The sequence below is a fragment of the Cygnus olor genome, chromosome 5 (assembly GCF_009769625.2).
Source record: "Cygnus olor isolate bCygOlo1 chromosome 5, bCygOlo1.pri.v2, whole genome shotgun sequence".
Classification (NCBI taxonomy): domain Eukaryota; kingdom Metazoa; phylum Chordata; class Aves; order Anseriformes; family Anatidae; genus Cygnus; species Cygnus olor.
The window spans coordinates 14,394,555-14,466,643 of record NC_049173.1 but is presented as its reverse complement, the minus strand read 5'-3'; the positions used below and the strand labels follow the sequence as shown (position 1 = coordinate 14,466,643).

The following is a 72,089-nucleotide window of genomic DNA, read 5'->3' as shown; positions in this document are numbered from 1 at the left end:
TCTCAGCTGTCCTTAAGGTCAATGACATTTAAAAAATATATTTATTTTATTTGATTAGAAATACTCCTCTGTAAAAATATCTGAACATTTATGAGAAATTAACTTGTATTATGAAAAGCAAGATATCAAGACACTAACTTTCTAACAATATCTGTAATTTGTGTTTATTTTATTTCCTGTTGATCTATTGCCATAAGTCTCCTGGCTCTCTCCCAAACATATCTTGGCAACAGAGTCAACCAAATTAATTTTGTGCAAGAAAAGATCTACTGTAGAAACTTAAGTCTGTCTTCATCATGTTGCTAATGATCTCCTGTGTGCTGCTCTGTACTTGGTTTATTTTCCCTTGCTTGGTGAATGTGAAAGAAAAAATCCTGGAGTACATGTTGCAACTAGGACCTTGCTTCCCCATTTTGAGACCACCTTTAATCTCCTGTGATCTGTTGTGTTGGAAAGGGTCCTTTCTGAAGAGCTGTTTTTCTTTATCCTATATAGACTAATTACTTACTATTCTGTTGTTGATTGTAGGCAGTCCTTGATTAACACTTGCAATTTCCTGATATATGTTGCAGAATACAGAGTAATTTGATTCTCGTGGCTATTATGAGTTAAATTTAGAGAACTATTGGTTTCTGAAGTGTGATTTGATCCTTGCAGTTTTTACAATATTTCCTTACTTGTTTATTTTTGACTTTTTGACACTTAAAGCTTTGCCTGCTTACTTTGTTGTTGTTGTTTATTTTTAAATACAAATCAAAAGAAGTGGTCCCTACTCAGGGATTAAGTAATAAGTTTTAGTGTGGTTCTTCTGACTACTTTATAATTGAAGGAAAGAGACAGTCGTTATATCACAGCATATATTTCACATGCCATTCTGTGAATATAGATAAACTAGAGTATATTTGGAGCTCAGTTTAGTTGTTGAATGAATAACTCTACTTCAGACCAAGTCCTTACTAGATACTCAGTGATAATAACAATACTGGTGTAAAATCTTTGGCTGACTTCAGCAATAAGATGCCATTTTAGACATCTCTGCATCATCCTTTATGTGGTGTACCAGGATATGATCTCTGTATCTCCTTTTTTCAAACCTAGTGAAGCACAACTTTATCTTCATGAAACATAGTAAATTGTAATAATCCTGATTCTCCTGCAGGAGATAATGAGAGCTTCCATTGTGAACATGTTTTTCAAAATTTCTGCATCTCCACCAACACAGATATTCTCTGCACAAGTATATTAAGAAATTACAAAGACAAGAAAAATGTTCTCTTTGGTGTATGATGATTTTCAAATACTTTTATTGCCAGCATTCTGCTTTTCAACTGTTCAGTTCACAAGAGTCTATCTGTAACTAACTGAAGAAGGCATCCAAAAAGGGATACATGTTCTCAAAGAGATGTCCCAAAAAGAGTTTGTACCTATGATAATTAAAGCTAATCCCAAAACATGGATCATTGAACTCTGTAGAATAATATGCTGTAGTAAAGGGATAGAAGTGACAGAAAATCCAATTTATTGTTCAAGAAGTGGACTTTTTTTTTTTTTTTTCAAAGTGGCTTATCTTATAAAATGTTCACAGCCCAAAATTGTGTCTTTTGCAAGAAGTCTCACAATGATGCACTAAACATATTCAAATAGGATGTAAAGGTTTTGTAGCAGCTCCTCCACGTTTAGACATCTGCATATGAACGTTCATGTAATAGCCATTACTGTCAGCAGTGATTTTTAACCAGTGATTTGGTAACCTACTGACCAGCCAACCACTACTGTCCTAAAATCTTCTAGAGAGAGAGGAGAGATGCCTTTGTAGATGAGAATGTATAGCTCGTGTTGTATTAAATATATAAAAATAAAGCATAGTTGCTATACAGCTGTTAGGATTGTCCTCTAGACATAAAAGATGCTTTTTTCCCTTTTAACTCTCCTAACAATAGAATTACAATTTACATGGCATGTTTCAGTCTGTGTGCCCAAACATGGCAAAGAGGCAAGTTATTGTCCTGCTCTTTAGAGAGATAACAAACTAGTTTGCTGTATGGTGTAGGAGATAAAGAATTCAGGAAGGAGAAATGCATACAGCCACATTCAGGTTATTAGATAAAGTCTGATTATGGTTTTGGTCCCAGAAAATAAGGAAAAATTCTTGCTCCTAAATATCATAAGCTGTTAGTCAACTAGCTCCAATGGAAAAGTGAAGTGTAAAGAATTATCATTAATTATTTCAGTTTTGTAATTTGAGTGTGCATGAAGGAGGCCCTGCAGAGTTTGGCTGTATACCTTATGCCTGATACCACTTTTAGAGTGGTTATTGATGACATGGAAGTGAGTAAATAATTCAAACTGGTGAAATTTTCAGAGAGAGAGTGGTGGATTACTAATTAAATATGTTTCAGGTGTAAAAGTCAGTACAAGTTACATTTCAGTTACCAAAGGCAGTGTTGCATATCTAGGAACGAAGAAGTGTGGGGCAAAACTGTGGTTTGGGCACTCTAGTCTAAGAAATAACTCCAGAAATAATTTATTGGTGAATATTCTGATGCGCTCATATTCTTAATGAAAAGCCATGGACCAAAAACTCAATGGGATCTGTAGGTGCCAATGTAGAAGACTATTTTAGGAATAAAGAAATTGATTAGTTGTATATTTGATACAGAAGTAATAGCTTCATTCCTGACACCCACAATTCCAAAGAATATTGAAATATGGAGAGAATGAAAAAAAAAAAAGGAGAAAAAGACCTCACTACAGTAATGCATCTTTCATTATGTTCTATTTGTTCACACTATTTCAGATATCTGTAAGGGAACATGACAGGAGTTTTTGATCTGTCAGTTAGAACTGGAATGAAAATTCCAATGTTTGGTAGCTGAGGGTGAACAGGAGAAGACAAGGAGGTGGATGCTCTTTAGCAGCAAGAACAATCATGGAATAACTTTCACCATGGAAGATACTAAATTAAGAGGGAATATTTTTGTATAAAGGTGATCTGTGAATCTAGATCAGTGGATATGTAGTTAAAGTGGAAAATGAAAAATGTATTGCTATAAAATATATTTTTTCTGCATTAGAAACAATTGGAACCAAAGGAACAATATAATAGAATGGTATTTGCAGCTCATTTTTTTCTTTGTGTGAAAGTTTTAAACTACAGTATGCTTTTAGCCTACAATGCCAAAACAAGTCACATATCATTAGTGAAATACTGAAGCCTATGAGCACAAACGCATGGTAGTTTCTGCTTGTGTAGGCCTTCCATGGCATTGATGTATCAAAAGAGTAAAATACACATCAAGCTCATCAGCATCTTATGTGCTTAAATTCCATGGTATTGACATGAGAGTACCTGGACGAATGGATGAGTAAAAATTTATTGTGAATAATAATTGTAATGACTTATAGAGCTAGTGAGCAAACAAATTGTCAGATTTGCTTTTGACTTGGATGAGGTTCCTGGATCTTATGTAAGAAGCACCAGATTGTTGAAATCATTTACACCTAACTTGCACAGTGAGGTATCACAGCATGTAAACACCTTCACATTCTTGTGAAGTCCCGAATCCTATTGAAGGTGATGGAATTTAAGTATTTTGTAGGGTTATTCATCTCTCTAGCTCCTCCATGTAAGGTACTTAAAGAAAACAACTGATTGTGGAAGATTTTTTTCTTATATGGTATTTTAAATTAAGGTTTCATTTTTGCCACAACAGATTCTAATTTTGGACTCCCTTCTCAGCTTGGTTCTCTAATTTAATCCATACATTCACTGACTGCTGTACTCTTCTGCTTAACAGGGATTACTATGAATTGGTTTTCTTTTGTTCAAAGGCAGTTGGACATTAGTCTGAGCTATTTTGGGGGAAGCAAGACATTGTGCTGCATCTCTACAAATAAGATTTCCCATGAATAAGAATGTTTGCCATTTTTCACTAAGGCTTCCATGTATTCTTTAAAAACATAATATAATGTTTGTGTGTTATCATACGAAATGTGCAATGTGTAGCATCTTGTTTCCACAAAACCCCTGTGGAGACAATAATAAGATATAAAGTTGCAATTACATGTATTATATGGGATCGATTAGACTAGCTAGGAACACATATCTGCATTTAAAGCAGCTCAACCTCATTTTCAGTGCCCTTGATAATAAAATTTCTATTTATCTTTAGCATTTTTCATCAATTGATTTCAGTGTACTCGATCATTTAGGGTATCATGTTCAAAAGTATACTAAGAAAATGAGTCTCAAAATAATAAAATCCCTGTAGCATAGGGCAGGGTGAATACTTCTGAGGTTTATGTTAAGGAGTTCCTCAGCTGTTATCACAAGTCAGGCCCATGAACATGCTGTCTCTAAACCAACTTCTTCATTTGTGCAGGAAACGAGCTACTGTCGCATTTGGCATTAGTAATACTTTCTCTTTTGTTTCCTGCTTGTAATACTCCTTACCTCTGCTCAGATTTTTGTGTGTGTGTTTGTATTTCAGTTAGATGTTTGCTTAGAGAAAGTAAAAGCAGTAGTGGTGTCTCTTGCAGTGTAACTGGCCAGAAAATCATATTTGGCTTTGGTCAGAAAGAATACAGAACTCTCTGTTGAAAATGTCAGGATGTATTCCCTGGTTTTTGCTACTCTGAATAACATGGGAGGAACTTCAAAATGTTTGTAATTAGCAATAAGAACAAACTAAAAAATAAGAATATTTTAAGTACTGATTTTCTGAGATACTCACTTGAGAGCACCTGATACAAGCATGACGATCCATGTCAGACATGAATCTTCTGCTCCCAGGCCTGTTCCTTCTGCCTTAACTGCTGGAGAGTCAAGTCTTTGATGTATAGAATATATATTTTTGCCTGCATATCCACAGAAGGATAAGGTCCTTCTGTTGATATGTTACCATATTAACATGAGATACTCATGGAATGGATCATGAATGAGTGAATGGAATAAATTCAAAATTTCAGTTAAAAAAAAGAAGCATATAAATGGCTTAAATTGTTTAAAACTTCTAATGTAGGCTTCCACAGTTTGCATTTATTATGGTCAGGCGATTTTATGTATGTATAAATTTTATACAGAGGCATACACAAACTATCTGGTAGGCCTGGTAGCAAATACTTCTGTTCTGCTATTTGCTCTTTTTGAACATCTACAACTTTCTCACTTTCTAAGTGAGAGAGGATGGGGGAAGTTTCTAAGGAAAATTTCAGCCATGATTTTGAATGAGTGTAACTTGAGTCAGTTAAAAAACATGTTGTTGCAGACTAATAAAAATTTCAGCCAGAACCGTCCCAGGTTTCAGATGAAGTATTAGACTAATTTTGTCTAATTACGCCTTTTAAAAGCTGAAAAGACGTAATATGAGTTATTGGTACACAATGACTGCAAACAATGTGCCTGGTCTGCATTTTTATTCTACATAGAACCTGGAATGAGCAGAGAAGATTAAAACAAACTGTAACTTCTGTGCATAACAGTTTTGTTGTTGTTTTGTTGTTATTATTATTTTTTAAATCAATACACCTGCTGCAGAGTCAAGATTCTGGCCAATATCGGGTATTCGTGTTGTGTGTTTTCTTCTAGGTGCTTGTCTTTTGGATGTTCTAAGTGCTTTGGCCCTCATTGCAGTAAATTCATAAAAAATAAAATGAATCTGCAGGTTTGACAATTACATAGAGAATGCATTAAGCACTTGGCTTGATAGAATTCAATAAGAAAGGGCTATTTGTTAGCTTGTGGGTTTTTGTTGTTTGTTTTGATTTTCTTTTTGCAAACATTTTTTTTTTTCTGTTTTATAAAAGTAAGGATTTGGGTCACCTAATATGAAAGACAGGTGCAGAGCTGATTTAGCCTGGTGGATATAGCTCTGAAATGGATCTGAAGGTGCGTGGATACTTTAATGATGGTATTGCCACCTGACAGAGAGATACCTTGTTGTTAAACTTAGGAAGCTCACATTTTTCATCACTGAAGTAGGGCCAAGAACATTTGGTTTGATAAAGTACTTTGGGATTTTTTGGTGTAAAGTTTGTGTAAATTGCTATAAGTTGTTATTGTTATAATGTGTTAATGTTATAATGTGAAACAAGTAATATGTTTGCCTCAGAATCTCTCTCAGATAGACATTTTGCATGTTTTTGATCTGCTAAGTACAAGGTGTTACAGTTTTGTTTGTAATAACCTTTTTTTTTTTTTAATAATTTCTCAAAGTTACTACATATCCAAATAACAGGATCAAAACAGTACTGGCAAAACAAATGATCTACACTGTAGAAAGATTTTGGTAGCTGCATGTACACAAGTTTGCAACAGAATATTGTATTATTTGCAGTTGGATAAATGGTCAGATATTAGCAAATAAAATATTCCCCTTTGTGGAAAAAAATAGGGAAAAATGAATGTTTTATCTGAATGAAATTTTTCCTTAGTACTTAGCATTGTAACATAAATGACACAGCAGTTCTAATTTGTGACAAACAGTTAAGTTAATCTGGCACAAATATTCAAAAGGTTTTATAGAGCACACCCTAGTATATAATAACATAATTGTCTAAAGTATTACAATTGCCAGGGTAGGCTTCAGGTCAGACCATGTGTTTTGCGGAAATACAGTCTTTTTAATTAGCTGAACAGTCCACAAAGTATGCCATAAAGGGTATCTGATTACTTTACAAGATCAGACAGGTACGCTTCACTGGGTGAGTGGTAAAGAGTTTGGTTTCCAAGAGTAGCACTGTTTGAACAAGGAGTTTTATAGGCATTAGTAACTTACCTGCCGTACATATCCGAATCTAGAGCTATTGGTTCAACAGAATTACAACAATCTTTCTATTTAATGATTTAACAAATGGAGACGTTTAAGTGGCTTTAATAAAGTTATTTCAGAATAGCAGAATCCTCTTTATAACAGGTAGTCTAGAACTATCTGATGGAAGAAAAAAAGTATAATCTAGGAGATGGGTCAAAATATTTCCTATAAAGAATTAAAGAGTAGGAATCTGAGAGTCATATTGGTTAAGTAGTGTGCTGATGTAACAGTCGTTTACTTATTCTGATGATCAGTTTTTGTCCTACCCTGTTAAAGGGATGAATTTAATTTATAGAAAAATAGTTAATCCCAGCCTACTCATGTAGTGAGGTCAGACTGAAATCTCTTCTGCATTCTGATCTCCTATAGAGAGTATCATGATAAATGAAGCATATATTTCTAATTACAGTCAATAAAACAAAATGCTAAACCTGTCTCTATATTATTGAACGGGTTGTAATTGCTTTTAAAAAACTGTTGTGAATCCAGTATCTTAACTTGATTTGGGGTTTAATTGAAATCATTATTACAGCAAATTTTTATTGTAATGTCTCATTTATTCCGTGTTTTGAAATACAGTAGCATAGTACAGGACTGAAGGTTACATGACCAGGATCCTCAGGGTCCTGCTTCTGTCTCTGCCACCAGCTTTCTCTGTGTCCAGGAAAGACGTCGCCCCTCTGCACTTCATATCACAGGTCTGTGAAATATGGGTAATTATACCCTTCCTTAACAGTTGCTTTGAGTTCTGTCAGTGTGCCACATATTACATTATCATCTACTTCTATTCTGTGATGCTATTCATTATAACTTGAAATGATTAAGAAAGCTATCAAGCTATAATTAAGAAACCTGAATCTGAGTATGCAGAGGTCCAAAGGAAGGCTGATGCAGATAGGTGAAGGTATTGTATGTTTGTTTCTAAAAATTTCTAAAGATCATTCTGGAAGTCTGTCCAGAGGCTGAACAAGCTTTGGGAAGATTCCTAGATGGTTTTGCTTTGACAAGCACAGATAGATAGCTTTGACAGTTAATGAGAATAATAACTTGGTTGGCTACTGAAGTAGCTTTTTCTTACCCAAGTTGAGTTTGAGCTTCCTGTTTCTCATCTGTAAATATTTCTGATTTAAGAAGTTGAAGGTGTGTGTGTTTGCTACGTTTTATATGGAGGTAAATAGCATGCTGAGTTCCACTGTTCTTGCAGTGACAGTGGGTGATTTTTGCATGTGTGTGCTGGGAGAGGTCTACCTGGTGTAAGAAAATCATATGTGGAGGGGCAGTCCATAATCATAGATAATACGATTAATCACATACAAATATATTAATTATTTATGGAAGACGTAGTCATAAGGCATAATTGTATGCAGAAGGACAGTTCATCTCTGAACTTCACGTCTGCCATCTTGTGAGCAGCCATCAAACTATATGGGCTTTGCTCTTGAGGAGTGTTAGCACTTAAAGTCTTAGCACTGTTGTCTGTTTGTGCTCTGGTACTACCCTGTGATCCATTTTGTTGTAAAGACAGCTGATAGATCCCACTGTGTCAGTGCTGATGTAAGTCTCCTTCCCCTGGCCGTAAGGACACTATCCATCAGTGCCATCAAAGCTATCATCCTGCTTCATGCTTGTGGGGGAGTTATGTGTTCACACCTCATTGTTTGCCAGTAAATGACAATAGACATCAGTTTGTATCTCATGAGTTTGAAACTTTCATGAAGATGAATGGAGTGTGTCACATCAAATAAGCTCAGTGCCCTCCACTACTGTGGGGGATCCTTTCAGAGCTCCCCCAACATGGAGTGCATTTCACCCATATGGAACATAGCCACTGAAATAGCGTAGCAATTTCAGGCAAAGCATTCATTGTTAAGAAAACATATTGGTATCGTTTACTGCAGGCTGGTGTGCTTTTTATGGATATTTATAGTCTTTAATCAAGTGGATTATTAATAGTGATACACTCTTTTATAGCCCTGTATCTGCCAAGTTCACATTGGTTTCCTCTTCAAAAAATAGAAAGTCTGTGTTGAGTTGATTTTCTTTTGCACGCATGATTTCATCTATTTATTTCTTCTCTTCCTGTCACATGAGCAGATTTTGGTCAATTTTGTGTTAGTTCACTGTGCTGGAAGTAAACACCAAGGAATTTAAACAGTGCAACCTGTTGGCCACTCCTGCACATGGAGAAATCTTTACTGCTTTTTAAAAAAGCCCTTGAATTCAGTGTAGCTTCAGTTGACCTCTGTTGTAACAGAGACCACCATTTCAGGGTAAGAGAAGCAGTATGTAAACAGAAATAACGCTTAAAAAATAAATGCTGTTATTGATTGACCTGTTTTTTCTACATATATGTGTTCACAGAAAGCCTGGGACTGCACATTATGATTCTATCTCCATGATCTGTTAATGCTTTCCAGGACCAGCTTTCTACAAGTCCTTATCTTTAAAGCAGGAACACTAGTCAGCAGTGAGTTCTACACTGAGAACTGAAAACCATTTGGCTGCTAGTATAAACTGAACAAAAGTGTTTTCCTTGCATATTGTGGAAAGCTTGCTAGCAACTTTCTTTCATTCAGAGTCTATCACTCTCTTTCATAATGGATTCTGAGAATATTTTAAGCATAGATTATATCTGCACATTTTCTATTTCCTTCTGGGGTATATCTTTCCTTCCTCAAAATACAGTTAAAACCTTGCCCTTCTTCTGGTTTTGTTAACCCCTGTTTTGTCTCACATTTTAAATTATATTTTAAATTCTAGGTGGCAGGAACCATTCTTTCTTACTGTAGTGTGAAGTGCCTAGTATAATTTCAGGTACTGTAAAGCTAATGGTTAAAGATATTTATTTAGTTAGTTATTGAAAGCTTTTTCATTATATACAGTTCTGTGGACGGCTCTGATACTGATTTGCATGCTTTAAATGAACAGGCTATGTGACACATTCTCATTTAAAATGGTCTAAAAGTAAGGTTTTCAGGCCAGTAGAGCAAGCTGAAAGAAAGTAGGAATGTAATAAGTTATTTTTAATGTAAGTAATAGCAAAAAGAGTTTGAATTATCATAATGATATGTTGCCAAGACCAAAGGAAGCTTGTAGCTGACTGAACTTCTCTAGATTTTGACCTAGTGGTACGAGCACTGAGGAACTTTAATGTCTTGTACCTCATCCACAGTTTCATGTTTTGCACGAGGCAGCAGAAAGTAGTCTGAGCACTTTCACTCCTTGAATCACTCTAAATTAAGGCACTTCTCCAAATTACTTTTATTTATTTTTTTTATTGAAAGAGGGAATTTTGTATGACATTTTTCATGTCTTTGTACAAGACAGAATAGAAAAGACAGACAAAGAAATACACTGTCATGCAAAATCATGCTAGTGTTCATAGGTTTATCGGCAGTGTCAAGATTTCTTGTTTCAGCTTCTGGCTTTGTGTGGAAATGCAGTTTGGTAACTGCAGAGAGCATGGCCAAACACATAGATTTGAGATGCAGCTTGGCTACGTGTGTGCAACTTGGGTCTGCTCTGTTAAAAACTCGGGGTTTGATTCCTGCTGCACCACAAATGACAGCTCCTGAGTTAATCCATCTGCAAAATATGGCAAATGATACTTGTCTCTTTCTTAATGAGGCCTTGCTGCATAATAAGGGTTATGTAGTGCACAGAATTATTAACGTCAGATGAAGAGCTGCAACTAGAACTTGTGGCTCACTGCCCATCAAATTTTTGCTAGGCCAAAGGGTGCTTTACAGAAGTAATTTGCTTGTATACTCTAGAGCTGTATATGATTTTTTTTTGCAAGGCTTGGAGTATAATGGATGTGATTAGCATATCAGGAGTGCCATGGTGCTCCGGGCATGCCTAATGCAGTTAGGAGCTCAGTGTGCCGGGAACAAAAACTCAGTGGAGTTGGCATGTCAGGAACTGTGGGGTTCAAGCACTCTCAGTACAGATTTAGTTCATTCGTGGGAATGTCTGAGTGGTTCCTACTGAAAATATAGGGAGGACAGGGAAGAGGTAACTCTGAGTCAGAAAGAGAAAGTGTGGATGATTGTAGCCCAAAGTATTAATGTTGGGCAAAATTAAAAATAGAATTCTATAACTGAAAGTTGATGGCCTTCCCTGGGGCTTTCTGTGTGGATTCTTTGTTGGCAAAACAGCCATAGCTGCCAAGATTTTTTTATTTTAATTTTTTTTTTTTTTCTGTGTAAAGAATATCAGAATTCATTGTAGTTGGGAAGGACTATTTTGCATCAGAGATTGTCGAGGAACGGTTGATTTGGACAAGTTTGTAAGGACAATTTGTAAGGACATTGTGGTGGCACAAGTCCCTGTAAGCAGATACCTTGTTAATGTTAACTGTCAGAATTTTCTTGAAGATGATGGACATACAACCTACGTGCCAGCTGAGGAACTAGACCCACGAGAGACAGGTTCAGGCTGAAATCTGCTCATGGGGGGTGGATAGAAAGTGGGGGTATTTTCCTTCTACCTATGTCTCTCTTGCTTTACCTACTCTTGGTTTCCTGACATTGCTAATGGTCTGAAGAAACCTGGCTGAAGTTGGATCTCTTATTTGTGGAAAGGGCACAGTAAGACTTATACCTGCTCCCACTTTTCTTTATGAATTAGTCTGTCTTTCTGAAGTAGTAGGGTTAAGGGGCATTTAATAGTGAGCTTTCAGTATAATTTCAGTATAATCTGTGCAAATATGCTGCACATATTTTGTTTTCACTGAAGTTATCAGTAAAACTCCATGTTCCGTAAGGTGCTAATGTAGTATGGCAGAGTTGAGTACATCACACAGGGAGAAGGAAAGTTAAGGGACTGTCATATGTAAGCTATTAGTGTAATTATATTTTTAAGTGGTACCTTAAATTGGTTACTTGAGCTGTGATTCCAGTTTGTGTAGAAGAAACAGTATTAAAAACATATATATATATATGAAGGCCTCAACCTTTTGTTTAAGTCAACAGCACATAAAGCATTTAAAGTTCACTTTTCTTTATTGTTGAAGTCCCGTAATCTATGAGGCACACTTGGTCATGAAGTAGTTTGTTATTAAAATATAATGTTCATCTGTGATTATTATTTTAATTCAGTGCTTGGTTGACTTATACAAAGCTGCCTGAACTCTTTCAGTAACCACTCTCCATTCGCCTACATTACATTTAATTTATACCAAGATGATAAAAAATTTGATTTATTTTACAACAGATCAGTAATTGTGCTCTACAAATAAGTCCGTAATGATAATCAACAGCATTTTCAACATAATTTAATTTGTCTTCTCCCGAGAGGTAGTTAAATGCAGTAATAATAACACTACTGTTATGGACTCTGCTGCAGTTAATCATGGCCTGAATATGCAGACAGCCCCAATATTGTATTGACAGAAATTAAATTAACCATCAGCTTGGGCAATCAGTGGCTGTACAGCTATTAAAAGTAATAAAGGCAACAAACCCCAACCACAGCCAATTACATTTTGACATATAAACGAAAAAAGACAGATGCTTTTGATTTGAAATTTTTATTTCATTGGAAGTAAAGAAGACATATCTTTTCATATACATTATTTCCCATGCCTTAATTAACCAATAATACACACCACAGACTAAGAATCAGACTGATGTAATGTACTATCACAGGTATATTTTAAGTGCCTCCTTACCCAAACATTTCCTTCTCTCCATATACAGTGGTTTGGTATAGCATGCTGTTGTAGAAGGTATAGATCAAAACGAGTAGACAAGACAAGGTGCATTGAACATTTAACAACAATTTGAAGTGATTAGAAAAAGTATCTTATTGAGTATAGCATGTTTTTCTTAAAATCTTGCTGTGGTGAGAAGCAAAACCCTTCAAATTTTCTAAAAAGATTAATGACTTGGGTTATGTTTTGGAAAGCAGAAAGGAAAGAAGAGTTATTATTTTCAGTATGCAGCTGGTTTGCACTTCAATTTCTTTTTTCTTACATAAAATGAAGCATCCATAACATGCTCAAAGTTACTTTAATATTGTGTTACTTTAGTATCTAATTTGTCTGGAAAAAACAGTTAGTCCTATAAGTGTATTCAGGGTGGCTGCTTACTTATATAAATATTAAGCTACAAATTTAAATTTAAGCATTTATATGCACTTGTATGTATAATATAGAATTATAAGGTTTATGTATATTTAAGGTGAAATAGAATAGTTCACACAAGATTTATGGATATTTTATCAGAAAACAAGGATTTTACTTTGATAAGTTGGAGGAGTTAATGGGTAAAAAAAAATTGTACATCTGAATACTTTAATTTACTTTGTAGAAGTTTCCATAGGTTTACAGCTTGAAAAGTGTGTATGTGAGCTTATTGTAATTTTCATCTTATGGTGTAAACAGTATCTCAGAGTACAAGTGAAACAGAATAGCATAGTATGTCATTATTCCTAACCATAATCAAACTCAACAAATGTACAGAGTATTTTGAGACTTGTGGGCTTATCTGTCACTTTAGACAAAGTTTCATGATGAGTTAACTGGTGTACCAATAAATTCCTAAAGAATATGAAAAACTTGGAACTTGTTTTATTGATATCATGACTTTTTCAGACTGATGACCAAAGTCACAGTGTTTTAAAATAATTAAGCTTCAGGACCTAGATTGCCTAACCCCACAGCAATCTGTAACACGCTTAGTCCAGAACCAGTGAAAAACATAAATACCTGCTTAATTTGACACGTACTATTACTGAAGTCATGATTATTCAAGTTCCTGAGCACATTGCTGGATAGGAGCCTTCGTCAAGAGATGACAATAATCCTTCACCTCTAAATCTTTCCACTCTTTAGGCTTATTAAACTCAATATAGTTCTCTGACATAGAAAAGGAGAATAATCCTCCAAGACCTATTAGATGAAATTCTGTGGCTTGTGTTATGCAGGTCAAGCTAGGAGCTCAAGGTTTTTAGAAATTCCCTTGTGGACATAAAAACCATGAATTGAAATTCTTAAAAAGAAGTTTGCCCAAGGCAAAGGCAGATTTTAGAGCAGTCTTTACTGTACAGTTGGAGGGACACAGAAGATGCTTTCAGTTTTAAAATATCAGGTTGTCTGTGAGCAGCAGAACATGAAAGAGCTAGCTTCCTAAGTTGCTGGTTGGGTGTTGCCTGGCCCTAGAGAAAACCCAGGTTCTCCCTACAGTACCCCTGCAGGCCTCAGCTAATCTGTACAGTTATCAGTTTAGCTATTAGAAGTTGCTTCAAATACAACATTTCGGTGTACTGTTCTGGTGTATATTCCATGTAGTATGTGTACGTACCTCTAAGTAGGCATGCAATAATATGCCATCATATGTTAATGTTTAGATGGAAGGTTGGGTATGCATATGTCACGTAATTATATGATTCAGACTTCCTTAAGTTGTATAGGATTGATTTTTTGGGGGGCTGTAATTTTCTTAGACTTATAAAGAACTTTATTTTCTGAAGAACAATGGTTTTGTAAATAGGTAGTACATGAGAGTACATGAGGGCCAATATCTATTATGACACTTGTTATGAGGAAAGACAGATATATCACTCATGGCTATTTCAGTGATGAGTTATCTCTCCTCTCTGTAGCCATGAAGATACATGTCATAACAGAGATCAACTATCATTGTAATGTAATTTTTCTCTATACAGCATGTGTTGTAAATGGTGTTGATTGCTGACAGAAACTCAGAGGGTGGGAGATGTAATTCCTGGTACATCCGGGACAGGAAATACAACTTAGGCAGAGAATATTATATTTGATGCATATTTGCTTCCATCCTATAACTTTCTTCCAGGCTGTCTGCAAGTTTCTGTCAAGCAATCCACTGCACTAAAACTCAGTCTGGAAATTCTGTTCCCGCAGACACTAATACATTTTCACTTGTATTCATTGAGGGCATGCAAGAAAAGCAAGATGCAGAATAAGGAAGCAAACAGCAAGTTACAAACGTTTTAATTGTAAATTGGTTCAATATGATAGGAGTCCTATTACAATTCTGAGGGTCCATAAGAAAATAAAAAACAATATTAAGCTGACGTAAAGAATGAACTGTCTTCAGCATTAAACATTGAAGTGTTTCAGCCCTCATCATCTCTATGCTTATAAAAAGGGAGCAACTCAGTACTAAACGTGACAAATCTAGAAAATCTGTTGGGTACCAGCCAGAGCAGAAAATTAATTGCTATCTCTTTCTTCTGGCTCTAAAATCATAGCAATCTAGGCTACCAGGGACATTTTTGACAAATACAAACAGCAACCATTTAAATTAAGCCAAAATCTTCACCCAAAAGTGTTCCAATATGCTCTGGAATGTGCCATTTATGCCTTCTGCAGAAAATTCCTCTTGAGCTGCTTCAACCCTTGCTCAAAATGATCAGACCAAGGTAAAAGGTAATCTAGCTTTTCTGATTGCAGGAAACCTCCAGAAGGGGTAGTTGAGAGCAAAATGTGAGACCAAATGGTATTTCAACTAGGAAAGGCATAGGGCGAAAAACCATTTGGCTTCCCTGTGTCTTGTTCAGCTTTCTGTGCACCTGGCAATATTCAGCCTAAACACCAAGATATTTTGTTCTCTCTCTTTTGCTCTATTATACATCAGTCCATTTCTCACATGGAGTTGAGGAGGAGCATGAGATGCATGTATCTTGTCTGTTTTGCCCCACACATCTGTGCTCTCACTGTTGATTTGTTAGGCTTCTTGTTTTTTTGTTTGTTTTAATTAATTTATTTTTTATTTAGGGTGTTAACATTTAGGTGTTCTATTTACCACGGCAGGATTTCATCTGTCTCCAATTGTCAGGGACCGTCATTGTAAATGTTACTCTTGAATCCCTGCAAAATGAACCATAGGCACTAGTAAGCGCTTCTACAGCACTTCAATGAATGTTTTTCACTTCAGGAAGTGTCACAAAGAAAACCAAAATGCTGAGCAATACTGTCCTAGAAGTCTGCATATATGTATTAGTCCAGTTTGTTTTAAATGGTAGAATATTTGTAGAATAATATTGTACCAAAGCCTGCACAAGTTTTACAGACATTTGCAGACACGTAGCCCCAGAAATATTTATATGATATGTGTTACTATGTGTTTATATGATATATATGTTGATAAGTATGTATGTTGATAAGTAAATAATTAAGTTAAAATTAAGGTCAGGAAATGAAAAGGATCAGGCTCTTAAAAACACTTATCTCAGTTACCTGATAGATATTAGATAGTATTTTTTAGTCCAGCTTTTCTTACTGGACATGTGGCTTACTATTATTACTATTTATGAGTAAAATAAAATGAGAATATTGAAATTGAATAGCTGGTACATTTATCTGTTAACTTTTGCATTCCTTCACACTTATAGTGACAATTTTAATGTTGCATTATCACATATTACTTTAAAACATTCTTCAATAAATAACTATTTTGGAAGCATTTATCAATAAGAATACATTTTGAAAATGCTGTGCTTGTATGCTTGCTATATATAACTGCATATATGTATGTATGTAACTCTGCTGTATTATTAATCATTTATAATTAAAAATGTTTGTATAAACTAACAGCAATCGAGTATACACGTAGAAGGAACAGAGATTGATATGCATCAATAGTGGTGATTCAGAAACAAAAATTGTTTAAATGACCTAAAACTTTCACTGAAAAAGCAAAGCTATTTCTTCATGTTCCCTCTTTCCTTATTTTATTGTAATAACAATTTTTAAAACAATGCTTTAATTTGTAAGAATATAATGAGGCCCAATGAATATAACTTCAGTGAAAGGAAGATTTTCACTTCTTGTTATAATGGTCCTATTTTATTTTGTTTATTTTTTTTTTAACATTTTATTTTATTTTATTATATATTCCTCCCATCCTTTCTGGAGATGAAATATACTGACCACATATCTCTATTGGCTGTGCTTTTGAACTTTTATGTCTTAACACAATTCAATGACACCACAGTGAGGAAGACATCAAAAGGAGGTTTTCTTGCATATCCTGGAAAATTGTAGACTGGGAGAAACAATTGTTTCAGGATGTATAGCTTGTGCATGTTGCTATTTCTGTCTAACAATTTGTTTTGATCTAATACTAATGAAAGCATGCCCAGATTGATACACAAGGAATCTCAAAGGCCATAGGTAGAGAAGCTGGTACTGGTATTTCTCTGTACCCTTTCAAAGAGATAGGACATAAAAGCACACGAGTGTGTCTGTGGTATTGGAGTTGATCAGTTAATAACTTGGGGATTAATTAATTGTCCACTATGAGTAAACACAAAATCTTATCATACTTTTCTTGGGAGTATGCCATCTGTCTAAGGCAGATGTCATAACTGCAGTTTCTGTTATCTAGATGGAACTAGATAGAACTATTTGAAATATCCAGGTATTTGATTAATACTAGCCTCTACATGTGGACAGCCACCCTCTTGTTAATGGGACATGCCAGGGGAATGGGAGCTGGCATTTGACTTGCTCTAGAGCTGCAGGCTGGCTGCCCAAATACACACGTAACCTAACCAATGGGAAAAAATTGTTCAGTCAACACAACTGTTGAACACTGAGCATCTTATGCTGGTATCATCTAGAAACCAGAGTGGCGACAGACCAAAAGAGAAAACTGTAACTTAAAGAAACAACCAGATACTTTGATAGAGCTCATTTGTACTTTAAGAATACAAGCACATACAAGCTTGATTTTAAGCATGTTGTTGTTTTAAATTGTAACAGCTGAATGAGCTATTCTCTGGATAACTTTTTTTTTTTTTTTTTTTTATTAACTGTCAATTCCTTGACTTCTGTTCACTTCCAAAAATGCTAAAGGACATATTTCATTAATATGCCTTTATGGCTAAGTGTTAGCTAGAGCAAAACATCTGATGCAGAATCTGATCCTTCTACTGTTTAAATGTTCCCCTAATTGCAAAATTGTATGATCTGACTCAAATAGCACAAATGACAGTTTGTAACACAAACCACATAGCATCCTTATAAAATAAAGAGAGATGAGAAATTAGAATTAAAAAATATAAAAGGTAACATTCACTATAGCTTTTACTTAGTGTTTCTGTGTATGAGACTTCACTGGGGAGAAGCAATGCAGGAAACACCCTCTCAAACTACTTCATCATCTGTCTTGAAACCTTTTATTTTTAAAATAATTGATGGACGTATTATAAACTGACACTTTATTGTGTCCCTCCATCACTCTAGCTTTGCCTTCTATTCCACTGCAGTATTTCCTTTCTGTCCATGACATCATCTTAACCCTCGGTAGGGGAAGGGGGAAAAGACAGAGAGAGAAAGGGGGAAATAAATAAATAAAAAAATAAAAACAACCACACACACACAGAAAAACCCTCCCTTGGCAACAGAAATACCTTTAAGTGTAACATAATTACCATCTCTCTGCCCTTTCTCCCCCCGCTGGGACTATTCAGCAAACCCTACAACATACACTTAAATCTTCAACTTCTCAGAGATACTACACACAGATGGGAAAGATTTGATTAAAATTACAGTGCTTTAGGTTCAACTTCACCTATTAAGAAAAAAAAAAAGGATCTGGTGCTGGACTTTTTTCCCTGAGAAATAACTAGGCCACAGTAATTACAGACAGGTCCCTGCTGTGCACCATGAATAGGATCCCTGGGGTGGTATTTTCCTGTTACCTGTCTATGTAGGGCTGTTGACATCAACATGAATGATAACTATGCCAGGTTCCTTTTTTTGTGTGTTTTGTTTTACATTATTATTATTATTATTATTATTATTATTATTATTATTCTTTTATGCCTCAGAAAAAGAAGGGGAGGAGGAAAAAAAAAGAAAAGTTATAAGTGTTGCAATTTACATTTTTTGTGTCAAGGATGCTTTTGTGTACTTTTCTATACATCTGTGTCATTATTTTCTAAAATTATTTTTCTTGAAGTTGGATTTTGGCCTTCAAGCAATGAAGAGACCAACACAAGGCAACAGATAGGAACAGAGCTTTAGACACTGTGGAAGTTTAAATGTTAGCACTTTTACCAGTACCCAAATTACTAGGAGCTTTCATTTTTGAGCACTGGCCCACTTTAAGACAATTGAATCTTACAATTGAATACTGTCCACGACATTAATTTTATTTGCATTTCAAGCCACATTAGATGTTAAAAGCTGTGTCAAAATCCCAAACTACCCAGTACAAGCTTTACTCTGTGTTACGCTGCATTGGTGAAATGGAGACTAGAGTTGGAGCTGCTGGCACATCCAGGGAATTGAACAGATTTAGTAGAAAGAGTATTGCAAGAGAATATCTAAATAAGAAAGGTAAGGATGTGGTAATAAACAATTTGTCAGTATTGTAGCATGGGGAAAAAGAGAAGTAGTGGAAGGCTATGTTGAGCTCTGATCATAACTGGGAGAGTATACAGGAGAATCACATGGAATTATGAAGAAGAACCACTGTCTGGAAGTCTTCCAAAAATATCAAAAGCTTAAGAATGAGAAAGGAGAATAACAGCAGCAGTTGGAAAGGAACGTATGCAAAATTTGTTGGAAGAAACAGACAAAAGACAGCAAGGACAGCATCCTTCCCTCGTCTCTTGTTACTGTGTGCTTGTGTGTAGAGCACCAAAATGTGTCCGGATTGACCAGCAGAGAACTTTGCCAACATGAGGCTTGGACTCAAATACTGAGAATTAAGGAACCTCTTACATCATATGCTCAACTGCACCTTCCAGAAGATGGCCTTCAAGGCTTGGGAGTCTGAGGAAAAGGCAAGATACGTGAATCTTTGTTCAGCTAATTCTTGACTGATATTTACCTAGAATATGGCTACTGTTAGCTGTTGTAAGTAAATACAGCCCTCAAGGAACCTGTCTGAAAATCAGCTGCTAGAGTCAGTACAGGTGGCTCAGGATGATCTGGAAGATGTAACCTGTTCCCTGACAAATAATTCTTATCCTATCCAAAAGGGTCTTGGAGTAGAAGCAGGAAAGTAATTGTCTTCTGTAAATATCAAGGGAAAAAAAAAAAAAAAAGGTTTAAGGAGGGATCTGTACACTGAAAACTGTCTGAGAATATTAATAGGCAACTGGCTCATGGTAGGATATCTGATAAACTGGAGGAGGAAGCTCACATCATAATTGATCGGGGTGGGAGCTAATAACTTGGTATTGATTGAGAAGAGACACGTAGGCTGAGGATAGATTCTGCTGGTCCATGGAAGGTGCTTATGGTTGGTGTAATAACATAACACGGAGCCAAACAAGGGGATACAGAAAGAGGAATGATATGGTCAGAGCAACAGCCTGAGAAAATGACCTTTGCAGCAGGATTTGAATGGATAGGAGCAAGGCATGTCTGCATTTGTCAAGAGGTGAGGAAAGGATGTTGCTGAGATCAGGATGAGAGGTATGTCTGGATACATTGCTTAGGTGGATGGGATGCAGAAAGAAACTCAGCAAAACTTGAGTTTGGCTGTGAGGGCCTAGACAGAGGGCTCTGAGCTGAAGAGGATTCTGACTTTATGACCCTGAGTGACAGGCATGCTATAGATATTGTCCACAGAAGCTGGGAAGAATGGGAGAAGCAGCTCTGTTTTCTGCGTGTTAAGACTAAGCTGACAAGCTAACATCTACAAATAGATGTGTGTGAGAGAGAGGCTTAGATTTTACTTTGGACAGAAAGAGAGGGGCTGGTAATGGAATGTGTGATACATGAGATGTACATGAGTGATACCGGGGAGACCATGCTTGGAAGGCCCCTGGGAGCTCACCTGAAGGCATTTTGAGGTGACCCTGCTTTCTCACTCGGAGCAGGTGTGAGTCTAATCTGTGTAGTGTTGTGTTTTGCTTATGAGTCGTGTTCTCCATGCTGTTTTTTTCCATTCCCTTTGTGCATTCATGGTTTTATTGGTTTATTTATCTTTTTATTGTCCTGCACCCTCATTCTTCTGTAGCGTCTTCGTGTCATTTTATTTCTCTTAACAGGTTCCTTACTCTTCTTCTTTGGTTCCTCATATGCTACATATGCTATTGACATCTCTGGCAATCAATGTTGTACCAGGCTATAAAGTCCTCAGATGAACTTGAGCACTGTAAAGGCAGGGCAGAGCTGTTTTCTGCCTCTTTGTTAGCTGAGAGACTGGTTTCTGCTCTTTGAGCTGGCAACTGACAGATGCAAGGAAACAGCTCTACAGGGTGGGACTAATCCTCTCCCTCCCTCTTCTCAGCTGCCCCAGGCTCTGTCCATCCCTCCTTTCTCCATTTCACAGCAGCTTTTAAATGTGCCTGGCAGTGAAGGAACTGCTACTGCAGCTCTTAGATATCCTTCTTAGTTATTTATTTCATCCCTCCTGGCCAAATGTGAAACATAACCCTTCATGTTATAGCTTGCTCTCCTGACTGGTGAAAACTATTTTGGCTCACAATACACATCCTTTGATAGAAAGTTCTCACCACAGTTAAGATACCTTTCATCTGCTCACCTTCTCTGGTGTTTTTTGCAAAGAATTTACTTACCAAGGCTGGGTTTTCTCAAGCAGTCTCACAGTTCTGGTGATAATAGTTTTGTATATACTGCAGAGTGATGCTGAGTTGATGTAGTCGTATTTAGTTCACATTAATCACACCCTTTTACTCAAAATAGTATGGCTCTGATCTAAACCAATTAAGCTAGTGATGTTTAGACGAAGAGATTAATATAGTTCAGAAAAGCATAACCTTTGTCCATAGAAATGTCTTAAGATAATGAGTTTTATTCGGTGGGTTGGATTTGTGGAAAGGTGTGTTTTAGATGTAGACATCTAATTGTACATACTAAATCGGCAGGAAAATAAGCTTGTGCAGGCAGACAAGTTTCAGCTGCATACATGGAGATATAAAGGTGAAATGATCTCAATTTAGAGCTGATGCTTGAGAACATGCAGGGAATTCAGGATAGGACCCACAAAATGAAGAGACAGACTGACAGGTAAAGCAGAAAAAACAACTTTGCTTGTGTTTAAAGATATGCTTCCTCCCTCGTGCCTCATGTTGTTTAAAAAAGAATAACAACAGAAAAACTTGCTTTGATTTCTAAAGTTACACCAAAGACACATTCCCTTCTTCATATGTAACTGCATTACAGTCTTACCATGAACCTTCTAGGAAAGCATTTTTAGTTCCCTGGTTTAGTTCAGGGAACAGATGAACCAGATGAACTTATTATATTTATACCGTAGCATAAATGCAATGCCTGACAAAAATTGACATTAGATCAGTTATCAATTTGAATTTAATTGGAATTTAATTCATTATTTTGAACTAATTAGGTACTAATTAGATATTAATACAATAGATGTTAGACCTATGTTAAATTTCAGCTCAAACAGCCAAAATGCTCAGAGTAAGACCTGGTTTGAATGGAGCTTCAAAGAGTGTTATGTCATTATTATTTGGATTGATCCTGAATATCCCAGAAGCTCACTTTAGAATCAAGTGAACCATCCCCTAGGACCTAATGTGCTCAACAGGCTCAGAACTAGAAAGACCACTGGTCCCCCAGTACCTGAGGCCTTGGAAAGGGGAAGAACTGGAAGAAGTGAGATGATCACAAGAAATTCCAGGAAATTAAACTTAGTTGAGGCTGCAGGCAGAAAATTCCTGGTATCCCTACCAGTTTGATCCTCATAGTTATTTAAGGAAGCTATATCAATCAGGTATCTGTAAATGAAAATTCACCTTAGATATATATTATCTAGTGTGCTTGTCTACTGTCATAGCCAGCCTGTGCTGATTCAGAACAAGGCAGTTCTCTACTGCTGCAGAGTACTTGTGCATTTAGAAGAAATAAATCTTTCCTGACCAGCTGAAGCCCTGAAGTATGGGTTTTGATATTACTGCTTGTATGAGTGCAGAATTTGTAGTAATTTAATAGAACTCCTTTATGGAGCATACTGACGTACTGCTTGAAACAAAAGTCATCGCCTGAATTCCACTCTGCATCCCTGCTGGGATTTAAGATCTGGTCCATGTGCTTTGCTCAGCGGTGGTTATTTCCACTTGAAATCTCCAACAGGTGACTTTGAACACATCCCGGTCAGAACTGATTCACCCAGGCCTCCCCCTCACCCTGCCCAGAGCCCAGGACCCAATTCAGCCTCCTGGGGCTGTTAGCTCCTGCCCCAGTGAGACCACAGCAGGGCTGGTCTCCAGCTCCCCACAGTCCTGCCCCGCTCAGCCATGGACCCTGTCCCATCCCCTGTCCCATCCCTGTCCCCAAGGAGGTGCCCAATGCCCAGGGCAGGGCTGCCCCGACTGCCCTGTTCCTGACTGGGGTGGTGGGATGGGATGGGCCCCCCAGCTCCAGCCTCTCTGGCCTGCGGGATCAGTCAGTCCTTGCTGTGTTCTTAGCTCACTTCCCATACACCCCATTTTTGGGGCACTTGCTGTGTTCAAAGAACCCATGAAATACACAATCAGTATTTGTTCTGCTGGTCAGATCCTACAGGGGAGTTTTGCTCCATCTGTCCCCTCATGATGCCTAAAGGGAATACTCCTTATTCAGGATTGCCATGTCTCACTGGAAGACATTCAGAAACTGTTTTTGCCTTTTCCACATCAATAGGCTGTTGTTGCAGTGGGTGAGATGTCCCCACGATCAAAGGAAGTGTGGGAAGTCTGTCATTATAAGAATTGAGACTGCGTCCTATCCCCAAGTTGTGGTCCTCTTCATTTAACTTCTTCAGTTGGTTCTAGCACCACACAGAAAATGGCAACCTAGAAGTCCAGGCACCCTCTATTTTGTATTCTGGTACTACTACATCCAGAAAAATAATCTCTTTCTCCCTGTCTCTTCATTTCACTATAAACAAGATATTCTGCTCTATCTAGCAGTAGACCCAGTAGCTACTTACTTCTCCAAATTTTTGGCATCCACTCACTGCTCACCTTCTAACCTTGCAAAGAATTGACAACTCAAGGAGACTGAATACTTATAACTGTAATACATATATGCATACAATGGAAGGAGCAAATGTGCATAGTTCCATACATGTCATAAAATACCTTACATTGTGATGGTTGCATACTTTGGAAAAAACACTTTCTTATTTAGTTTTGGTCAGATTTGTGCTCAAAGGGATTTCTTTCCCCACAGTCTTTGTGATAAGACCATCTGCGATGGAGGATCCAACAGTCCAGGCTGGGCCATGTTGAGGTGGTGGGGGCTCTGGTGGTGTAGCTGTCAACTGAATTATTTGAACTCCTTGAAGAACTATTTAGTAAGGGGGAGAAAAAAATCTCAGGTCTTCGTGTTTCTCCAATCCATAGAGTGCATTGCTTTTCTTTGTTGTAATTCTGCCACTTAACGGGAGCAGTCTCATTATCATTGTATGTATTGGATTCGCTGAGCACTGAGTTTCTCACACTCAGTGCTGATCAGTTATTCTTGCAAGTAATTCTCTTGGCTGTACTACAGCTACTTGTGTGAACGCTGTTCACCACCAGTGGTACACAATCAGGTCCAAAACAATCCATTGCTTTACAAATGAAAATGTGGGTTTTTGCAGATCAGAAGTATTTATTGCATTGGTACTTGAGAGCAAAGAGTCCTGTGAATCTCTATATTTTTGCTGATGAAGTATAACCTGGTAAATTTGAGTCTGGTTTGTGCCTATATAATGAGTTTAACTCAAAGGAAAACCAAGTTCATTTGAACCTGGAGCTTCATGACTTATGCAGCTGGATTCAGTATAAAAATAGTACGAATGCATTTTATATTAAAAGTAGAAGTTTTTGTACAACTTTATGCAAAATAACTTTATTATACTACAGTTCTGTGTAGTTTACTCTGTAATAATGCTTTCAGGTAAGAGCTTAAAATTGGAGGTCATGTTTGCTCCTTATGAATATTAAATATCCCAGGATTCACGATCATATGGATTCATAGTATGCCCTTGAGCAAAGCTACATTTTCACCAGTAGTGGGTAGTTCTACACCCCTGTGCAATCAAAGGAGTGTCTATAACGTGAGATAGTGCTGTGAAAGAATCAAATTAGAGGCACAATATAAATGTAGAAAATAACATTTTGAAAGTGGAAAATCCATTGCAGAAACATGGAGCATAAATTTCTTGGATTCTGTGAGTCCCCTCTTCCCCTGTCTGTATCCAGAGGAGCTCTGTGTGCTTGGACACATCATTGCTCACGAGTGGGATAAGGAGACATGTAGTTCTGTCCCTGTTTTTCCCTCTCCCATATCCAGGAAGGATTATCTGGGGCTAGTTTGTAGTGAAAAAATCCCAGGGTTAAAACTGGGATTGTATTGGGATATTCTTCCTTCCCTTGCTCTCTAGAGAGTTTGGATTTCGTTCTGGGGTTGCTTTCCATAGAAGCTGGGCTAACAGGGATCCCTATTATTTCAGTCCATGTGCTACAAAAGATTTTGACCAGGGAGTTGGCTGAACTTCCCACTTTACCTGCAAATATACAGAGATGACACCATGAACTGAAAAGAAAATATGTTCCTCTTGTTCTATCTTACAGCTATTCCCCAAAAAGATGTGTGACCCCTAGTGCATCTCTTTCATTAAGCATCTGTTTCCTGTAGTCATTCTTGCTCTTATTCTTGTCCTAGTGCCCTTTAAAGAGTGAAGCCTGAGTCACAAGAATTGGGTCTGGCCTGGCCTGGCTCTGGAGGCATCCTCTGAAGAATTCTGAGGCCATGTTGAGGATACTTTTAAATGTAAGTCAAAAGACTCTGCTGTTTCAGAGTAAAGCTATTTCTTTGCCTTCTCTAGTGAACAGGATAGGAGGGCAAAATGCAGAATTGTTTTCAGTGCAGAAACAATTAAAAATCCTTTTTGAAGCACAATTTATTTGTAAACAGTAAAGACTGATACTGTTTGGCACTGGAGTAGGCAGGTTGCTGACAAAATATTTGTGACTGTATCTTAGATGGTATCTTCAGATCTCTACATCTCAGGAAATTTTGCAAAACTGACCTAAAAACATCTTCTATGAGGTATTAATGTAAACGTGTTCAGAGAGTGGTCATACGCATATATTTCTCAAATCACCTCTCTGCCAATTGAATCTAATAGTTGCAACATATTAGCATGCATTTTATTTGTATACTGTCAGCCACCTATGAACATATATATACACAAAAAGTATTTGATATATTTGCGACCTTGAAACATAAGCCATTCATCACTGACTAGGTTAAGAATACATATCCTGGAATGTTTTATTCATAACCCTATATGTTTGTGTAAATACACACATATATGCAAGTAAATATTCATTTTGTACATATTACACATTATAATAAGTGTGACTTATAATTTGAAAAATGAAAGCCAGTGGGAAAAATTCTTACAAGTGACTACTGTTTTCTCCTTTGATACCTTTCCAAATTGATGTTTCCATCTCATTGTTTTTGTATTTGTTTTTAACTTTATCTAAAAGATTTTAAAATGGGGTATTATTTAACAAAGAAGAAAACTTTACCACTTTCTCATGTAAAGCTAATGTGACAATAAAACTGTCAACAAGGAGGCAAGATCAGTCTCACAAAAATCTTGAAACCTCTAAGTGGAATTTGCATAAAATAGTTCTGGTATTATTATTCACTGTTCTTTCAGTGACAGATATGTCAGGGCCTTAAAACCTAAAAGAACAATTATGCTATTGTATCTCTCGGAGGATTCAAGGGGTGTGTCTTTGGTGAAAAAGTGCTATTAGAGCTTTGAAAAGCAGTAAAAAGACAGCCCAAGGGGCTCTTTAGCTAGTCATTTTAAAAAGAATGCCTGGGCTTTAAGTGTCTTAAAGTACATTTATTCAACTCTTACTTTGTGCTTTAAAAAAACTGCTAATAATTAATGGCTGTAACATATTTTTTTTTTAACATTTACATTAGCTATAAATAAAAACTCTTGATAAAACCATTATTGATTAACTTAAACTGTGATTCTCTTGTGAATGCTTCTGTATTTCTGTCAAGCATATTGCAAAGAATTATATATAAGCTTTTTGGTTAAGCTAATATTGAGGAAATCATTGAACAATTATAGACCAAAACAGGAACTAATCAGTAAATCCATTACTTGAACAAGCTAGTTTAACATAACATGTCTGACATTAAAAATGAGGGATTGATAAGTAATGTATCATTACAGCTGGATGTGCCATAAAAGTCAGCAATCCAAATGTAATTTTATATTAAGCATGTACATGATTTTAGCTTTAGACTTGCTGGAGTCTGGGTAAAAATATATATTTTGAAGTTCTGACTGGAGAACAAGTTGGAACAAGCCTGGAAAGTAAAAAATCACTAAGCAAAGAAAGAAGATGTAAAACAAGTATAAAAAATGGATTGGACTCGAGAATGGAGTAAAGAAACATTAAAAGAATTTAAATAGGGAAAATCAAGACTTGAATTAGCAAACTTTAATTGTTGCAGACACCAGCCAGATAATAAACGTACTTTAGAGTAAGACCAAAAATGGCATGAAATTAATTTATTTCATACCCTTCACTGTAGAACAGTGCAATTATGAACTTGGCAGCCAGGTGCTGCATTGGCTAGAGACCAGGTTAATATACAGTATTTGATTATAAAATGATTCATTACAAATATGGCAGGTCTATCTCTTTCTTATTGGGATTGTCATATATCAATATAAATAAATGAGTAGAAAGTGCTGGCCGTACCCAGCTATTTTTGCTATAAAAGCCTACATTGTTATTACATATAGAGTACACTGAAGTGATACTCGGTTCCCACAGTAATAGACTCTTTACAGCTACTGGAGATGCATGGAGACTCTTAGAGTGTTCTGTTTAAAACAGAGAAAAGAGAAGAAATTATGAGACTTTCAATTTTACAACAGACAGAATACAGCAATTTCCATTAAAAATTTTTATAAATATCACTGCAAGTGAGTAAATCCATATTAATATTCTTTACGTATTCCATACACTAATCATAGAAAATACCATAAAAGCCAGAGTAATGCTAGCTGTTTGGAAAAATTAAGCTGTAAAGTTTTTAATGGCGACCACTTTAACAGTGTGAGTGGTTACAAGTCTGATGAGGTATATATAAGGTTATGTCCATATAATTTCAATTTTGCCATGCCAATATTTAGGTAAAGCTGGCAGCAATCAATCTCTTATTCTGGATATTAATCTATATTTTATGTGATATTCACTTAGTGTTTAAGTACCTATTCTAATTAAACTCAGTATGAATCTTGCAGGACTTACCCCAGTGTTATGTGAGGCTTGGGTTTTGCCATATGTAGTTTATTTTTCATTTGCATTGCTGGAAGTTTTGTCATCTTACAGATGTGTGGAATCAGGGCCTTTGTTTTGTGATTTTGGTCACATGTTTGCTGTATGCGTACAAACCTATTTGTGCATAGATAAATAAGCAGAGCTATGCTTCTGTATCAGAACTTAATTTATTGCGACATCCTGATGCTGGCGCTTGGGCCAACATGCATTTTATCACACTATTAGGTGATTTAGGATTCTGCAAAAATATATTATGCAAGTGTGGATGGATAGCACTTTATAAACATAAGACTGAACCATACCTCTTATCTGTCCTTGAATTTTAGGATTGTCATTGACTTTGCATGAAAAATTCTCCCTAGCCTTCCTCAATGTACAGTAGTGTTGTCTTTTAAAGATTAGGATTTATAAAGCAGAACATAATTGTTAGATTTTTAAATACAGTTAGGCTTTCTCTCCAGCTGCATTCTTTGTTAAAAGCTGCTTAAATTCCCATATATTTAATGATGTCTTTTTAATGACTGTTCCTGATTTAAAACCTTTCTCCATAATTTCACTTTTCTTCTCCTTTTCTTTTTGTCCCCTGCTAATGTAAGAGCATTCTGACAGGACCATATTTAATTAAGGAAACAGGCCAAATTCTGCCCTCACTTAAAACCCATTCAGTTTCAAACTTGGGCAATGTGGTGATGGAGACTGAGGTGACATTTGCCCTGGCTGATAGCTTTTGTAAAGCAGCAGGCAGTGAGCTCTGTCAGGACTGGGGCTGCACTGTGCTGGGCAGTGTTTAAGCACAGACTTTGCTCTGCAAAGCCCAGGTGCAAGGGCAGGAGGGGAAGCACTTGCAGTTTTTGCTCTAAATGCTCAGGCAAAGTAGTCTTTCAATCACTGTTTCTACCCCAGCGTTCTTACCAGCCATTGCTGCACTTTTTCACATAGCTATTTCATCAGAATGATGTACTGACAAGGAATTTAAAGTGAAAAATAGGGCAGTGGCCTCGCTATTTGGCTAAAAAAGGGTAACAAGGAAGAGACCATTATTAGTTTGACAAAGAAAGAGGGAGTCAGCTGCCAAAGCTGGCAGGGTGGTGGGGAATAGGTGCAATAAGGGCCAACTTGAATAAATAAGCAGAGTATAGCTCTTAAATGTGGGAAAGGAGCTTAAATGTCATAATCAAGCGACTGATGGATTCAAGGTGTGGGAAAGATACATTGGGCCAGATTGAAAGGGAAGGCAGATGTTCCTTAGCTGTAGAAGACTGTACAGAGAAGGTGATATGAATATGTGGGAGGCTAGAATGGAAGAACTGTAGTGAAGAAGGTAATTAGAGTGAAAGCAGAAGATAAGGGCCCGAACAAGTGTTTTAGAGCTATAGTCAGAAGGAAACATCTGACTGTTGAAGTTGTAATTCAAGAAGAAATAGAAGAATTTGCATACAGCTTGCTTATGGGGGAATAATGAACAGAAGGAAACCAATGAACCTATCAAAGCCTGACCAAGACAAAGATTATGATTTTATTATACACAGTGAATGACGTCAGTGTGAGAAACACTCAGAATAGCATTTCTGAAATTTGGCATTGCTAATGGGTTTGTAGCCATGTGACTCAGAGATGTTGGCCCATTTCTTTTCTGAAAGAAGATGGACTTAGATGACAGAAACAGCTGTTGTCCCAGATGTACCATCCTTGCTCCAACAAAACTTTCTAGGAATGGCTCTTTTAGGTACAGCATTTCTGTTCTCTGGAAAAAAAGTCTTCCTTCCTCTAAAGTCTCTAGAAGCCAACATATATCTTTAGGATTGTCATATATAAGTACAGAAGTATACCCCAGATGTCAGGGGGTTTGTTCACTTCGATATTAGTACCCTTTTGTTTGCCATTTGGTATAATCTTTTTGGTTAGAAATAGAAACAAGTATGGCAGACTGCAGGCTTCTCTCAGTCCCTGAATATCCAGTTCTTTTGAATGTGAGAGGAAAACTGCAAGAAACCTTAATTAATCTGTCCACATTGCTACACTATGAAATGTAACTTTTGTGTCTTGTAGTATCTTGATATAAGTGAGGTATTTAAGTTAGTATGGAAAGTGTATTAAATATTTAGGATTGTATTTCAGCTTCCTAGTTTTAGAGCTTTGGGGACAAGCACTATTATTTCCTGTATATCATGTACGATACCAAGTACAAGAGGGCCTTGACCTGCTAGTCCTCCAGGAGCTTCCGCAATAAATAACAGTAGTTGGGAAACACTTTGTCACTCTAACATGTTGCTGTTACTGTTGTAGTTTAAAGTAAAATAGATGGATCATCTTGACAGTACTTACTGGTGCTGTTTTTTGGTAGTAGATGTTGTCCTTATTAAAGTAAATTCAGTAAAAGATATTATTTGTGTCAAGCCCTGGCCCTGGCAGTTGCTGAAAACTTCAAACTTCTAATGAATACAGGTGTGCTCCAGGTGTTCAGCATCCTTCATGAACAACCCCTATTCAAATACATACATGCACACACACACCACTACTGTATATTGGGCACGGCATTTGACTACCCATAGAAAACAGTGGTAATACCTGAACTCTGTGGTAATGCCATCATTCTAAGGGAGGCAATGGCTAAACAATAATACCAGACTGAAGCTGGAAACATTGCAGCACACTGTTGGTTGTGTTGTAGCCTGCTTTTCTATACAATTTTCTGCTCTGTGCTTTGCGGGCTGGATTGACTGCCTATTGCATTTCTCAGCCTTTCCATGCTTCTGTTCAGGTACTGTTTCCAGAGCTGGACAATGTGAGCTGCATGTTTGGTTGGTGTGGGAGCTGGAGTTGCCCTGCACCTTCCAGCTAAGAGCACTTTTCTCCCTTCTACTAAAGTAAAGAACCAAACAGTACTGCTCTGGTTATGGGATCAGCTGTGGGTCTAAGGGCAGGTGCTGTTGCATTTTCTGTGCCTCAGGAGAATGCTGGAATGGGTCCTGTTTCCCAAACAATTTCAAAGGGAAGGTGAGTGGGTAGTGAACAATCGAATGAGAACGCTCCCTATCCCTCAAAATCTTCCTTCTCTGACTTCAATGGAATCCTTGCTCAAGAGGTTTAGTAGTGTATTTTAACTTGGTGGTATCTTAATACTTTTTGGGTGTCAGTATTTTGAATAATTAAAATGGTGTCACCTATCATTAATCTCTGCCTCTGCCAGTCAGGATTCTGACATTGTCTGTGGGTGGGTAATAAGAGATCCAGTACCTGAAAAGTTTCATTGTACTCCCTGCTGTTTTAGATCTGAAGAAGGGCTTGCATGCCTGAAAGCTTGTCTGTTCTTTTCTAACTATGTCAATTGGTTTAACAAATTCTATTACCTTTCTGTACTAACCCTGTTCATCGCACTGTTCTTTTCCCTCAGTTTCCCTTAAATACAAACCCTTCCTCTTTATCTCTCTACTTTTTTTCCTGTCTTCCTTTTTTTTCCATGTTATCCCTTGTCATAAATTTATTTCTCGTATTTTCTGCCCTGTTTCATTTAAAAGCCAGAACCATAAAACACAAGTCTAAAAATTACACCTTCTGACTATGCTGGTTATACTGTCTTGGCCTGAGTCACCTTTCAAACCTGTAAGGCTTTGTCTTTTTCGTTCCATTAATCTTTGCTTCTGAAGGATTCAGCATTTCCCTAATAGCAGCCTATTTCGATGGATAGCAGCATTGCAGGATGGACTCCAAAAAAAGCTAGTTAGATTAAGATTTGTCTTGACAAAAATGTCAGTCAGAAGAAGTTTGGTCTGACAGTATTTTCATCTCATGATTTTGAGGAAAAAGTACTTCGAACGTTTTCAGAGGAGACCAGAAAATCATTCAGGTAAATATTGAAGTTTTTTTTTTTTTTTTTTTTTTTTTTCCTAGTCATTGAGAGACCATGCCATTATTAGCGAAGGAATTCACAGGAATTATCAAGTCCAGACTGACTTTTTTATTATAATGTTCCAATTCACTATGTAAACTCTTAACAAAAACATTTTTCTGGAATAAAGATTAGGAGTATGAAAAAATTTTTGTAGTCAGAGATCATTTTGTAATTATCAGAATATCCATAAAAACCTTAAAAATTAGGAGTTAAGTTTACATTTTAAAATATTTAGAATAGGAGAAAAACACATTATAGGAATCTAAATACTTCAACTCTTTCTTTCGGAAAATCACGTTACCTGTCCACTTTATATTCTTTTTATTCCTGCTATTTTATTTTATTTTATTTTATTTTGAATCAAGGACTTTTTCTTAGAATACTTTTTCTAAGAATATTACTAGGAATTCTTAAATATAAAATCCCACCACTTTGTGATCCTACTGCTGCTATATTCTTTAAATTGGAACGGTTCCTGTAAAATGAACATACTCTGTAATTCTTGACTTCTCTGGGACCTAATGATTTTCTCTTTTCTCTCCTGAGCTTTTGGGACAAGCAAGTATGTTTTACTATTTCCTCTGAGGGAGGAAGTTCACGCTGCTTCTTGCTGGTCATATCAGTCTGTGACTTGCTACGTGGCTTTGGAGGGGGTGAAAGTAGGTTGCAACTCATTCTTGCCATTTTATCACACTTCAGTATTGATTCTCAGGAAGTTTCTTCCCCCTTTTCAAGTGACTGTACATCCTGCATTTCTCCTGGAGGGGCAGTGTTTTGCAGAATGTCTTGGCGATGCATCGATTTAAATGACCACTAGAAGTCTTGGTTCCTCTACCTTCTGTGGTTGCACTGACCTCTCTTATTCAAGGACCAGGAAGATGGAGAATCAAGAACAAGAGCTTGCCAAGAGACCCTTGAGGACACCTCAGCAGGTTAGTTTTAGGCATGTTATTTTAGTCAGGTCTCCATTGCCCTAGGGATATGTTGGTTGAAGTAGAATAGGAGAGGGCAAGTTATTTTGTTATCATTTTTGGAGCAGTCATTGAAGAATGACACCTTTCTGAGAAAACTAGGTAGAATGTACTTTTATTACACCCTCTGTGATGAGGAATGGGAATAAGAAAAAGAGAGAAAGCAGATGTTTGAGTTTAAATATAAAGATAGAAAAGTAGTACAAAGAGAGAGGTTGGGTTGTAACAGACATTTCATTTTCTTATTTTACCCCCTGAATCTTTGTCTCTCATTCTGTTTTGAAGAATGGATAAAGAGAGCTTAGAAAGGTACTTTTTACTAGTCTCTTTAACCAAAGTTTACACTCCCACTAGTAATTCAGGTGCAGTTTTACATACAAGTCAATCACAAGCAAAGTATTGTGGCATTTTCAATGCATCCTTGAAAAACTTCCAGATTGTTCTATTTTCTGTCTCAAAATTGTTCTTGCCTCCCCGAGACACACAAAGGTTAATGTAGAAACGACCTGTTGGAAGATTTATAAGCAGCTTTCAAATCAGGCAAACAACCGATGGCAAATTTTAACTATTACTGTAGCCTATCACTTCCCCATCATACTGGCAATATGTGTCAATAAGTGTACTGAAAAAGAGGTATTCAAACCAACTTGTTGCAGTAAACAATGCTGTAGCAAAAACAGTATTATAACATTTCATGTGACCTTTTGAGAAAAGTGCTAATTTCATGGGGAGTTCTAGGAAAAAGTGCCAATTTCATGCAAATTCAAGGGGAAAAGATAGATTGGAAGGTCTTACTTGGGAAGTATAAAAGATGTAATGACTGTAAAAGATATACAAGCCTACTAATCATGAAAGCAACACTCTTTTACTAGTGTATATTAATTGCCTCATATCATGCTGGCAAAATGCAGAAATGTTATGTTTTACTCCATGCATGATGACATGCAGCTGTACATTGATTTCCAAACAGGTCTAAAAATGGATTCCTGAATCAGTTTCTTTTCGAGTTCTCTGCAGGCTCAAATAGTTCTGCCTCCTTGTTGTAGCCTAGAAGTATCAAGGTCATCCTGATTTTAGATGTCTAGCCAATGTGAATAAACAAGTGTGACTGATTATTTGAACAAACTATATGAGCCTGAGACATCTGTTATTGCTCCTTGTCTTTTTACTCTTTGAGGTTTATGTGGGCATAAGCAGAGCATACTGTATGAAAGCTGCACATTCAGCCAGTGGTGGGAACAGTTTACCACTGAATTTGAAATGAATGTAAAATAAAAAGCAAGAAAAATCAGAATAGGTTTTGTGATTATTTAGATTTTCAGTGATTTACCTGACTTCTCTGCTATAATGTAATCAATGAGACAGGTGAAAAATGTAATAAGTATCCTTCAAAAGTGCAGAAGCTGTTGAATTTGTATGTGTCTATTCCCAAAATTTCATTCAATCTTTCTTTGGAATTCTTGTCTGCTTCCAGTCGAGAATGCTAATAGGCAGGCTGAAAGTGTGAAAATAATATAACTTAATATAATTTTTACAAGACAGGTAGTGATCATTGCTCATATGTAGTACGAACATTTTACCACCTTAAGTATTTTAACAATTGAGGTTCATTCTGGAGGCAGTGCTCAGGGTTTTGGTAGATTTTAGCCATTGCTTGAGCTTATTGGTCCAGATTTGGGAAAGCTGCAAAGCTGCTCTGTGGTTTCAGAACAAAACTATAGAAATTTCTAAAGACAAGTGAGTCTTATTCATGATGCTTTTCACTTTGAGTTGAAACTGTATGAGAATGAATGATATTGCATAACTCTAGCCAGCTTTTCATAGATTTGTATACAATTGAAACAGCAGAATTACTGAATGAAGGATGTTTACGGTATTTGATATTCCTTCCTTTGAAATTTGTTGTTAAGGTGCTCTCATCTGCATTTTATGATTATTCTTCTCTCTAACTATGTTTGAAATGGATTATAAATTGCCTAAACTACCCACAAACTAAGAGAACTTCATGATACTCCAACAGTTTCTCTGCAGAATCACAGAAAATGAATATATGTCAAAGTCAAAATGTATGACCTCACCTGTCCCCAAAGTAGTTTGAAAAGCACAGAAGAATTAGGAGATGGGTATAGCATAGAAAGAAATTGTATAGTGTCCCTCATACAGAATACTTAATAGAGAGATGACTCTTTATGGAGTTGTAACTTTTAAAGGCAGTTTTATTGACGTACAGAATACCTGTAAGTCCAGCAAAAGATTAAGCATTATCTCAGAGAAGTCCACTATAGTTTAGTGAAAGATCAAAGAGTTCCATTAACAGTGCAGTAGGAGGTAAAATATATATATAGCAAAGGTTTATGAAGCTCTGATGAGGCACCCCCAGGGAACTGGAAGAGACTCAGTAGGTGAGAACTACGGAAGTAGATAAAGGAGGGGGAAGATGGGTGGGCAATTATTGCCAGTCTAGAAGAAGGAGGCAGAACAAATTATTCTAATGGTATTTTTTAGGAATACATCTTGAATGCACAAGCTGATAGCAATAATTGAGTGTGATAAAACCCCAGACAGTGAAACTTCTTTTAGCGCAAACATGTCAAGACAAAAATATCAAGTCACATAAAGACCCTCCACCCCCTTCCTGACATCATGGTTCAACATTAGTCATGGTTGGCAAACTTACCCTGAACTTACTTTAATAAAAAAAAATAAAAGAAAAAAAAAAGAAGCAGCAACAATTGGAAAATGGTGAAAACTATCTCCTACTTTTCCAGTAGCTGTGATTCATAGAATCATAGAACAGCTTGGGTTGGAAGGGACCTTAAATACCATACAGTTCCAACCCTCCTCCCATGGGCAGGGACACCACCCACTAGATCAGGTTGCCCAGGGCCTCGTCTAACCTGGTTGTAGACACCTCCAAGGATGGGGCATCCACAGCTTCTCTGGGTAACCTGTTCCAGTGCCTTACCACCCTCTGAGCGATGAATTTCATTCTAATGTCCTAACATCCTAACAGGTTGGGAGGACTTCTACAGGTGCATTTTTTTTGTTGTGTTTTTTTTGTGTGTGTGTGTGTGACTATTTAATGAAAAAAAAAGTGTATTATTAGAACAATTCTAAAATCCTGGAAATAGTGGAGAATCTAGGTAAAGAGTACAGCTGAGAGCTGAGGCCATGGATCAACACCAACAACTATGCTAAAGCTTTAAAAATTAAAAAAAAAAAAAGTACACTTTTTGTATTTCATGATTCTTGTTAGTTAAATTTCAGAACACTTTAGGAAAGAGCATAGAACATTGTCATCTTCTTCTCATAAACACAAAAGGAATTCAAGCTGGCTGAGGAGCCAGAGACTCACCCTGAGTCACACTGAACTGTTGACAGTGCTTGAAAAGTATTCCTGACTTCTTGTTCAGCTCTCACCAGCTGCCTTCTCTGCACCCAGCACACTGTGTACCTTCCTCCAGAATCCCTGCGCAAACTGTTTCTGAGCCCAGGGATGAATCTGTCTCTGCATTTGCACACAGAAGGTGATAATTCAGGGCACAGTTCTGACCTGGAGTTCCAGTTGTGGCAAAGCTGTTATCCAAAAATTGCAGGGAGGTCCAGAAGTATACGTACTTTAACTCCTTTAAAACCTGGAAGTAACAGAGAGGTAACCAGTCAGGGAGCAAGGACAAACAGAAACCTGTAATAGTCATCTAGATAATCACATATACACTCATTTTGACACAGTGAAACCAACAGCTATTGGTTACTACAGACACGGCATACCTAACTGATAGTAGCTTCACACCTGAAGGGTAGCTGATGCTCATCATTAGCATATTTCACTACTGATGAGCTCTGGATAAAGGCAGTGAAATGGGAGAAGAACATAAACTGAGCTTCCCCCACTGCAGAAAAATGTGCCCCAGCCCTGGAAGTGTTCAAGGCCAGGCTGGATGTGGCTTTGGGCAACCTGTTCTGGTGGAAGGTGTGCCTGCCTAAGGCGTGGGGGGGTAGAACTGGATGGTCTTTAAGGACCCTTCCAACCCAAACCATTCTGTGCTTATATGATTGTAACTCCATTTAGCTCACAGGAGAAGAGAGCAAACTGCTCCCATAACACAAGATGAAAGGAATTTTAAATTTCGTTTAAATCTACTATAGATAAATTTTCAATGCTCATAATATTAAACTGCAGGATATTAACTGAACATCAGAGTCCAGTCCTTGCTTTCTTAGGCCTTAGAAGGTATATTTCTAGGAAATAATCTCACTTCTGTCTCTTTCTCCCCTCCACCCTCCCCAAAATCCCAGTAGTTTTACTTGTGCTTTTATGCAAATCTAGAGGACATAACTTCATATACATTGTTTTGTTTATTAGGAAGAATTAGATCCTTTGGCAAATGAATCATCTACCATGCAGCACCTCTTCTTCCTTAAGTAGGTAGAGCCTTAGGCCTTCCATCAAATTGTACAGTATTCAGTTTTTGAAGTTGGACCAATTTTAATTCTAGTTCACAAATTATTTGATTGAGTCAAGTGCAGTCATGAGGTGGAAAAGTGGTGATAGATGACTATGATAAATGCACTTTAAACAAAAGTGCCCCAAGAAAGCTGTGCAGATGTATTCAGCTGCATAATATCAGATTTCCATGAAAAGGGTAGCCATTGATATGCTAGAAGAACTCCCACTAATGGAATCATAATTAGCGCAAGCTACTTGCATCCTGTGCAAAGTCAACTTTCCCTTGTCACAGAGAAGAAAGTAGTAGTATTTTAGTAAAGCTTGATGCTTTGCTACTTTTATTCCCAAATGGACTTTAAATTATGGACTTTAAATTAAACCCTTTCTCAGACAGTGATTGGTGACTGGAATTGCCTACTAGAGCTGTATTTGGATTTGTGATTTCTATATATGTTGTGCATGATATACTGAATTTTATATTTAATGTTCAGTAGTGTGGGTTGTTCAAGGACCCTGTGGTGTTACTTGGGCAGTTAGTACCATGGCCTGCATGTTCAACCACTGTTTCTGTCTGAATTGGCTGCATCAAAAGTATTTTGGGTACTTCACACTGAAGTCACTTTTCCAATTGCAATCAGGATATAACCAATGAATAATGAAAGCATTGGGTAAAAATAAAGGAAATTATTGATATTGGTAATTTATCCAGCAAAAATGATTTTATTATTATTATTATTATTTTTGTCATAGGATTTGAATGTTAGATTTTGGACCAAGATTTTTTCCTGAAACCCGAGGGACTTCAGGGAAAAATTCCACCAGTGTAGAGTAAGGATATTGTCTCCCGCACTAAAGCTGCTCTTCTTTGCAATGGATGTGTGGATAGCTGGGTCCCAGTCATCAAGGACCTTTGAACTGCTTTAAGCAGTGCTATAATGAACCTTCATTTCTAGGATGTCAAAGGAGACCTAGTCATCCTTATGCCCAAAAGCCTTTGATTTGTTACGGAGATACGCCTAGGTTTTAACTCTGCCACTGTTGTTTGTAGTATCATGGAAGACTGTATGTACTACAGTACCAGGTCTGAGAGCCAAATAAAGAGTGTTTGCAATGGACTCAGCAGAGGTCCAAATATAGCTGCTATTTGAGAAACTGGTCCTATGTTTCAATAAGATACAAAGAATGCAAATGAAATCTAGAAAACTGGGTTCTTTCACTTTGGTGTAACGCCACTGAAAGCACTGGAGCTTCTCTGATTTATAGGAGATGAGCATCTCAACTGTAATATTTTATCACTCAATTTTACAGTATAAATGAACATGAGGAAACTGTGCAACTCTATAGTTTTTTGTTTGTTTGTTTGTTTGTTTGTTTTTAATCAGAAAAACAGGATTTTCACAAACTTAATGAGAAGTCATTCTTAGTGTGTAAATTCCATTATTGTTAGAGGGTGAATGTGTAAAGCATGACTGAATCAATCCCATAGTCTTTATTTCAAACCATTTCAGTATTAGTTATCACAGCATTTTCTGTGGTTCACTACCTTGCTTAAATAGCAGGATTTGCAACAATATTACTTGGTAAGAAAGGGTTAAGAAATGAAAGATAAAAGAGCTCCAAGTGTCATTGTTTTAGTACCAGCAGTGTTATGTCTCTGCTACAGTGCATAAAGAAAAGAAGAAATGCTGACAAGAAAGAAATACCACACTTTAAAAAACTTTCCTGAGTCTAAGAAACATACTTTTAAATTTGTGCCAGTTACAGTAATTAGTAAACTTGTTCTTAATAGTGTTGTTAAAATGTAATTTTTTCACACTTTCTCTGACTTTGACACTGCTGCTTTTTAAACTTCATTTTGCACTTTGTTCCATTGTTCTTTAATCTGCTGCACTTTGCATTTAGTATCACTGAAATTTCGCACTTACTATGTCAATAACATCTGGCAAAATTGCCACCTATTAAGAGTAAGTGTTCTTTTTTCTCCTGTGAGAAATGTGATGGTGTATTATATTGGTTTCCCTTGAGAGGCTAAGGAGACAATTTTAAAGCAGATAAATGCATTAAAGAAATAACCTGAACTATGAGAGAAGGTTAACGAAAGTCAGAAACTTTTTACTTTTTTTTTTTTTTCCCTTTTTTTTTTCCTTTGATAAAAGCATCCTGCACATGTGGGGAGTGAAAAAAATAATTTGGTTATGCAATCTTTTGCACATTTGGATGTATGCTACCTTTCATAATGCTGCTGCAGGATATGTTATGTTCTCATAGGCTTTTACCTACATCAATATTTTTCTGCCCATGTTGTATATGTGTCAGTTTAATGATGAATTGCAGCAAGTGTGCTGATAAATTGAGCACTATCAGATCATTGTGGAAAAACAAGAATGGTTTTCCAGAGATGCTGTAGATGGAGGAGGCCTGGCTTTGCATCCTCCACCTACATGGTCAAGCACCATTCCAGTTCACCTGTGCACCAGTCTCCTTCTCATAGCATAAATATTCTACCAAAAGAAGGTGGGATGGGTTAGAGAGAAGTCATCACTCTTTTCTCCTCTGCACTTTTTAGCCCAGTTAGAAAAGTTTCACGACCTTTTGCTATCACCTGTACCTGGATGATTGACCCACTTTGGGCATACTGCTTTCAAGATCTTCTTGAGTTAGCACATACACATGCATAACTGAAGGTAATCTGGCCTTAAAGTGTACAATATTTTCCTAAACTATGTAAATATATTGAGTATGCCTGCAATTCTTATATATGCATTGCTAGTAAATGAAACTGAATTTACAGAAGAAGTACAGTCTGAGTGACAGACTTTTACTTTGCCATGGATAAAATCTGAGTGAAATTGAGCCACCTATGCCATGCACATTCTGAAATGATGCTGGGTTTCCAATAATTGGAAATAGGCAAGAAGGGAAAAAGCTTCATTGAAGAAAATTCTGTAGCACCATTTACACCATTGGGTCGATTTTCGTAGTAGTGCCTTCCATGGCATTGCAGGAATGTGAGCTGGGAAGGGCTGAGGGAAATATAGCCTGTTCAGGAGACTGTCGCAGCCGTAGGGGATCTTTCTATTGACTTCAGAAGAGCTTTGGACTGAGCCCATGTTATAAATGAAAACTACACAAACTGATTGAAAAAAACAGGAGGGATGGGAACACAATGAACTGAGACACAGTGATGTGGGATTTTGGTACTTTGGCAGATGATGGAATGGCATTCCTTGTCTGTAGATCTTCATGACAGGGCTCTGTGGTACAGACACAGTGATACCTAGCTTTCAATGAGGGATGTGAGTTTTGTGTCCAGCTACATGCACAGCTCCAGTTAGCATAATGAGAACTACGCATACAATGAACCACAGAGAGAGTAGACTTGACCAGGAAAAAATCTGTCCCTATGGAAAAGCAACTTAGCAATTAGACTAAGGAAATGGATTGTTCTAAAATTGGTATACTTGATCTTTATTTAGCATATTGTTAAAGAAAAATAGCTACATTCTTCATCTTTGTACAGATACATGTATGAGACTGAAAAATGTAAGCAGCTTGTATCTGTCTGAATTCAAACGAAATTTTACTTGAGTAAAGAAACAAGGATGAGTTCAATGCCTTAGTTACTTTGATATATAAGATTATTATACATTTCTTCTGAAGTAATTTGAAGTAATATTACAGATTTGCTATCTAGCTACAGTACAATGCATCTTCCTATGGTTTTTGATTTGCACGTAATATTTATAATGTCATTTATTAGCTTATTTCAGTGTAAATCTACCCAGGTGATGTGTTACTGCTTAAACTTTGAATGTATGTCTTGGAGGACACAGAAATAACAAAATAAAGCATGCTTGAACACTGTCATTCTTTTCTTTCTTTCACATATACAATTAAGGCTCAGGTATTTGCATCTGAATTGATCCTGCATTATAACATGGGGTTTACATACCACTGGTTACAAATAATGAGGTAGTGAAGAACAACAATTGCATTTCTCCTCCCAGTTTTTTCCTTTTCTTAAACTTTTCTTCTTCATTCTTTATTGGCTGCAATTTAAAATCTTTTCCTTGACATGAAAGCATTTTCTTCTTACAGAGTGTCTCCTCTGACACTATTTATTTTAAAATAATTTTATACCACAAAAGATTTTTCTTAACAACACACAAATAAGACTCTAATGAGCACAAGCATGAATCAAATACTCGTGTGTTGTCCAGTGTTATCCAGCATGATACTGCAGGGCTCATTGTTAGCCATCCTTCTAGAATTGAGTCACTTCCAATTTCTTAATTTAGAAAAGATGACTTGTTTCCTTGTATTGAAAATCCACCAAGAAATTTACAGTGGTGGTTCATTAACTTCTTCCAGTTGGAGACAGAACTAGGGACTCAAGCAAGTTCTTAAGGTGACTGCATGACTAACATACCCCCATTTTTTTTTCTTCATTTAAAGACGTGGAAGATTACACGCACCTAGCTCACATGAGCCTTGTTCACACTTTGTAATGCTGTTCTTGGTAGGTAGTTCCCATGATTTCCTGGGGAGGATTCAGAGAGTAAGTCAAGGTTTGGCAACTTTTCAAAGTTGAGGTGCCAGATGGTATTTTTCTTTCCCAAATTAGAAGTTAAGCGTGCTGTTAGAAACTCAGCAAGAGCTGGGAGGTACTGCCTTTCACAGAAGCAAGATGCTGCCAGTCACCTTATTGGAGGTATCATCTCTCTGCACAAAGCTGTAGTTTCTCAGTCCCTGTTGAACATGGAAGATGGGGGAGTCTCAGCCACTCACAGGTGCCCCCCTAAAGATGCACTTTGTCTCCCAGCTCCCGAGCCCATATGAGCCCTGCTGCATATCATTCAGTGGCTGCTGCCTGTGGACCTTCTGTCCGTCTAAACCATGCACTGATAACCTCCAGAAAAACAACATTATTAATAGAGCAGACATGCCATTGTCTGACCCAGATTCAGGGAACCGGTTTGGATTATCACAGTGGCCTGCCATCTGATAGTTGTTTTTCTGTATGCTTTCTATGTTTGTTGTCCCCGTGTTGTGGCTATTTGTACGGTTTGTTTTTTTTTCCCCCTCCAAATTCAGATCTAAATAAGTGACAAAAAGTTCAGAAACTTGTCCTGTAGTGTCTATCTTTAGGCAGTTACACTGACAACAGGTGCTTCAGGGAAAACACACTTGTTACAGGTAGGCAAGTGATTTAGCTGCCAGCACCCATTTTCTGGCACCTGAAAGTTGGCAAAGATGATCATCTACTTCCCTGTTCAGCTGCGGCCTGTCAACTGAAAGCTGCTGCAATTTGCATTTCTGAGTCTCTTTCATGTCCACAGAGGTCATGATCCCTAGACTGGGAATCATTGAACTTGTTTGTGAAGCTGCTCTTGCAAAATGGCATGCACTGAATTTACAGACACCTCATGTCATAAGGTTCTCTAAGTCTTCTACCTTGTGAGCTAACAGGAACAAGAAATGTTAGAAAAATGGCACTTTTATAATCTGTGAAGTTAAAGAGTAACTGCTAACTGGTCTCCACTCAGTGCAAGGGAGACACAAGCATACAAAAAAGAGAGGAGAGCTTTATGAAGTGAGTTTGAAGTTTTCAGCTCCATAAAGTGGAATCAGCTCCAGCTCCTGTGAGTGAAGTTTTCAGTTCCATAAAGGTGATCTAGCCTATCCTTCCAACCAAACACAGGTGCTCCTCAGTTGTTTGAATGAGGTGGGTATAGCTAAGATGTGGCTCCTGAGATGACTCTCAGTAAGTGCTTACTTACAGCCCAGGTGATGAGTCCTGTCATGACATGAGTCCTGTCATGCAGCAAGCAGAAGGCCTGGTGGTTTGTCTGAATTTGTTGTGTCAGGAAGAGAGGAGCCAGTAAAGCTTTGGAGGGCCTCACTGGACTGCTTTGACACCTGGGTACTTGTCAGATAGCAGAATGGCTCTGTTTTCTTGGAGAGCTGCTTGCATCTCTCATATGTGGACCATTTCCTGAGCTCTTACCCTCCCTACCTCCTGGCAAAACTTGTGTCTTGTGTGGTTTAGTTTGTAAAAAGAGCTCAAAAAGAGCTCTCATCTCATCTCTTGGAGTTGCAGGAATTGTAGAGCAATGAAGGAAGAAGGATAATCCATCAAGTGGGGGACAAATGAATGTAGCATTTCTCATGAGTGGGGACATTAGCAGATTCAGATCTGACTGGCTGGGGCATGTTGGAGGACTGTCATTGGAGGTACAGAACTTCCTTGCTACTCCCAGCTGACAGCTCATCTCCTATCATATTGGAAAAAAGCGTGAGGAAATCTACTTCGATGTTTTCTCCATCCACTTACCAACTAAACACCAGTTTTAAACAAAAAGGAACGCAAACCAGCTTGACATTTAGCAAGATTGCTCTGATACAACAAATATGTTGCAAGCCTGAAGACAGGTGCATTACCACTAAGAAGGATTTTGTTATGAATGTTCTCATTACAGTGTGTCATGGATAACTAACAGTATACAGTTTGTGCCTCGAGGTTCAGCTTTGCTGTTGTTATATCATTGTCACATGTTTTTATGTTAATCTTTTAGATTAAATGGCAAATAGAGAAGTCTTTATTCAATTAACAAAGAGGTAGTTATTAAAAGATAGTGATTGAAATAAAATGGTGAGAAATTTAAGTTCCGTATCCTCTTAAATGTGAAAGTACAGAATATGAGAGCACAACCAGTACAGTAAGTGGTAGAATAAAACCAATAAAAAGTAAAAGCAGTCCTGAAACCTGCCCTAGCTCTATGTTCAGCAAGTAAGTGTTTAGAATTTACTTAAGCATTTTTACCCATGCAGCATGATAAAGGTAATGTAATATCCTAAGTTCTGCATACACAAATATAAATATCATGTGACTATTCAAATGCATAATGTTAGATATTTACTCCCTCATTGGTTTCAAAAAGACACAGCTTAAAATTTGCTGCTTACTATAAATCTGTCACTGTAGTTTGTATCTGAAGTAAAAATAAAGGACTGTTTTAATTTGTTTATCTGTTTATTTGTTTAATTTGTCTGCCTTCCTTCCAGTAAATGACCCAATTGAGGGATGAATTTTAGTCCTGGACCTTTGTTGTAACCTGTATTCTGATCAGATCTGACTGCAATAATTGTCATTATTATTATTTAAGTGATTTCAGTAGACTTCTAACAGTAACCTGGACTAATGGAACATGTGCATGACTGTGCCAGCCAGTGAGGAAGAAGAAAACCTGCCGATGGAGCCAAGAGAGCAAACTGCAACCCACCACTCTCCTTATTAGACAGCTAGGAAATGTCTTCTCTGCCCTTAGAGCAAGTAGGCAGATATGAAGTGTGGTAAATATCTGTCCCTTATCTTATCAATAATTAATACTTTTCACTTGCATTCTGTTCTCTTCTTTCTAGTTGAACCTTGTTCATCACCACACTCACTAAGTGTCTTGTTCTGTGCGTTTCCACATCTGTTATGTGTTTATTTTCTTGTACTCTTCTTGGGCAGAAAGGCACACAGAAAATTTTAGATTGTTTTTTATAATCTGTAGATCTCTACATATATGTTGCTATATGTTTCAAAAGAAAGCAAGATCATGGCCATTATCAGGGTTTTGTGGTGTGGTGGTGGTTTTCTCTGCCTTACTCTGCCAACTGTATGTCATCTGCAAGTAAAATACAGTATGTGCTCTGAGTCTGTATTGCTTTGCAGGTGTTTAGCTTATATTGGTATTTTTCTTTTAATAGTCCTCTGACATATCAATTGTTTTATGCACTGCAGCTTCCTAGCACTGCACGGACGTGTGATCTAATTGTAAAAGCCCAGCAGGACATTTAACTTAGTGTCTTGTTTGTTTCATTCTCAGAACCATGTTTGCTGAGGATCCTTGGCTTTGTCCTGACTGCAACAGCAGGACCAGGGCTCTGATTTACTTTAACTTTCTGACACAGACAGAAGCCATTGAGGAACCTGTATGACTGGTCTAACTCAGCATAGCTTGGCAACAGCTCAGCGCTGCAGTCAGGCAGCCTGTGCTGGCTGCAGATGGTACCTTGATTTCTCCCTGCTGAAGCATCCCCTTAGCTCACACCCAGGCTCCTGCTGGGAGTTACTGCCTCCTCAGGTCTACCAGCACAAGTCACAGAATAGCTTTCTACTCCAAAGTAGCCACACTGATCCAGGTTAAGGAAACAGTTTTTATTGAGTCAGGTTTGGGAGCAACTAGGTGAGCAGGAACGTGGCAGCTATGATGGAGCAGATAATCACAGAATAAAAGAATATTTTGAGTTGGAAGGGACCCACAAGGATCACTGAGTCCAAATCCTGGCTTCACACAGGGCCATCTAAAAAATCATACTATATATCTGAGAGCATTGTCTAAATGATTCTTGAACTCCGGCAGGCTTGGTGCTACGACCACTGCTCCGGGGAGCCTGTCCCAGTGCCTCACCACCCAGCCTGACCCTCTCCTGTCCCAGCTCCATGCCGTTCCCTCAGGTCCTGTCGCTGTCCCCAGAGAGCAGAGCTCAGCGCCTGCCCCTCCGCTCCCCTCGTGAGGGAGCTGCAGGCTGCCATGAGGCCTCTCCTCAGTCTGTTCTGCTCTGGGCTGAACAAACCCAGTGAATTCAGCTGTTCCTCACACATTCTCTCTAAATCTTCACCATTTTGTATCCCTTCTTTGAACACTCTTTAATAGTTTTATATTCTACTTATACTGTGGTGCCCTAAACTACAGAGTACTCGAGGTGAGCCTGCACCAGCACAGAGCAGAGCAGGACAATCCCTTCCCTTGACCAGCTAGCAACACTGTGCCTGTTGCACCCCAGCATATAGTTGGTCCTTTTATCTGCCAGGACACACTGCTGGTTCATACTCAGCTTGCCATTGATCAGAATCCCCAGATCCATTTCTGTGGGGCTGCCCTTCAGCCTCTCATTCCCCAGTCCATACATATATCCAGAGGTGCCCCTTCCCACGTGCAGAATCTGGCACTTGCTCTTAAACTTCATATTGTTGGTGCCTGCCCAGCGCTCTGATTTGTCAAGGTCTCTCTGCAAGGCCTCTCTACCCTCGATGGAGTCAACAGTGCCTCCTAATTTAATGTCATCCGCAAACTTATTCAGTATACCTTCAAGTCCTGCATCAACTCATTTAAGAAAACATTGAAGAGAACTGGCCCTAAAATGAGGCCCTACAAAGCCCAACTAGTGACTGTCTGCCAGCCTGATGTAACCCCATTTATTATAATCCTTTGAGTCCAATCAGTCAGCCAATTGTTCACCTATTGCCGTATGGCTTTGTCTAGCTGTATGCTGGATATTTTGTCCAGAACGACACTGTGAGAAGCAGCATTGAAAGATTTACTGAAATCCAAAAAGATTACATCAACTGGCCTCCCTTGGTCAACTAGATGAGTGACCTTGTCATAAAAGGAGATTAGGTTTGTTAAGTAGGACTTTCCCCTCATGAACCCATGTTGGCTGTGACCAATGGCCACACTGTCCTTCAGGTATTTTTCAGTATGTGGTGAGATATGGAGTGAGCAGTTGAAGGAGAGTCAGTCATCTGCAGTGGGAGATGAGACCTGAGCACAGTGCATGTGCTGTCAGAGTCCATGCTAGGCTTCTGAGCTGGGGAAGTGGAGAGATTTTCTGTACCCACCATTTTTCCCTTTTACTGAGATGAGTCTAGCCCTCACACAGAATTGGATCAAACAGAGCTAAAACTTGTTTTTTGAAAGAGTGGAGCAGCTCTTATCCCAGTCAGTGAATGGTTTATCTAACATGACTGTCACTGATCCAGTATGGAGGATAGGAGAAACTAATTTCTCCCAGTAGCTGCCTTTGCTTGAGCTCTGGCTTTATATACTAGGTTAATTGATTAGATCGTTTTCATTTTACTTTATCTTGCTAATATCTGAGGCTCAAACACTCCCATTGTGAGCAGTGATCAGCTCCAATGTCATATGAAAGCTATAGATCTGGTCAGAACTTCAGCAGCAACAGCTTTAGGGAAAAAAACAAACAAACAAACAAAAATCCAAACAAACAACAACAAAAAAACACGATTGATATACTGACTAAGTAGGTTGCAATCTTCCCCTGCAGTAGGTGGTGCTCACTGCTTAAATAAAATTAGATAGTGACAGTGCCGGGCATACCAGTTTTGACCGGTTCCTAAAACCAAAGACTATCAAATCATGATGGGAAGAAAAAAAATCTTTGAGAGAGTAAAACCTTGTTTCATAGTCTGTATTTTATCTATCTAATCTTTCATTTTGTAGTTTCACTTAAAAATACTCTAAAACTCCTCTGCTCTCTTGTTGTGTGGACACCTGGTATATTTTATTTCAGAGGTGACTACTTTTCAGTGGTTGGTGAAATTCTGCATGTATTTCATTATACTTTAGGCTATTTTTTGTTGAGGAAAATTGATTGGTAATTTTTATAAACACTAACTTCACCTGTTAGCTGCTGCTTCTAGAGCTTCAGAACAAAGTGAATTCGATGAGAATTTGGTCACAAATGCTTTGGAAAACCCATATAACTGTCTGGGTATATTTTAGGCCCTAAAATACCTTTTAAGACATGTGCTTCAGTCCCGTGTCACTTGTGTGGCTCTGCAGAGCTTTAATTTGTATACAGATCCAACTATCCTTATGTGCCTCTTCTCAGCCAAAATGTGCCCTACTTGCAGCCTTACATGACATTACTGCTGCATGCCTCTGCAGATGCTGAATTGACTAACTTGCCCTCTCTGGCTTTTCCCTTTTTCAGCACCAGCTTTCTGGTTTCCTGAGCAAGCCCAGGGCATTCGCCTACAGAGAAAGGGCACTACAGATAAGGGTACATTCTGGTTCAAATCTGATGATAAGTCTGTTCAAGTACTAGGTCCTGAACAGACATTGTCATAGAAGCTGAATAGAGCCACACATGTTCCTTTGTACTAAAAGTTTGGAATTCATACTGGAATTTTGGATTCAGACCATCATTGAATTTTTAGGAAAGTTTGGATTAAGATCTGAATTTTGTGACTTTTTTCTATAACAGTCTTTAACTGGATGCCAAATTTGTGAGGTCTGCTCTGTCTAAGTATTTGGATATTGGCCAGGTACTTGGATATAATTGCCTTGAAAACTAAAAATAATTGTCTCAGTAGTGAAAAACTCTGTTTTGAGACTTTTTTTTTTTTTCTTCAAAGAAGCTGGACTGGTTACAACACCAGAATAAAAATGTTTTAAACAATGTGTGTTAGAAATTTAGCAGTTTGATTTACTATTTATAGATTTGCAAGTCATTATTAATGTTCTGTAATAATATTTCACCTGGCTATAATACATATTTATTCCTTCATGTTTCTAAAGTGCATTGAGAACCTAGTAAAGGGCCACGTTAGTAGAGAAAAGTGTTTTTAAATGAGTTAAAAATTCCAGCTGTTTTCCCCACAATAGATTTTGCCTAAAGTAAGAATGAATATTAAAGAAGGAATAGAACTTTTTCTACAGTGGATCTTTGCTGACAGTCTGATAAAAGAACATTTCTCTGCATGCTGTCTGTCTCTTTTTCTTGATGATACTTAATTTTAGTTTGGTTTAGTTATTACTTCATTACATATTTTCTATAATAATGAAAGTTCACTGAGGCTGCCACTTGTCTCATGAGGGAAATCTCCACTCAAGTAAAAATGAAGTAAACCTCTACTTTTCAGGCAGCAGAGTATTTTTTGTTTTGTTTCGTTTTTGTTTTTCCCGTAAATATCAGTATAGTGTTTAATAATGTCTTCTGGATCTCTTGAGTAATATGTTGATCTACGAGACTCAGAGATACAAAAATAAAATCCTTAGCTCATTACCTTTAACCTGGCATTTTCTAAATGCAGCGTTCTGCATGGCTTGGTTTTGTTTTGTTTGAAATCATAGCATTTATATTACTATAGAACCTGTTGAAACCCAGGCTGTTAGAGTGCTAATGTAAATTATAAAAAGGAAACTAATTTGTGCTGTTTTCTTAGGATACAATTAAGATTTTTTTTTGACTTGAAAACAAAACAAAACAAAACAAAAAAGATGATGTAAATGTCCATGAGTTAAACTGCAGCACTTTGTGTAACAAGGATAGAGGAAAAAAAGCTACCTCAAAATACGTGTAAAAGTGTGTTTGAGGAGGCAACAATGAACTCTTAAAACAATGCTGTCACTGTTTCAGCACTTTAAAGTGACACTGTGGTTTTCAAGTATTAATAAACATCCAGGGGGAGCTAGGGAGTAGCAATTTTGCTTTTTCTAATGGTATATAAGGAAATATGAATAGAGAGAAAAGTAGTATAAATGACTAATTCTTCTTTTGGGGTTGGGGCTTTTTTTACTAGGAACTTTTGATGAGAAACTGGTCAGCCATTCTGAGAGTGGTGGAAAGCCTGTCAAGGTCACTGCCAAGGACAAGAGAGTCAATTAGTATGCAGATCAGAGCCAAGGAGTTCAAAGGTATTGTTCCAATTCAATCACATTAGCCAGGCCAGTAATGAACAAACGGCATGACCTTAATCAGGGAGCCTGAACCACTCACTAAAGGGAAGTATGTGTGTCTGTGTATGTATTTGAGGGGGACAGAAGGAGGGGTTAGGGTGGCAAAAAGGATGTGGTTTCTTTTGTTGTTATGTTTTGGTTTGAGCTTATTTATTTATTATTATTATTTTAAGAAAAGGCAAGCCCAGTTTGCTTGATTAGCCACCAGTATTGGAAACTTATTTCTGGGTCCCTGTGTTCTGAAGTACAAAATTGCTTTTATTTTTGGGTGTTAACTGAAACAGGCTCAAATGGACAGGTGGCTAGAATATTTTAATAAATGCATTCAGTGATATGCTAAAGGGTATGCAGGAGGAGGGAGATAACCTTATGTAAAACACTAAACCAAATTTTGCAATTACAGTCTCTCTCACACTGTGCTAATTTTCTTAAAGTCTACATGCAAGGAAAATTCTGGGTGATTTTTTTTCCCCTTACTTATAACAGAAAGTAATCCATGCTCTGGTTAATAACGGAGAGGACATTTATTTAGAACAAAAATATTTCTTTAGCATTTTAAGTCTAGAAAATATTGCACTATCCATAATTATATTTTAGATATCCAAATCACTAAGTTGTTTCATAGGTTTCTCAGTACAATTCCCTGCATGTTTCAGTGTACTCAATAGAGTCAAAAAGCAGCATTCTGTGTTATATTCACCTTAACAAATGCCCACTCTCTTATAAACTTACAAAATATCTCTGTTATTTTTCATATATACATATACACACTCTAATACTTTCACAAAATGTGTACATGCAAATGACAAAATAATAAAATGACAGTACATATCTGTACTCATTTATATATTGTAATGTCTACATGTTTCTCTAAAGTGGTTTTTGAATGTGTACTTAGGACTCCATTGAAATTTCTACGTAAATCAGGACTATGTTCCCCGTTTTCTAAACCAATGATTGAATTTGGTAGCCAAATATATTACAATAACTCTTCAAAAGGTAACATTTTTCTGTATTTGAATAATGGATATTGTAAACACATGCTTTTTGCATGTGGAAATATAAAAACAACTCCACAAGAAATCAATATTAACTATTGAAAATGTGAATGATGCTTAAAATATATTCACATGGTTTACCTACAAGTTATTCTTTTGTGTTAGTATATGGCAATAACTTACAAGTTTTCTGTATCTCTCTGGGTAACATTTGCTCAACAATTACTTCAGCTGGAGCAGATTATCAAAGAAAGCTGCAGGCTTCATTGGGGAAACTGTTTGCAGAAATCACTTCATTTCTCTATAAATGAATCATGATAAGCAACTAAGATTTTAGGAATCAAGGGGGGTTGTTTCTTTCACTCTCTCCTTCTCTCTTCTTTACTGGGGAGGTAGTTCATCATATCTCACTTAAACGGAAGATGCATAACAGAAAAGAAACTATTCTAGGCTATGAAGCACCCTAGGGGTTCATGAATGTTGGGGGAGGAACACTGATTATACAATGCAATAACATATTGAGACACTATTTCAGTTTTACACTTGGTATCAAGTAAATACAGGATATCTCACCCATGAAGGGTGATTATCTTTCATGAAGGGAGGAAATGAGTTATTAAGGTCTTTCTCAGGAGCAAAACAAGGATAAGAATCTTTATTAATGTAAGAAACAATCTGTTTTTTTCCCCTACAGTAATATACTTCCTTTTTAGCAAAAATCTGTTTTTTTTTTTTTTTGTGGTTTTCTGTGTTTTTGTTGTTGTTTTGTCTTTAAATTGTCTATATCTCAGAGAGAAACTCATATCAGTTTTAGCTGACACCACTGCACTGCTTGAGAATATTGTTATAAACCATTGCCATTTTTATCTAGATCACAATTAATAATATTTTTAAGCATGAAATGTCTATCTAGTCCCATAAAAACACTTGTAAAGTATTTGATATTTTATTTGAGGATATTAAAAGATTGTTTAAAAATAAACATATGCCAACAGAGCAGAATTTTCACATGATTATTCAGATAGTCAATAGGTCTTCTTTGATCATATTATTATGATGCTTCTGCTGGATTTCAGTCTAAGACAGGCGTATATTTTTATTTTTTTTCCGTCTCTCTCTCTCTCTCTCTCTTTCTCCCCCTAAACAAGGTCACAGATTTTTTTTTTTTTTTTTAAATGAGGACTAGAAGTTCCAAGTACAAGATTAAGTAAGTTCTAACAGTGTTATAAAAGTAAGTGCTTTTTTCTATAATAAAAGGTGTTTAAAAGGTTCGCTACAGCTTTAAACAGAATTACAATTTACTTCTTTCAAGTGTCCAGGCCATAAATTCTTCTCAATTCCCTCTCTCTCTCCTTGTCGGAATTAATGAGATCAGATTTGATCAGGGCAGTGATGTGTTCAGAGCCAAATCACACAACAGCGCGCGTGCGGTAATGGAATTTGCATCTAATGCATACATAAATCAAACATCTTTCTGGACATTTTCATATGCATAATGTCATTTCATCCAGTTCTCTCTGTGCAGAGGGGGAGATTTTTCTCTCTGAGAGAATGACTTTCTTTAATGCTTTCATTTTATTTTCGCTGACTACAATCCCCGAGAATGCGCTCGGTCGGAGAATCTTTCGGGGCGCGGTTGACAGTTCCTTTTCCAAGAGGGGTCCTTCACATTTATCATGCCTCTTCCTCGGGGGCTTTGTTATGCAAATGTGGCTGAAATTGATAATTCCAAAGTGCTTCATTTCGGTTCCTTGGCGGTTGGAGATGGTAGATAAAAAGAAACTGACAAGACACACTGATTGCCCTCAATGCTTGTAACTCTCTTGCTAACAAGGCTCGATATTGTTAAAAATTCCTATTGTTATCAGGGTGGCAGTTCCATTATGCAGGCCTTGCAAATTTCTCATTTGAATATTAACCCTTTAATCACCCTCCTCCCCTCCCCCCAGCCCCAAATCAATTGCTGTCAAATGGCACAGGACACAAAACAGTAAATTATTTCCCTATTATGGGTGAAATGTGTGTGGTGGTTGTGTGTGTGTGTGTTTTAAAACAACACTCCATTAATCATTTTTCAACATAAGCATGAGAATTTTTTTACCTTAAAAAAAAAAGGTTTAACAAAACAGGTCTCACAAAGATAGACAGAACTGGGTTGTTTCAAGTTAAGGTTGGGAGAATATTTACATGGAAATATGTGTTTGCAGAAGTCAAATTCAGTAGCTCCTGGAGAGTGGAGAAGTTTCATTATTTTTAACTTGTATGTACTTGCACTTTATGTTCTAACTTAGGTAGGCCTCAGGGAGGGGATAGTGTGTCTCTGTATACCAGAGTTACAGACAGTTTTTAGCTGTCTGTCCAGCTGCCTGCAACACCCCTGTCTCAAGCTAGCCAACAACTAACTTCCAGCCTATAGGCAGGCGACTAAAATAAAGGAGAAAAACAGAGCTTGAAAACTACTCAGACTTCTGGATCTGTGGGTTTTTTTATCCTTGAAGGATTAACTCTAACTTTATTTCTACAGTTAGGCACTTCTTATATTGTCAGATTTCACTTAATTACTTACAAAATACTTTTAATAAGTGGGAGAGGAAAGACTGTTTCCGGCACCTGATGCTGTAGTTCATAGGAGATTTGAGGCTCTCTCTAGCAACCACTGTATCAGGCTCTAGAAATGACATACAACTGGGCAATTGCAAGTTCAACTGAAGGATTAGGTCACACTGCAAAAGAGCATGACTGGTTTCTAACTAATTTACAAATTGATTAATGAAATTGCAATGTCTGAAATTTCAAATATCCCTCTAACATTCCCTGATGTGTGTGTGTCCGTAGAAGGTGAATTCTTTCCCACTAAGCACATGCCTTCAGGCTCATATTACAATTATAGGTTAATTTTAGTTTGTCATTTTTCTAGGGACACCTGACATAGTTCCAGTTAAAGTAAATCTTGGTGTGACAAAGGTAAGTACTGCAGATGCTGGAGGGAAGTGGAGAAGGGAGGAATTGGCTCTGTAAAATGCAGCGTAGTTCACTGCTAGCACCAGGTAGCTGCAAAAATATAATATTTCTCTACAATTATGAAGAAGATGCATCGCAACCAGCTCATGTCAAAGGAACATCAAAGTTTTCCACTTTCTTAGTTCTGAAGTCTTGCAGAGCTGTGTCTGCCAAATTATAGTAAATAAAAAAGACACTTGCACAACAGTAACCTCTTTTATATTGGACTGAGGATTTCTCTGCCTCCCCTTATTAAAAAAAAAAAAAAAAAAAAAAGAAAAGAAAAAGAAAAAGAAAACCCTCTCATGTTATTGTAGGAACTCTTGGAACACTCATACTTCTTTCTTTCATTTTCAGGTGTGATGGCAGATTAAATCCATGGCAGGAAACAGTGATAATGCCCACTGTAGAGCCATGTGAGTTACAACAGCTAAGTTTCCCATGTCGGTGCTTTTTCTTTCAATTATCTGAAAACACCCTGTTAATTTTTAATGTGATCGTACCCTCATTCTGTTACCAAAACTGCTACCTTCCCCCCACCCCTTTTTACTCAGAAATAGATTTCACTAAACCTGGCTGCTGTAAACTCATTATACGCTTCTATCATTTATTCTGTCCATTAGAGTAACCAGTGTTAGTGCTTTTCCCCCTACTTGAGCCTGTCAAGTACTGTTATTTATGCTCAATAGTATTAATATCTCTGGTTGTATTATGGTTGTGCACTCAAAATTGCTATTACAATCTAAACTTGGCAATAGTGACTGCATCAGCTATCAATAATCAAAAAGTCTCATGCAACTTGTAAGTATTAATAAGAGTCAATAATTACATAAATATAATTAACCTCTTCTGCTTGCTATAAAGAATCATCAGTAATTCCGATGGCTTTAAAAAGATCCCCTTTTTCAGAATCAGAGAGTGTGCCTATGTTATAAACAAGAGAATTAAAGATTTGACAGTATGATTGGAATGTTTCTTATTTTCAGTTACCCTTGGCAATGACTCTGCTGTAACCTGACTATATTATCTGTTGTCTTTAGGTGGAAGAGGGCTTAAAAGTTGATTTTTCTTTCATTGCTTGATTTCTGTGGGCTAATTTCACCAACAAGAGGATATTCTGTTTTTCTGTAACAAGAAAACCTGTTAGGTAATTTGTGACCATAGAATTAGAGCAATACAGCTAAACTAATATATATGCAATGGCTTCATTATGCATAAGAGCAGGCACTCTTTACTTTGCAGCCCAAAACACACAAAGCACCCATTAGAATGAAGAGGCCTGTGATGTCTCTTCATGTGCAGAGTGTAAAGGTACACGAATGTCCTTGCTTGTTGGCATTTAATTTACCAGTTGCCTCTGTAGTGGAGCCTTGGCAGATTCAGCTTGAATCTGAAAGACAGGCTGTCATACTGAGAGTCTGCTGCCTACTGCTGAAATTGAGAGGCTTGGCAGATATGCAAACAGTAACTGGGTTTGAGTTGTTTTGATTACAAGTTAAACAGAAAGTCATTGGCAGGGCCAATATAAATCTGCTTAGTTTTTTTGGCAAAATCTGTAGAGGTATTTCTATAGATTCTGCACAATTCTGTAGCACCTTGATTTCACATCAAAGAGCGTCCACCTCTGAACCCATTCGAGGATAAATGTGTCAGAAACATGAGTGAACAAGTTTAAGTTGCTGAGAGCTTCTGAATTCAGAAATATAAAGCACATTAACAACATGCTATACCACACCACCTTTGTACAGTTGTTAAATTCTGGAACCTGATGTTTGTTCCAAGCTCAGGTAGATTTTTGGAGTAGTAAAGTAAGGTGAGTTAAAAACTGTTGAAACAGGAAGGCAAAACGTTTTTTTAAATCAAAGTTCCAGGAGAAAAAAAAAGAAAAAAAAGAAAAAAAAACACCACTGAACCAGGTCTTGCACTCAGTAATGTTGGCTGAAATGCAGAGATATTTTACCAATATTGTAAAATTGTATTGTTTTTTATTAATCAAGATTCGCTAAAGTTGCTGCCTTCCTGAATGCAGTGTTTTCACAGTGATTTGGATTGGTACAATTTAGCCTGCAACTGGCTTTTTTTCTGCCTTTCTTCAATAACTTGCCTGAAACACCTTATTTGTCCAAACACACAGAACTGATAAAATCCAAATGCTCATCCCAAATTTATTTCCTTACAGAGTTCGTCTCCCTGCCTGATCTGCGACACTGAGTTGATAAAAGTAACCTAAACTGACACTGTATAAGCAAAAAAAAAGGAGTCTGTACACTTTAATTGTATGTGCTTTTACAATGCAACCTCTGCTTGATTCCAACTTAGTGCTTTAAACACTAACACATCCTTTACTAAAATTGCCTTGCAATTTTAAGGCAAAACCATGTTAATTTTGGAGGGAGGGAAAAGAATACATATAATTGTCGCTCCTATTGTTTCTGTCTGGCTGGCTGTAGACAGATTTCTGCAAGGCTGGCTAGCAACAATACATTGATTTACAGAGGCAAGAATATCTCCACAATTGCAAGGCTAAGACACCTTTATTTGAAAACTGAGAATCTGCAAAATGTGGCAAAGTTCTTGGAAGGAACCCAAATGTATGGAATCTTTTTTTCATCTTTTTTTTTCTCTCCACTTGTATCTGCTACTTTGCCTATTACAGCTTTCTAGGTGAAAAAAAAAAAAAAAAAAAAAAAAAAAAGCCCTGAATTTGCACATTATATAGCTCAAGCTAAATTTTACAAGAAACTAATTTGGACAAGTTGATTAGACTATAAGCAGTGTTATCTAAATGCTCTTTATCTCCAGATCTGGCAAACTGAAAAAAATCACATTATTTTCCTGAAAAAAGTAAGGGTTTGTTTTCTTTGAAAATTACTCCACTGATTTTCTCATGCTGAATGTCCCTTTCCTTTAAGCAAATGGAATAAAAGAGTTTATATGAATGGGACATATTGCACTTCTGGTAAAACAGATAACAACAGCATTTTAGGAATTTCATTTGCAGATCCAGGTTGAAAAGATACAGAAGGTTTTTCCTTCTTTTTGCCACCTTTCAGTGTTCTATATTCTTCTCTTGAAAAAAGTGAATTTAGGAACCTTTAAACATGCTCCTCCAATGCTGCAAGCCGATGCAAATTTTTAGAGAAAGCTTACAAATGTCAAATCTCTCTGAAAGTGATATACTTTATTACTGTTCTTTCTTATAATACAAACATTTCAGTGCAGCTCAGATCTTATTTTTCAAAATACACAGGATTTTGATCTATGGACAACAGGAGAATATGTATTTTAGATATAATGCCATAAGTGCTTAAAAGTTATTTCTGAGCTGATTTAACATGGAAAATCTCCAGGTAGATTAATTTTATAGGCTGTTTTTATGGGTGTAACATTTCAAGATGAGAAAGCCGTGCTTCTGAAATTTAGTTTCGGCAGATTTCATTGGCACCTCCATTTCCATCTTTTATTACCTTAAAGTTGAAATTTAATCTCATTTTTTTTTCTGATTTTTACTTAATTTCTGACTGGAATGGCTGGAGCTGTATTTCTGCACTCGGGTTCTGTTGCCTCTATTGCTGTCTTGTTATTTACATCCCAAGGAAAAAAAATATATATATCATTACAATAGAGGTGCTAAGATAACTGTGTTTAGAAATTACAAGATCTCTGATACTGAAGATTTTTACTGGGACAGGCAGCTAGAATGAGGTTAAGCAGATGTCCCCCAAAAGCCTCTTTCCAAACGGCTGAGTTAATTCACAATGGTAAGAGCAAGCTGCCCCTAAACCAGTTGCTTTATTGTGGTGAACACAGAGCCTGAAAGTGCAGCCCTTGCACAGGCAAAACTTCCAATTGAAACACGACTTTGTAAACACCTATTTCTAACATTGCCAACAGAGGCTGTGTTGCAGTAAAGGGGGAAAGTGGGCTCTCTAAAAGAAGCATGTTTAGTGATGTTTCTGTATGACTCTTAATGTGGATTCAACACACACTGCATTGGAGATGTGTATAGCAAATGTCTATGCACAATAGCATTCATTTATGTATTATGTACTTTTCTGTATTTCTGCAACATACTCCAGAATGCATCGTAACTCCATATGAAAAGTGGCTTTTATGCATGTGTTAAGAATGCTTTATAATTCTCAATACCTCAGCCATTTGGTGGGTAGTTGCTGTTGTTATTTTTCTCTTTGTACCAAAGAGCTGGTATGTATTCTGGCCTGATGGCCTGCAAAATTACTAAAAAAGAGAGATATGTTTTTAGATTTCAGGAGTGCCAGTGATGGGAAAGAATAAGGAAGCATTTTAAATTCTGATGTGCGCAGGGTGTGTGTGTGTGCATATTTGGAAATTCACAAAATAACACTTTCAGGCTATGGTCTCAGTTTTTATGACTGAATTACATACCTTAAAAAATTGGTCTCACTAATATAAATGCTGAGAAACTCTCAACTATTGTGGTGCCTGTTGTAATAAAGAAATTCTCTGGGAGAGAATGACAGAGATACAAAACACTGAAGAATGATGCTTTCCTCACTACCAATACGATTGCATAAATTAGGTGTACATAAGTTCCCAATGATTTATAGCACTTGAAACTTACAAAAAATGATTACATTTGATGTTTCCTTAGAAAATACAAAAAAGCTAATGCTTATTCACAGAGTGGATAAAAGAATAAGGAGCTAAATTCAGATTTTAGCAGCTGTTTCTTCGAAAGATTTTTGTATACCTTTTATATAAATTATTTTCTGTAAATTTTCCTTGAAAATGTATTTAATTAGGTGAACTTGCATATATACTATTTGTTGATCTGAAAAAAAAATCCTTTTAGTTTTTTTCCTCTTGCCTTCCTCACTGTTAGCCTATTAGTGGAAGTGGCATTTTATTGATTAGATATTTAATAACAATATTCTTCTGTATTTGCACAACTATTTAACTGTTTGCATGGTAACTGGTGTAAAGGTGCCTAAGAATGGTACAAGTAAAATGGGAGAATGAAGAAATGTATTGGCTATGACAAGAAGAAGTAATTGCTTTTCCTCAAAAGATCAGATGTGGTATAGTTGTTTGAAAAACAATCTAAACAACATTTTGTTCACCATTGATTTTAAAAGCATTAAAATTAGTTTTTATGCAGCTATACTCATTAAGCTTTTATGTATACTGTGTAGGGTGAATAGTTAAAAAGCAATAAAGCATTCTGCAGTACAATATACGTTGCCAGTTGTCAGAAGAAATAAAATACATAGATTCAGAATGTTTCTTTCCTGAAGAATATTGTGATATTTGCCATGTTAATTACAATCCAAATAAAGCTATTTTATTTGTGTAGCCTTGTAGTTGTAGATGACTAATACAACTGTTATTGAAAGTGTTGTGTTTGGAGGTTGTGTGTTCATACAGATGAGAAACGAGCACCAGCCACATATATCCAGCAATTCTTATGTTTTAAAATGAAATCTCCTCATAGAAATTAGTATTCCAAAATCTTATTGTATTTTTTAACCTCAACAGGCAAAATGAAAGTGCCATTTTGTACAATTTTCTTCAGTACTCCCTTTAGTTTCTCATGTCAATATCTGCATTCATACAGAAACCAGTTCCTCTAATTTCACTGAAGTAGTTAACAGTTTACTTAAAAATAAAATCTGGAATACAACAGCAGACTAGTGGCCAAGGAAAGGAAACTTATTTTGTCATGAATCATAAGAGCATAACCTTTTATTTTGTATCTCAAAAATGAAGAGAGGAGTATGTGTACAGTACAATAACTTGCCATCAGAGAGAATAATGCATATAAAAATGAACTCCTGTTATTGCATTCAGGTGTGTTTGTGAATAAAAAATGGAATTTTGAAAAGTCAATTAAAATGCATTTTAAATTCTTTAACACCAGAATTCTTTAATGTGAAAAATTTGCTAGACAGTTTGTCAGTATTGCTGTAAGCACTGTGCTGTGATCATAACTACTTTCCTCCACCTATGACTTAGATGGCTCAGAAATGCATTACAGCTTCCTGTTCCAAAAGAGAATACTCTTGAAAACATGGAAGTACTTATAAAGTAAATAAGCTTTAATTAAATATCATTGTCTAGCATTAATCTTTATAGCTCTGTTCCCTATGGAAATAAAAGTGGATATTCAATTTGTTTTGATTATGCATGAATTTTAACAGCAGCTTTATTTGTATATTGCTCTGTTCTTCAAGACAGGGGCATATTTGTGTCGGCCATAAGCCATTAAGAAGAAGGTTCCTCATTAATGTGAACTAAGAGTGACTCATTTTTATTGTATGTAAGTAGATTGACATTTAGAAAAATTAAATATTATATTTAAGAATAAACAATTCATGTGTTGCTGGTATAACTTTGCCTTTCAGTCTGAAAGGTTATTTTCAGAGTTAACTACAAAGTGAAATATAGAGTTTCTACTGTTAAATAGGCATCATTTTTGGCACCTTCTAGTTTCAAGGATCTTTGATTCCACAAGTCAAGGTAGACTCTTATCCTACAACACAGTCTGCATAGTGGATCTGCCTGTCCATGAAGAAGAAGGATCAGAGCACATACTTAAATCCTATTTTAATGATGTCTTGTAAACTAACTCCAGTCAACAAAGCATCTTCACCCTGATGAAATTTTGATCAGTTTTACCATCTTCACATAAGAAAATTTCATGACAACCAGGTCAGGAAAGTCCACCGAAATCTAGCTGAGTGCTAGGGCACAGTGACATGGTGCATCACACTTTACCAAACTCTTACAGCTCTCATCAACAGAACCTCTGCTTTTGGCAAAGGGAAGTTAATTCATTTTTTGGCAAAAAATGAATTAGATCAGTACTCTGGTGCTGATCTAATGGTGCCCTCTGTACTAATTATTGTTCAGGGGAAAAAAAGGAGGAGAAAGGTGGTCTTTCCAGCCAGCCCAGTGTTGAAGAACAGTTCGTGCTCTGTCTTCTAGTGGTTTATGGTCTTCCACTAGTAAGCAAGACAGTTTTAATGGTGAACCAGGAGATAGGCCATAATGTCTAAAATAATGAAGTTCTGTGTCATGGCACAGTTTGAGGATGCTTGTCCTCAGCGCAGTAAACTATGTTTTTTTTTTTTTTTTTTTTTTTGGTAGCTGTGCTGTAAGACACACTTTGCCACTACACTATTGCTGTGCAGAAGATGTCAGAGAGTGTTTAAATAATGTGTTGTAATGGCGTGTTTCTCTTTCATCACCTTGGGGAGTAGATGTCCCCTGTGACAGTCATTATGTGCTCAATGCTGAAGCTTAGAAAACAGTTTTAATTCTGTCTGTTGTGCCCACACAGTTAGGCCAGTGCATACATTCAGCACAGAAGAATTATCCCAATATATAAAATGAGATTTAATGCTGAAGCCTGAACAAGCTGCACCAGCACAGACCCTGGGAAACATCTGTGGCAGCAGCAGAGCTGAGGGTAGCTCCATCCGGGTGGAGAATAGACCCAGGAGAGGAGTTCTCTGCACCAGGGCAGAGATCCCAACAATTCCTTTTGCAGTCTGTTTTCTTACTCAGCAAACTATGTGGATGGAGAGGAACAAACAAGAAAAGTGAAACATCAGATAAAAGGAAGGATATAGCAGAAAAGGGAAGAAGCATTCTTCTCATTCTTTCACATATAATTTCACATATAATAGGGGCTGCAAGACAGAATATTTTTGGATGGCCATCAGACCATGTATGATCAGGATCCCAGACTTCCTGCAGAGTCAACAGAAAGGGATGGGTTCTTAATATTGGTGTTTTGAATTATACTTCAGAAGCTTCTCTGATTATATAGGAATCCTTGACATCTATGTTAGGTGCCTGAAGTTGGACAACAGAGGAAATAGTGTCGTACATGGTTGGTATTCAGAGATTACGTTTGCTGGGTAACCTCTCCCTTTCATTTAACGGAAGGTGGACAGCTCATGCTCGGATTTTGGCTACCTGGTGACTACATTGGCAGTGTCACTGCAACAGGCCACAGGTGTGCTCTTCTCTCCACAGGAGTCCAACAGATGTGGTTGAATAATATACTGTTAAAACTGTACATCTGATTTATAGCTTTAGTCTTTAGCTATTGATTTTTGCAGTATATATATATTTTTTTCTGCTGGATGAAGATTCCCCTAGTATTAAGTTCCTATTATGTCTAGAGACATGTCTAAACTATAATCAAATTATCCCTTGCATTTCTTTAAATAAATTGAGTTCTTTATGCCTTTCACTCTAAGGCCTGTTCTCCAATCCGTTAGTTGCTCCAAAGTCTTTCCTGCTCCAAAGTCTTTCCAACACTTCTAGAACTGATCCCATTGCTATTAAAGACACATATAACTTCTCTACTTCTGTTCTGTATTCCCTTGTTTATCCATCTAAGGACCCAGTTAGTCCTTTTAGCTACAGTGTCACACATTAAGCTCATGAGCAGCACATGAAAGGGATTAATGGATCTAGGAGTCAATTTTTAAAAGTTTACACCAGAGTGAATGCTATTATAAGAGCCTTTAATGAGAATGAATCTGTGCAAATATCACTGTCGGCACCTCTTCAGCATTTGTTTTACAGTAGAGGTGGTTGCACATTAAATGTCTTTTGGCAAGGGACTTAAGGATTCCACCGGGAGCAATATAGCATCTAACTTTTGGTACTCCATGCCTTGAGAGATCATATTGTTTTCTACTTTCCGTCAAAACCTGCCCTTGCTCTGAAAATGCATATTTTTGTTAACACTCATTTTCAATCTTTCTAAACTTGCCAGTAAAATATATTTCAGTGGGTTGGTTCAATGTGGTATGAACACAGAAAAGAGGATAGTTAAAAGTAATGGGAAAAAAAGGATACAAACAGAAGCTGAAAGTTGAACTGAAAATGTTCTGAGTTGGAATTAAAAACGTTGATTATTTGCCATAATTTTGTCTCTAAATTATAATCAAGTGTTTCTGTTAGAGTTGCTACTTCCCAGTGTAAGTGAAACTCTGTGAGGAATAGTGATAACTTAGTAAAAGTATATGGATTAGGGGGTGAAAGAAATGCAGACATGAGGTTGTGGTGAGAGGAAATGGTGAAAGGCCATAATAACATAGCAGGAAATAGCAGAACATGTGGCAAACATTCTGAGGACTGCATGCATTTTACGTGTCAAATTACCTCCAAAGAGGTTCCTTGGAATTTAAAGGATAGTAGAGTAAGAAAGTATACTGCAAAGCTCACAGGACCTAATTATGTGGGACAGATTAGTCTGCAAGACTTTCATAATTTGTCTAAAGATGTGGGTGTAGGAGTAAGTTAATGAGCAGGTTATTGTGAGTGACTGTCTGAAATTCCAGTTGTGCCACATGTAAAAGAGCTTATGTGCAATAAACAGAAAACTGCTGGAGGTTTTAATGCATACCTGAAACAGCGTAGTGACATAAGGGAGATAAGGACAAGGGGAAAGAGTTTGCAGCAGTTCACTTGAGCAATACAGACTCAAATGTCTCTGAAGACTGGTATCAAGCATTATAGAGCTATAGTTTAACAAATTATAATGAGCAAATTCTACATCATGATAATCAAACAGCTTTTCCTTGTCAAATGTGGCTCATCTACTACTTTGAAATACCTCAAGGTATTTAAAACACCAGCAGCAGAGCTAAGGTCTTAGAACAGTTAAAACAGAAACAGTATCTGCAATGATAGCCTTCAGTTGGAATTCAATTGGTGGCAAAAGTAGATGATAAGCAAATGTAGTGGCCTGTCTTGTGTGAGAAATTTCAGATGAGTGGGAATAAAGGTGTCTGTGAGATGTCACTAAACTTAGCAGGGGCCCTCACAACCCTGTTTGCCTTCTTGCTGTCAAGAAATGTGGAAGAGTGGTTAAAATTGTAACATGGAGGTAGGAATTATGTTCAACTGCCCTTCTGTTTATTTCATGAAAGAACAGAAAAAAGAGCTGTGGGGTGATGGTTACTTCACCGAGCCAGAGTAAAAGGTCTGCAGCCACTGTGCAGACCCTGGGGTGGACACAATGCACCACGCTGCTTGAATCCCAATATTATACTTGCTGTTTTATGAAATAATTGTGAAACTGGTGAAGTGTGTTGTATGTACTCTTTGCTGTCCTTTAATGGTTGGTCCATGTGGACAGTGGCAGACTACCCCTATATTAATTTCTCAGCTAGTTGAAGTAGCAGAACTTTGTGTAACGATCCCAATAACACTGAGAAGGCATGCTGGGGATCAGGGTACTTTAGTTTTTTCAGTGTTCATGTAGTTCGAACTAGCTTAAAGCTGGCATTGTTCTGGTTTTGTCACTTAAGCATGACAGGGTATAGTATTGCAAGGGAATACCAAAAATATATCTTATTGTGCTATATATACTTAAATGGGTGAGAGAAGCAGCAAAATGACAGAGAACAGTTGTCAAAAAATTAAAATTAAGATATCTTTATAATATCTTGCTGAGGATCTGGAAAGCTAGGTGATATACTAGGAAATCTGATTCCTACCTAAAGCTGAAAAAGTGTAAATAGCAAACTTTGAATCATTAGACCATAGATCAGTAATCAAACCAGCCTTCTGCATTGAGCATTTAGTGTGTTTGAAGTTGTGTTTAATTGTAGAGACAGTGAAAGATAGCTGAAAATCTGTTCTCATTGTAGCTGTCTGTTTCTTGTTTTCCACTACCTGTTTTTACTGTTTCCTTTAGTTTATGCATCTGGAGATGAGTCTGAAATGTCCTTCAGTAGCTCCAAGAAAATTTTGTTTTATTGGTCAAGATGTCTAGCCAAATGATCCTAAGACATAAATAGTTTGTAATTCAGCCTGATAAACTGCTACATTGCCAGAAAAGTTCATGTGGCATACACTTTGAAGAAAAAATTCCAAAAAATACAGGGACTAATCCCTAGCATTAATCCCTGTCTGATGGGATGAATGGTAGTGAACACAGTCCTTTTTACAATTAAAACAATTTCCTCTTTAACAACAAATTATAGGTTTGTGTGCATCATTGTTGTCCAAAGAAGAGGATATATCTTGAGAGGTGGACTGTAGTAATTTTTTTTTCCTTTAATATTTCTTTGTTTTAAACATACAGTCAGTCATAATCACCTTAGAAATGATTTGCACTGTGCGCAACAATGTTCTACTGGTTCAGAAAAATGAGAACAAAATGTTCTTTGTTCAGACAAACAAAGTGTTAATTCTTGTTCTAGATATTGATCATCCTTAGTAATTGCACTTCATTCCATTGCCATAGACTGTCAGCTGGAGAGGCATCATTTTTATGCTTTTTATGTGATTTTAAAAATAATTTTTATAGGGAGTGTACTTGCACTCAAAATGTGAATATGAGTTTTACCGGTGCTCTTAAACAACTTCCAGTGTCGGTGTAACTGCACACTGTGTGCCTGTAGTTACAGGTGTTAGCCTTTCTGTTGTGAAACCTTCTATTGAAGAGAGATTTGGGTTAAGGTAGACAGCAAATATTTTTTGCATTGTTGTTCTATGTCCAAAATTCTAAAATGTGTCTATAATATTTGGACATTTTTATCATATGAGAACACATAAATATATATATATCAAGTTGCTTACTTTCATTTCTTCAAGTGGCTTTAGATTAGGTGACAATCTAGAGACATATTACTTGTTAGATTTTTTTTTTTTTAATGTTAAAATCAAACATACAAGTTGTATGGGATATTAAAAAGATATTTAAAAATGCCTTTGATGAATTTATGAAGCTCTACACAGCAGGATTTCCAATAAGTCTGAGAGCAGTATGAATGTGTACCAACCCACATACATTGAGGCAATTGCACAAAAAAAGTTAGTATATAGACATGGAAGCTGGTTTTATGAGTGAATATTGAAAACGATGCTCTCTTGTGTAGAGAGCACTAGTGCGTGTGAAACCCTACGTGCTTTTTACATAATATGCCTCTCTAGTTAACATATAACATAAAGTGTCACAGATCTTTTAGAGCTTGATTCACTATGAAAGAAACACAGCCATCTGTAGTGTGAAAGTTTATGACTCAATTGTCCACACCTTACAAAGTGATTCAGCAAAGACATATCTGGGCCGTGGAAACTTTTTCTTCCCTTATTCCATTAGTTCTTACTTTGAAAGAATAAAAAGATCTTTGAGATGTAGGATGCATTTTAACTCTTGCAGAGTGGGACTGTGTGTAGATTTAAGCATGTGCTTTTAATTATTATTATCATTTTTACTTCACAAGGCCATTTCCTGCTTCTGAGTCATATTTTGAATTTTCAAAGGTGGATTAATAAAACCTGAAAAATGGCAAGTCATTTTCAAAGTGATGGGCGTATGGATAGATTAGATTAGACAGAAATCTGGACAGACCGTTGGAGAAATGTTGTTAGACAAAATGGGACTTCTGCAATTACTTCTAGTCCAGTTGTGACCCATTTTGTAGAGGTTACACAGTGCTATTTTTCAGCCCTCTTTTTCTTACAAATGCAAAAGCGCTATGTAGAGCTTCAGTTGTTATCCCATTCTCATCTTCTCATACAAACTATGAGCTAGTGTCCAAAATCCTTAATCTTTTGGAGTTTGATATTATGGGTAACATTCTTTTTCTTTCTTTCTCTATCTCTGTGTAAATAAAATGCATAACTTCCCTTTGATTCCAGGTAAACCTTATTCAGCCTTGCTTGATATTCATTGCAGTCAAACAGCACTCAAGTGGATAGGTCCCAGACACCAGCTGATACACGGTAACTACAAGAACATCTCAATTTGCCCTCTTTATTTAGTATTTTTGCTAAGCCTGGCTGTGTGGTGTCTTCCTTTAGAACTCCTTGCATGTTTCCCTTGTTCCTATTTCTTCCTTGATTTGGGTGGATCCACACCTGACATTGTGAGCATCTGAGCTTCATTAACTTTAAGTCCCACTTCAAGTCTTACTGAGTTCTAACACTTCCTGACAGATTGGGGCAACCTTGTTAGATACCCTCTGGAGAACTGGTAAATCTTTTTGCCCTTCATGATAGCTGCCAAGTGGAAGGAGCTGAATGCACATCTAGCTTCACTTTGGAAATCACCTTGCTTCAGAAACATGCTACTTCTCTCATTTGATATGAAGTCTTTGCCAAAATCCAACAGTTTCAGATGAGCCAATTTTCTGAGACAGAAGAGCAAGAAAAAGTCAAAGGTATCCCTCTTTTTTATTTTTTCCCTTTCTTTCTTTCTTTTATTTATTTATTTTTTCTTTTCTTTTCTATATATATATATATTTTTAATCTTTGCATTCTGCTCATGGAAAGATCTTGCCAACATGTCTGCTGCTTCTCCATCTCTCACCCATCAGATTTCTTAAAATAGCTAAGAACATAGAGTTTCTAAGCCCAAAAAACACACTTACTGGGAAAAAAAGGTCTGTATGAAGTTATAAAAATATATATTTATACTGTAAGCCTTGCAGCCTGGCTTCCTGCCTACGTTTGGGCATCTGTGCTGTCTCTGGATACCTCAACTGACACACACATGCCAGATCCAAAGAGGAAGAAATAAAGGGCACTGCTGGTTTAATGCAGAAGTCATGAACACAGCACAGTATCTTTGAGAGGAGGGTTTTGCCACCACTAAAGCCTGTTCATTATCACAGGCCTTGGGAGGGTAGGGAACTGTCTTTACCATTTGAAAGTAAAACTTCTTTCATAATATATGCTGTCACTTCAAGCAAATTTCATTCATTCCTTTCATTCTCTCACTACAAATAATCTGGAATGTTTTGAGGTGAGTGCATCTTCAAGTGCTAATCCCAAAAAAGACATGCAGGGCATGGCAAAAGACAGAAGATTTGATGAGTTAACTTACCACTTAAGTTAAGGGATCTAGAACTAGTACTAAATTCATGGAAATAAAAACAAAAGTTTCGGAAGGAAGTATAGCAGTTCCTCAAGTCAAGAGACAGAAAGCAAATTCTCCTAAAAAAAAAAAAAAAAAAAAGGAAAAAATCAGATTGGAGGGAAGAATGCTGGCATACAAATGAGGAAGAAAGAAAAGGAAGAGAAATTCTTGATATATGTAATAAGCTTCAGAAAAGCATATGGAAGACTGAAGGAAAAGTAGCTGAATTCAGGATCCACGATGCATGTTATTTCATTTCTCTGAACTTCTGTCTTCTGCCTTTGAAATTACCATAGACTTCACAATGGATTTTATTTACGGTCAGCAGAGATGAACATTCAGCAACAAGCAAAGGGTAGTTGTTCCCAGATCGAGAAGTATGACTAACCTTCTTGATCCCCCGAACATACAGTCCTGAAGCCCCCCAGCAGGAAATGACACTATGCCTAAAGACTTCTAACAGTACTGCTTGCACTTGGTCCATCCCTTACTACCTGGGAACACGTGATGACCAAGGCTTTCAGACTTCAAAGGGTTTCTGCATCACAGAACTGCAAAACCATAAAGACAATCAGCTCCAGAGATATTTTTATCCTCTCTGCAGGATTCAAGGGTATGCAGAGAAGTTAACAGATTTATGATACTGAGTTAGGAACCAGTTCTGCACTGGCTGAAGAGATTGTTGAACTTGTACAACACAGAGGGTATGGGCTAGGTGGGTTGTGCCATCTGCTTAGAAAGAAAAGGCAAGGGAGAGTTTTAACAGCTGTTTGTTGAGTCAGATACTCATCCCTGATTGTTTGTGCCACAGTGGCAGATTACTGCCAAAGAAATGCATCCCCTGTTGCTTTATAGACCTGACCTGGATGTTATAAAGATACACCTGCTGGAAACAAGCCTTATGATGTACTGCTCATAAAATACCAGTGATTCTGCTAGAGAAATGTCCTGAAATCAGCATGTTGAGTTCATCCTTGTGTCTCTTTGTAGCTAGTAGCAATATAGCAGGAGGCAGCAGAGATACATCCCAGCTAATTCTACAAGGTGATTAGGGCCTGAGCACGATGTTGCATGTTATATTCAGGTTTTCCCTGAGTATGCTCAGTTTTGTTGGGTATGACATACTGCATGTGAGTCACTCATATTCTGCATGAGTCATATGTTGAAGTGTGAAAGCAATGCTGTGTCTCTGTCGTCGTTACTCGCTGCTCAGCTGCTGCCATACCACATAGCTCAAGCCAATTGAGCTCACCTTCCCAGTTTGAGTCAACTTTCATCTGCTGCCTGAGCCCTCTAAACATGATTCAAGGTGTTGCCTGACATAGGTAAAGTGAACACCACATGTGTTTGGATTTAGGCTCTGAGTCTCTGGTTTAGAACCTCCAGGTCTTCTTCTGAAGGGAGCATAAAGTGTCCAGAAAGCCTGTAGGCATCTCTGAAAATTATTTTGAAATAGAAAAGATTTTAAAGAGTCTTATATAGTACACACATTGGTAGAATTAGGTAGCTGAAGTATGTTTCTCTTCCTCATAAACCCAACATTATAAGACTACACACTGTTGTGTGTGCTTGGGGAATTTGTTGAAGAACAGATGAACCAAGTGTGGCTCACACCTTCAAAGTCTGAGAAACTCTGATGCAACCGTACCCTGGAGGTCATTACTCAGACATGAAACACCCACTGAGGACTTACTGAGGTGTTTTTATTTCACTGATAAGGAAATAGACCTTTAGTTTATAAGTAAGTGGCAACAAGTTGCAGGGTTGATTTTGGCTGCAGCCATCAAGCTGTTCCTTTTTGTGGCTGTGGCCACTACATAAGAGCCTTTGGTCATCTGTGACATAGAAATTTGATTCCCATTTGGTGGCAATTAATGCTTCCAGTTTAAATCTGTTTAACAAAGAATACAAAGCAGAGTACAGTTATATTATACCTGTCGTTTGTAAGTGTCCAGTGATCTTCCAACATTGTGTGATTCATGGAGCTAAAAGAAATGATTTGCCTAAAAAATTATTAGTGCTCATTCTGCCTGCAGAACCCCTTAATTCCCGTTACACATGTCAGCATATTATGACTGGGAGCTGTCAAATTCTAATGACTAAAATTTCATTTTTTCCGTCTTTTCATGCTGTGTTTGAGAACTATAGGTTGGAAATAATTCCCTAGCTAAATTTCTTCTTCAAATGGTAAACTCAATTGTTTTCTCTCTCTCCTCTCTTTTTCTCTGTTTCTTTCTAAATTTGTGTTTATATTAATGCCCTTCTCTTTCCTTATGTATCTCTGAGAAAAAAAAAAAAAAAGATTTTCTTCCCAGAACCACTGTCCATTTTAAAGAACATAATCTGAGCTGACAGCAGACAGATTTGATGCAAAAATATTTTTTTAACCCACTGATTCGATCAAAACATGGATTATTTAAAAGAAGGAGGAAGAATAGGCAAGGTTAGTAGGAAACAAAATGCATAAAAATTTCTTACCATTTCATGTGGTTAAATAACCTTGACACTGGAAAATATTTTGCCATCCTCCTTGAAACAGGAATTTGTTGACATAATGTTCAATAATAGAGGTAGAGGACTAATGTTAACATACTGCAAATACTGCACCAAATAGTATCTATTGATCCACCTGTTATTATGCTTGTTACTGAAATGCTATATGTAAAGCAAAGGAAACCAGTTTCCAATTTAAGTCATTAATAGATTGGTTTTGAAATTTATGTTACACATGTCCAACAAATCAAGAATAAAAGCATGTGAAAGGCTGTGTAGTCTGTATTGAATTACTCATTCTTTCCACAGTAAAAGCCTTTAGCTAGAGATTGACCAAAGAATTTTAAATATCTCATTATATATATGTCATTGTTCAAAGTGTCCCTAAATGGGATTAAACAATAGTCACTCAAGAGTTTCCTGCAATGTCTCTTTCCCCCTCACACCCCTTTCCCTCCTCACCTTGACTTAAATTAAGGCTAATGATATGTTTTCAGTGTAAGGTAAAAGAAGGATTTTCCTTGAATGACTTTCCAACATTTTCAAATCTAATTCATTATAAGTACTTCTATCAAATGATTACTTATTTCATCTCATTGTCTTAGAGGATTTAACTCTAAAACACACATGTTTCGTACGGACTTAATGACCGTTTTATAAACTGAAACCAATTGAGGCAGCATTCGCCTACAAATTTCTGTTTGTGCTCAGAATTAAAAATAACGTTAGGACTATTTTTCAAAGAATCACAGATTATTTTAACTACTGTTTTTCCTCTGGTTTGTACTCTTTTGTCTTGGATTGTTCAATAGAAGGTAGGAGGCAGCCTCATAGGGTGCAGGGAAGAGGGAGGAAAGGGGACAGCAGAAGGAACAGTGAAGAGAGAGGCTATTTTTGGATAAATTTTAATTTTTTTTTGAATACAATGAATTGAATACAAATATAATGACACTACCCATTTTTAAAAAAAAGCCTGTCACACAAAACATTCCACTTTCCTAAGCCTATGTAAAAAGTATTTCCTCAACCTTAGGCCTACTAACACTAAATATCTTTATAAGGAGGGAAGGAGCAAATAGTTTTGGTTTCTCACCAAAAAAAAAAAAAGTCGGGATAATTAAGGTAGCGAACATATTGCGCTGCTATATTGGTTCAGTCACCTGATCTGTCTCTCCGATCACTATTTGCACGATATACATGGTTTTGACGGGCTTGTGATAGACTGCTGTCTGAAATTCTTTAATCTGGGTCTCCTGTTTGGCAGTGCAGCAGACTTTGCTATTTCGGGTTTTTGAAACGGAGCCATGCTCTGGGAGGATAAGAGATAGCTGTGACTCTGTATTGACTCATCAGTATGAAGGAAAGCCAGGTAAACTTAAAACTGACAATGGTCCTGTTTGTGCTGGCACTTGTGCAGATGTGAAGCAGAAGTAATCCCACTGAAATCTCTGGTGTCACTCCTGCGTGCAAGCCTGGACTGATCTGAGAATCAGGCCCAAATATTTTCTGTATAAGGATAGTGTAAGAAAAAAAAAAAACATTTAAGCCTGCAGGAGGTATTTGGCGAAATATGACCTTTCTGAGGCTTTGTTTCATGAGGGGAAACTGCTGAACCCTGAGGACAGTCTGTTGTATAAAGGAATGGCTGCAAGGCAGGAAGGTTGATACTGCTGAGTCTGCCTTTGGCATGTGTAAATTGAGACAAGTTCATTAGTCACTTAATCACAACTCAAACTTTCCTATGATAAGAGGAAAAACTCATTTGCTCTCTACAAATAAAGAAAT

The 72,089-nt window shown here is 37.1% G+C and overlaps 1 long non-coding RNA gene across 1 annotated transcript; it reads left to right on the top strand.

The window, feature by feature from the left end:
* Positions 1–49,936: 49,936 nt before the first annotated feature.
* Positions 49,937–67,109, top strand: LOC121071084. Its single transcript, XR_005820374.1, has 5 exons — positions 49,937–50,003; positions 53,856–53,902; positions 54,296–54,354; positions 66,593–66,676; positions 66,953–67,109. It is a non-coding gene; the product is annotated as an uncharacterized LOC121071084 (long non-coding RNA).
* The last annotated feature ends 4,980 nt before the right edge of the window (positions 67,110–72,089 follow it).